The sequence below is a fragment of the Asterias amurensis genome, chromosome 2, assembly GCF_032118995.1.
Source record: "Asterias amurensis chromosome 2, ASM3211899v1".
NCBI lineage: Eukaryota > Metazoa > Echinodermata > Asteroidea > Forcipulatida > Asteriidae > Asterias > Asterias amurensis.
In genome coordinates, this window is record NC_092649.1 from 21785444 (window position 1) to 21857532 (window position 72089).

Genomic DNA, 72089 nt, shown 5'->3' on the forward strand with positions numbered 1-72089 from the left:
TTGTGTGTGTGTGAGTGAAAGTTTAAGCATTTATTGCCTCGCGGCATAGGGAACATGCAAATTAGTAATTAGACTCTACCGGTATGTACAGTGAAGTAGACTCGAGTTGTTTTATTTAGCCAAACAAATACTTCAAGACCACTATTGGCCAATAAAACCCATAAGCAGCATGAACGGATCAGTGCGAATGAGGAGAACTTGTGGTTTGAAAGTTTCTTTCACAATCATTGCCAGTAAAAGTGTAATTGGTAGGCCTATAGAGAAATTATTTTTAGAAGTAAAATATTAGTAGAATGAGGTACAGAGGAAATCCCATGGGGACACAGCGGTTTGCTCATAAAACTGTTTTTATTTCTTCATTCTTTTTGTTATTTATTTATTTATTTATTTACTTGTTTGTTAATTCATTGTTATTAATTTAGTTATTTAATTTTTTATTTTTATTTATCTATTAATATCTCTTTATATTCATCTATTCATTTATCTATAAATATCTCTTGATGGGTGGAAGGAAAATCAGGGTTATGTATCTTGGGTTCACTGAAGAAACAAGGGTAGGAGGGTGCACAGGTCTTAAAATGACAGTATATGGGTGTGCGATGGCTTGAGCCTGACGGAAAGATCAGAGCTGCTTGGTGATTCTGCATTCAATGACAGGAATAGAAGAGGTGGACAGGACCACAGTCCACAATCAACCACAACCCTAACTCTAACCCTAACTCAAGTCCACACCCTGGTCTTGCAAACCTAAAAAACACTAAGCCACCAAGACACAACCAAAACAAACTAATGCCACCATCTAAGCTATACCTCAAGACTAATCAATCTATATCATGTCCGCCACTGTTTTCATATCCATCACAACTAGAACCATGAGGTGACTAACATTCTGTCGATCAACACTAACAGACGCCTACCAAGAAACCCTATGCCCACCACAAAAATGCAAGATCACCAGGCAAGCCATCATCACAACTATCTATTGTCATCCCACGCCCTTTGCATCCTCCTGCCCTCGTTTCTTCGATCAACCCAAGATACACAATCCTGATGTTCCCCTCTGCCCCATCATGGCATCCAGGGGCGTAACAACCTCTAACATGGCTAGACATATCACCAAGATCCTCCACCCACTTCTCATTGTATTTTATACCTTTTTTTATTTACAGGTTGAATTTAAAATAGGAAATCTGTTGTGTATCTTGGGTAACTTTTTCGGATCGATAGATATTACATGTTTTTTTACTAATATGTTTGATTGATTATATATCTGTTTACTTGTACTTGTACCTTTATTGTTTCATTATCATATTTTTGGGATGTTATTTTTCACCTTCTAATGATTTTGCTTTTTGTGGTTAAATGATAGTTTTTATTGTTGTAAAGCGCTTGAGGGCATTTTTAATGGGTTTGACGCTTTATAAAAAGAGTTTAATTTTTACTTTTTATTACTATTATGAGCAAACTGCTGGGTCGCGATGGTATCTCGTCTATTCCTATTTTACACTTTTAAAGTACCATTTCTATGAATCAATGACTTTTGCTTGATATACACGTTTCTAGTGGGTTTCATTCTGGTATTCCTTCTTACAAACTTGATCTTTGATACTGAGTAGTAATTGCATGGTCCATTCTAAAAACATCACTGAAATATACGCAAACAATGAAAATGGGCAATTCCTCTTGGAAGGACACAAAAAGTGATGCTGCATGACTTATGCAGAATCATTTACAAATTTCAACGCTGTTTGTGATAACATAAGAAGTAATATTTGGCACTGTGCTTAAACAAAAAAGTGCCTTTGCATAGATTTACAAAATTGATGCAATCTGTACTGACCTGATTCCATTCTTCTTCTTGCAAGCTTGAGTGTAGATCTGACCTTGACACAAACATTGATAATGCTTGATTTCCCATCAAACAAGAAGCTGTAAAGTCATGCATCTTGGTATAGTTCAACCACATCTGGAAATAAAGTGAGAACTTTAATTGAATGGGCAAGTTGTGATTTTAAATTTCTTTGATGAACAAACAGAGGCATGAGAACCACAATGAGAGATAAACATAAGTATGCACTCATAATGGGCTCTTCCACCAGAGGGACAACCTTAGCAAAGTATTTTTACTAATGTAATAATAATTCTAAGCAGTTTTACCTGAGTGCGCCTTGTTGCTAGACAACATCTGAGCAGAATACACACAGTTGAAGACGTTTTTGAACATCTCATTCTCCTATGCTTCCCAGGCCGCGTCTCTATCTGCAACTTGCCATCAAGCAATGATATCACTACAATAAAGCTTCATGGCATCAAATAGCACTTTAGGGGCTTGAGCCACTTAAGCTGCCATTGCATGAGGCCCTGATGGAATGCCTCCCTTCACATCTTCCAACACATCTGTTGTCTGCTCAAAACACTTCATAGCAATTCCAAAGGGCCATGGTCAATAACTGTTCATAGCAACTGGTTTGGGCATTTTGGATATCAGAGTTGACCATAGAAGATATAAATACCTTCAGACCAATATCCAAAGACCATTGATACAAGCAGTGAAAAACTGGGGCAAGTGTTAGAAGGTGTACACCTTTTCTTGGATGATCATGGCTTTGCAGAAATTGATGTATGCCAAAATCATCTCTGTAGCCTCATCAGTGTGGCAGATGTTTTAAAGACCTCTCAATCCCTATAGGCCTACTACAAGCATGCCATTAGAGTAGCCATTAGTTCTTACAAGTGTTTAAGATGGTTTTAATCATTGAACATACTTGGGTAGCAGTTGAAGGTGGTGTATACCTAGCCCTTCATCTTCAGGGACGGCCCCTTTTATTTAAAAAATGGGGCCAGCACCCTGAACTTCTTCCATCCACTCCTCATGCCGGATTTCAATGCTGCATCTGAATAGCTCCCTCGGCACCCATCATGTCATCAAGGTAGCAGAACGACTCAACCATCTCAAACATGTCAAGAACGTGATGCTAGCAGCCTGAAGACTACCTCATGCAACTACATCACCTGTGAACCCATGTCCTACAAATTTTACACTGGACTGACTTTGCAGCTACACCCTTCCCACACACACCACACAGCCATGTACCAGAGCTCGTCATTGGTCCATTGATGATTCAACTAACTATCACTATGGTCTCCCCAGCCTTTATCTTCAGACCCTTAGTTTCCAGACAAGCTCTCCATGCTGCAATCTTTGCCTGTAACTCTCTTATGTCTCTGCTTGATGACAGTTTTTTCACACCCCTTGCACATTTCCATAGCATTTGTCAAGCATCCGTTCCGTTACCAAAAAAACAAACACTAGGCACAAAAAAAAAAAATGAAGAGAAAACAAACAATCATCTTGGGTTGACCAAAGATCCGAGGGCAGGATGATGCAGAGGGCTAAGATGACGTATGTGGGTTTCTGATTTTCTGATGGCGTAGGGACTGAGAAAAAAAACAAAACTGATGGGAGATTTTGCATTCAATGTCTGGTGTGGGGTTTCTCGGTAGGTATCCGCAAGTGTCAGTCGGTGCCTGTAAGTGTTGTAAGTGAGTTAGGGTTAGAGTAACGTTTAGAGTAAGGGTTAAAGGGTTAGGTTGAGGATTAAGGCGAATGTGAGAGTGAGGGATAGGTTTATAGTTAAGTTAAGGCAGACACCTACCTAGAAAACCCATCACAGACATCAAATGCAACATCACTTACTTTAAAGAAAATTCACCTCAGTCAATCTAACATTTTTGTCAGTTTTGACACAGTCTCTCTCTCGTCCCAACATACCCAAGTAAGAAGCATGTCTCATCACCAAACAACGCCTAGAAGTGGATCCTTTCATGACAGACAGCACAAGCCTCACTTCTCAACAAGTCCACAATCTTCTAATAACCTGTGTATTTTTATCCAGCTGGGTCGGCATTGGATCTCCTCTATTCCTGGTCCTGGCGAATTTGCTCATACATGTATGAACTCTGTTCCAACTGTCAACTGAGTTTCATCGAGAATGTTGATCTTCGCCTCTGCTCTTCTATGTTTATGATACCTTTGAGGTTTGACCCAGCTGCAAGGCAGTTCCTCCAACACCTAATAAACCAGCAGTCACTGATCAAATTCACCATGGAACAAGAGAAGAACAACACCATGTCTTTCCTAGATGTTCAAGTCACCAGACAAGCAGATGGCACCCTTGTCCAAACAGTAAACTACACCGGAAGCAGACACAATGACTGATTTCCATTCAACCCTTCATTCCATTATCTACACTTCAAGTCTGCCATCCACAACACTTGAACCCACTGTCCCATCAACACCTAGATAGCTTGTAGCACCACTTCACCACATCAAGACACCGCTGCAACTACACCAATATAGAGCAGCATGTGGAGGAGGAAGCACTGCCGTCTAGAGTGTCACTGATGGAATCGCCGTCGCGCTCCTGTAGATTGGTAAAAACCCAGCTCTTGTTTCCATTACTGTGTAGCGTCGGTGGAGGCAGCACTGCCGTCTTGATCCAGGACAGTGCGCAGCCCGCTTTCCAGACAATGGAGGGTCACCACCATCATATCAGCCGGAACTGCCGAGTCCTCATAGTTGGCCAGTGTGAGGTATCCGGACAAGAGAAGCAAGAAGGACGATGTGCGCATGCCGAAGCGAGACCCCGAGTCCGGTTTGCTAATTACCTCCTCCATTTTCCCACACACTTTGTTGGCAAAGGGAAAGTTAGGGGAAGTCAACCCCCTGTCTGTAGCCAGTTTGTCTGACGCGGAGTCCGGCAAGACTTGGGTCCAAAAATATTTATCAAAATCCCAGGCGGGGAACCGACAATATGAATCAGCCCGCTTGGGGTAAGCAATCCAAGAAGAAGCTGACATCATGCCCTCAATAAGATCAGTACATATGCACACGGAGCAGGGCCTGTCCTCCTCTTAAACGATCGCTGTCAACAGGGGATTCATCCGTTTTCTCGGCAGGAAGGTCCAGTACCCGGGCCATGTCCCTCTGGACACGGCGCAGTTCAGCATTTGAGAGCCGTTGAACACTTAAGCCCAACTCGTCCTCTTCGAGGACGAGTTGCTTTGTGGGGGAATCCACGTGGTTGGTGCGGGCGGGGTACCCTGAGCCCTGAGGAGGAGGAAGCTCTCCGGCTTCAGAGACCCTGAGGTGGTGCTGGGAGAGCGGGCGGTGCACTCCGGAATGGAGCCACTCTTTGCACTGCCTCTCTTAGTCCTTGCCCCAGCACCAATTTTTTGGCCTTGCCGGGGTGTTTGACCTTCAATTGGGTTGACCCACATATGCTGAGCGAAGCGGGGGAGCGGAAAGCATCCCCTCTTTGATTGGTGGGTCCACCAACTGACGCAGCCGACTGAAACTGCGGGACCGGTTGAAGGGCTGCGAGCCAGTGTCGCGGGTGCAGCCCTCCGAGAGCTCTGACTGTCCCCGGCGACACTTCTAGTCTTTAGGAAAGCTCTCAGCAAAGGATAAGGCGCTCTTATTTTATCACAAAAACGGTGAACTATTGGACACAGATTTATCAAGTCCTTACCCACTCGCGGCTAAGAGAAAAGAGGACGACTACGTGGCAGGCATATCGCGGGGCGGTGTGGGTAGGACGATGGAGGGCGCTATTGTGTGTGTGTGTGTGTGTGAGTGAAAGATTAAGCATTATTGCCTCGCTGCATAGGGAACATGCAAATTAGTAATTGGACTCTACCGGTAAGTACAGTGAAGTAGGCTTGAGTTGTTTTATTTAGCCAAACAAATACTTCAAGACCACTATTGGCCAATAAAACCCAAAAGCAGCATGAACTGATCAGTGCGAATGAGGAGAACTTGTGGTTTGAGAGTTTCTTTCACAATCATTGCCAGTAAAAGTGTAATTGGTAGGCCTAAAGAGAAATTATTTTTAGAAGTAAAATATTAGTAGAATGAGGTACAGAGGAAATCCCATGGGGACACAGCGATTTGCTCATAAAACTGTTTTTATTTCTTTATTCTTTTTGTTATTTATTTATTTATTTATTTATTTTCTTGTTTGTTAATTTATTGTTATTAATGTAGTTAATTAGTTATTTAATTGTTTTATTTTTATTTTTATATAATTATCTCTTTATATTCATCTAGTCATTTATCTATAAATATCTCTTGATGGGTGGAAGGAAAATCAGGATTATGTATCTTGGGTTCACAGAAGAAACAAGGGTAGGAGGATGCACAGGTCTTGAAATGACAGTATATGGGTGTGCGATGGCTTGAGCCTGACGGAAAGATCAGAGCTGCTTGGTGATTCTGCATTCAATGACAGGAATAGAAGAGGTGGACAGGACCACAGTCCACAATCAACCACAACCCTAACTCTAACCCTAACTCAAGTCCACATCCTGGTCCTGCAAACCTAAAAAACACTAAGCCACCAAGACACAACCAAAACAAACTAATGCCACCATCTAAGCTATACCTCAAGACTAATCAATCTATATCATGTCCGCCACTGTTTTCATACCCATCACAACTAGAACCATGAGGTGACTGACATTCTGTCGACCAACACTAACAGACGCCTACCAAGAAACCCTATGCCCACCACAAAAATGCAAGATCACCAGACAAGCCATCATCACAACTATCTACTGTCATCCCAAGCCCTTTGCATCCTCCTGCCCTTGTTTCTTCGATCAACCCAAGATACACAATCCTGATGTTCCCCTCTGCCCCATTATGGCATCCAGGGGCGTACCAACCACTAACATGACTAGACATATTACCAAGATCCTCCACCCACTTCTCATTGTATTTTATACCTTTTTTTATTGACAGGTTGCATTTAAAATAGGAAATCTGTTGTGTATCTTAGGTAACTTTTTCGGATTGATAGATACTACATGTTTTTTTACTAATATATTTGATTGATTATAAATCTGTTTACTTGTACTTGTACCTTTATTGTTTTATGATATTTTTGGGATGTCATTTTTTACCTTCTAATGATTTTGCTTTTTGTGGTTAAATGATAGTTTTTATTGTTGTAAAGCGCTTGAGGGCATTTTTAATGGATTTGGCGCTTTCTAAAAAGAGTTTTATTTTTACTTTTTATTACTATTATGACCAAACTGCTGGGTCGCGACGGTATCTCGTCTATTCCTATTTTACATTTTCAAAGTACCATTTCTATAAATCAATGACTTTTGTTTGATATACACGTTTCTAGTGGGTTTCATTCTGGTATTCCTTACACACTTGATCTTTGATACTGAGTAGTAATTGCATGGTCCATTCTAAAAACATCACTGAAATATACGCAAACAATGAAAATGGGCAGTTCCTCTTGGAAGGACACAAAAAGTGATGCTGCATGACTTATGCAGAATCATTTACAAATTTCAACGCTGTTTGTGATAACATAAGAAGTAATATTTGGCACTGTGCTTACACAAAAAAGTGCCTTTGCATAGATTTACAAAATTGATGCAATCTGTACTGACCTGATTCCATTCTTCTTCTTGCAAGCTTGAGTGTAGATAAGACCTTGACACAAACATTGATAATGCTTGATTTCCCATCAAACAAGAAGCTTTAAAGTCATGCATCTTGGTATAGTTACACCACATCTGGAAATAAAGTGAGAACTTTAATTGAATGGGCAAGTTGTGATTTTAAATTTCTTTGATGAACAAACAGAGGCATGAGAACCACAATGAGAGATAAACATAAGTATGCACTCATAATGGGCTCTTCCAACAGGGGGACAACCTTAGCAAAGTATTTTTACTCATGTAATACTAATTCTTAGCAGTATTACCTGAGTGCCCCTTGTTGCTAGACAACATCTGAGCAGAACACACACAGTTGAAGACGTTTTTGAACATCTCATTCTCCTATGCTTTCCAGGCCGCGTCTCTATCTGCAACTTGCCATCAAGCAATGATTTCACTACAATAAAGCTTCATGGCATCAAATAGCACTTTAGGGGCTTGAGCCACTTAAGCTGCCATTGCATGAGGCCCTGATGGAATGCCTCCCTTCACATCTTCCAACACATCTGTTGTCTCATTCTGGACGATTCCTGCAAGGGCATATAAAAAAAGAAATGGGGTTTGAACAAGGGCAAATTTACGGGAGCAGGACTTGCAAGTCCAGCTCCAGTCAATTTGCCTTGTTCAACCAACATTTTAAAGATCTACCCAGTCAGTTTCCTTTCTGGTTTCTTACTTAATGGGTAAAACAAGTGTACAAACACAATGAAAATCCTAATAATGTCACAGGAATAAAACAGACCATGCAACCTACTAGCAGATTTGATAATGATTTTTATGATGGTATGAGACAAACCACTGTACTACACAGGTCATTGGTTCGTAAATTTTTCTTTGTTACACCCTAAAAACGTAAACATTACTGCAACAAACGCTCTTCTAGCGAACAGTTAAAAAAATCCATAATCTTTTTCGCTTTTAACTTTTTAGTTTTTTAATTATTATAGTTTTACAGAATATTTATAATCCTTTTGTAGTTTGTATTTTTTTTTAATGGTTTAACTAAGGTAACAGCTGGACTTGCCTATTTTATATAATTTTATTGTGGGTTTTAATTCAGAAATTTACTTTCAGTTTTGTTTTCTTATAGCTTTTTATTTAGCTGTTAAGCGATTTGGGGAATGTTTTGTTATTATTGTTATTGTTATAAATCCACAACTAATAGGGTTTACATCCACGCTATGCATTTGATCCATCAACAATTTAGCCTATATTAATTGTGGATGACAGATCCAAAAAGAAACTCTAGCGTAAGACGCTGTATTGTTTCAAGATGAGCATTTTTTGTGCAGTAAAGTAAAGACAGCATCTCCTACACCTTGTTTTGCTCTATAAGCAAACTGATGGATCGATCTGTGGTTTGTGACAAATACATACATTTAATAATCTGCTCAAAACACTTCATAGCAATTCCAAAGGGCCATGGTCAATAACTGTTCATAGCAACTGGTTTGGGCATTTTGGATATCAGAGTTGACCATAGAAGATATAAATACCTTCAGACCAATATCCAAAGACCATTGATATAGAGAGTGAAAAACTGGGGCAAGTGTTAGAAGGTGTACACCTTTTCTGGGATGATCATGGCTTTGCAGAAATTGATGTATGCCAAAATCATCTCTGTAGACTCATCAATGTGGCAGATGTTTTAAAGACCTCTCAATCCCTATAGGCCTACTACAAGCATGCCATTTTAATGTAGCCATAGTTCTTACAAGTGTTTAAGATGGTTTTAATCATTGAACATACTTGGGTAGCAGTTGAAGGTGGTGTATACCTAGCCCTTCATCTTCAGGGACGGCCCCTTTTATTTAAAAAATGGGGCCTGCTCCCTGAACTTCTTCCATCCACATCCATGCCGGATGTCAATGCTGCATCTGAATAGCTCCCTCGGCACCCATCATGTCATCAAGGTAGCAGAACGACTCAACCATCTCAAACATGTCAAGAACGTGATGCTAGCAGCCTGAAGACTACCTTTCACGCAACTACATCACCTGTGAACCCATCTCCTACAAATTTTACACTGGACTGACTTTGCAGCTACACCCTTCCCACAAACACCACACAGCCATGTACCAGAGCTTGTCATTGGTCCATTGATGATTCAACTAACCATCACTATAGTCTCCCCAGCCTTTATCTTCAAACCCTTAGTTTCCAGACAAGCTCTCCATGCTGCAATCTTTGCCTGTAACTCTCTTTTGTCTCTGCTTGATGATAGTTTTTTTCACACTCCTTGCACATTTCCATAGCATTTGTCAAGCATCCGTTCCGTTACCAAAAAAACAAACACTAGGCACAAAGATCGAAAATGAAGAGAAAACAAACAATCATCTTGGGTTGACCAAAGATCCGAGGGCAGGATAATGCAGAGCGCTAAGATGACGTATGTGGGTTTCTGATTTTCTGATGGCTTTAGGGACTGAGTAAAAAAAAAAAAATGGTTGGAGATTTTGCATTCAATGTCTGGTATGGGGTTTCTCGGTAGGTATCCGCAAGTGTCAGTCAGTGCTTGTAAGTGTCCAAGTGAGTTAGGGTTAGAGTATAACGTTTAGAGTAAGGGTTAAAGGGTTAGGTTGAGGATTAAGGCGAATGTGAGAGTGAGGGATAGGTTTATAGTTAAGTTTAGGCAGACACCTACCTAGAAAACCCATCACAGACATCAAATGCAACATCACTTACTTTAAAGAAAATTCACCTCAGTCAATCTAACATTTTTGTCAGTTTTGACACAGTCTCTCTCGTCCCAACATACCCAAGTAAGAAGCATGTCTCATCACCAAACAACGCCTACAAGTGGATCCTTTCATGACAGACAGCACAAGCCTCACTTCTCAACAAGTCCACAATCTTCTAATAACCTGTGTATTTTTATCCGGCTGGGTCGGTATTGGATCTCCTCTATTACTGGTCCTGGCGGATTTGCTCATACATGTATGAACTCTGTTCCAACTGTCAACTGGATTCCATCGAAAATGTTGATCTTCGCCTCCGCTTTTCTATGTTGATGATACCTTTGAGGTTTGACCCAGCTGCAAGGCAGTTCCTCCAACACCTAATAAACCAGCAGCCACTGATCAAATTCACCATGGAACAAGAGCAGAACAACACCATGTTTTTCCTAGATGTTCAAGTCACCAGAAAAGCAGATGGCACCTTTGTCCAAACACTAAAGTACACCGGAAGCAGACAACAATGACTGATTTCCATTCAACCCTTCCTTCCATTATCTACACTTCAAGTCTGCCATCCACAACACTTGAACCCACTGTCCCATCAACACCTAGATAGCTTGTAGCACCACTTCACCACATCAAGACACCGCTGCAACTACACCAATATAGAGCAGCATGCGGAGGAGGAAGCACTGCCGTCTAGAGCTTCATTGATGGAATCGCCGTCGCGCTCCTGTAGATTGGTAAAAAACCAGCTCTTGATCCAGGACAGTGTGCAGCCCGCTTTCCAGACAATGGAGGGCTGCCACCATCATATCAGCCGGAACTGCCAAGTCCTCATAGACGGCCAGTGTGAGGTATCCAGACAAGAGAAACAAGAAGGACGATGTGCGCATGCCGAAGCGAGACACCATGTCCATTTTCCTGATTACCTCCTCCATTTTCGCACACACTTTGTTGGCAAACGGAAAGTTATGGGAAGTCTACCCCCTGTCCGCAGCCAGTTTGTCTGACGCGGAGTCCGGCAAGACTTGGGTTGAAAAATATTTATCGAAATCCCAGGCAGGGAACCGACAATATGAATCAGCCCGCTTGGTGTAAGCAATCCAAGAAGAAGCTGACATAATGCCCTCAATAAGATCAGTACATACGCACACGGAGCAGAGCCTGTCCTCCTCTTAAACGATCGCCGTTCAACAGGGGAGTCATCCGTTTTCTCGGCCGGAAGGTCCAGTACCCGGGCCATGTCCCTCTGGACAAGGCGCAGTTCAGCAATTGAGAGCCGTTGAACACTTGAGCCCAACTCGTCCTCTTCGGGGGATGAGTTGCTTTGTGGTGGAATCCACGTGGTTGGTGATGGCGGGGTACCCTGAGCCATGTGGAGGAGGAAGCTCTCCGGCTTCAGAGACCCCAAAGCGGTGCTGGGAGAGCGGACGGTGCACTCCGGAATGGAGCCACTCTTTGCACTGCCTCTCTTGGTCGTTGCCCTGGCACCAGTGTTTTGGCCTTGCCGGGGCGTTTGACCTTCAATTGGGTTGACCCAAGCATGCTGACAGAAGAGGGGATCGAAAGCATCCCCTCTTTGATCGGTGGGTCCAACAACTGATACAGCCGAAAGAAGCTGCGGGGCCGGTTGAAGGGCTGCGAGCCAGGCGACGGAGTGTCGCGGGTGCAGCCCTCCGAGAGCTCTGACTGTCCCCCGGGAACGGACACAACCCCGGTATTGACAGTCGAAGCCCTCCCCAATTTCTTTACACTACTCATAATTTAACTCATAGAAATCAAACTATATATTTCTCAAACTCTCTACAACAACTATAAGTCTACAACTTCTAGTCTTTAGGAAAGCTTTTGCAGCAAAGGATAAGGCGCTCTTATTTTATCACAAAAACGGTGAACTATTGGACACAGATTTATTACGTCCTTACCCACTCGCGGCTAATAGAAAAGAGGACAACTACGTGGCAGGCATGTCGCGGGATATTGTGGGTAGGACGGTGCAGGGCGCTATTGTGTGTGTGTGTGAGTGAAAGTTTTAGCATTATTGCCTCACGGCATAGGGAACATGCAAATTAGTAATTAGACTCTACCGGTAAGTACAGTGAAGTAGACTCAAGTTGTTTTATTTAGCCAAACAAATACTTCAAGACCACTAGTGCCCGATAAAACCCATAAGCAGCATGAATGGATCAGTGCGAATGAGGAGAACTTGTGGTTTGAGAGTTTCTTTCACAATCATTGCCAGTAAAAGTGTAATTGGTAGGCCTATAGAGAAATTATTTTAAGAAGTAAATTAGTAAAATGAGGTACAGAGGAAATCTCATGGGGACACAGCGGTTTGCTCATAAAACTGTTTTTTATTTCTTTATTCTTTTTGTTATTTATTTATTTATTGACTTGCTTGTTTATTTATTGTAAATAATTTAGTTATTTAATTTTTTATTTTTATTTATCAACAAGTATCTCTTTATATTTATCTATTCATTTATCTATAAATATCTCTTGATGGGTGGAAGGAAAATCAGGATTATGTATCTTGGGTTCACTGAAGAAACAAGGGTAGGAGGATGCACAGGTCTTAAAATGACAGTATATGGGTGTGCGATGGCTTGAGCCTGACGGAAAGATCAGAGCTGCTTGGTGATTCTGCATTCAATGACAGGAATAGAAGAGGTGGACAGGACCACAGTCCACAATCAACCACAACCCTAACTCTAACCCTAACTCAAGTCCACATCCTGGTCCTGCAAACCTAAAAAACACTAAGCCACCAAGACACAACCAAAACAAACTAATGCCACCATCTAAGCTATACCTCAAGACTAATCAATCTATATCATGTCCGCCACTGTTTTCATATCCATCACAACTAGAACCATGAGGTGACTGACATTCTGTCGACCAACACTAACAGACGCCTACCAAGAAACCCTATGCCCACCACAAAAATGCAAGATCACCAGGCAAGCCATCGTCACAACTATCTACTGTCATCTCAAGCCCTTTGCATCCTCCTGCCCTTGTTTCTTTGATCAACCCAAGATACACAATCCTGATGTTCCCCTCTGCCCCATCATGGCATCCAGGGGCGTAACAACCTCTAACATGGCTAGACATATTACCAAGATCCTCCACCCAATGCTCATTGTGTTTTATACCTTGTTTTATTAACAGGTTGCATTTAAATAAGGAAATCTGTTGTGTATCTTGGGTTACTTTTTTCGGATCGATAGATATTACATGTTTTTTTACTAATATGTTTGATGATTATATATCTGTTTACTTGTACTTGTACCTTTATTGTTTTATGATATTTTTGGGATGTTATTTTTTACCTTCTCATGATTTTGCTTTTTGTGATTAAATGATATTTTTTATTGTTGTAAAGCGCTTAAAGGCATTTTTAATGGGTTTGGCGCTTTCTAAAAAGAGTTTAATTTTTACTTTTTATTACTATTATGAGCAAACTGCAGGGTCGCGATGGTATCTCGTCTATTCCTATTTTACATTTTTAAAGTACCATTTCTATAAATCAATGACTTATGTTTGATATACACGTTTCTAGTGGGTTTCATTCTGGTATTCCTTACACACTTGATCTTTGATACTGAGTAGTAATTGCATGGTCCATTCTAAAAACATCACCGAAATATATGCAAACAATGAAAATGGGCAATTCCTCTTGGAAGGACACAAAAAGTGATGCTGCATGACTTATGCAGAATCATTTACAAATTTCAACGCTGTTTGTGATAACATAAGAAGTAATATTTGGCACTGTGCTTAAACAAAAAAGTGCCTTTGCATAGATTTACAAAATTGATGCAATCTGTACTGACCTGATTCCATTCTTCTTCTTGCAAGCTTGAGTGTAGATCCGACCTTGACACAAACATTGATAATGCTTGATTTCCCATCAAACAAGAAGCTGTAAAGTCATGCATCTTGGTAAAGTTCAACCACATCTGGAAATAAAGTGAGAACTTTAATTGAATGGGCAAGTTGTGATTTTAAATTTCTTTGATGAACAAACAGAGGCATGAGAACCACAATGAGAGATAAACATAAGTATGCACTCATAATGGGCTCTTCCACCAGGGGGACAACCTTAGCAAAGTATTTTTACTAATGTAATAATAATTCTAAGCAGTTTTACCTGAGTGCGCCTTGTTGCTAGACAACATCTGAGCAGAATACACACAGTTGAAGACGTTTTTGAACATCTCATTCTCATATGCTTCCCAGGCCGCGTCTCTATCTGCAACTTGCCATCAAGCAATGATATCACTACAATAAAGCTTCATGGCATCAAATAGCACTTTAGGGGCTTGAGCCACTTAAGCTGCCATTGCATGAGGCCCTGATGGAATGCCTCCCTTCACATCTTCCAACACATCTGTTGTCTCATTCCGAATGATTCCTGCAAGGGCATATAAAAAAAGAAATGGGGTTTAAACAAGGGCAAATTTGCGGGAGCAGGACTTGCAAGTCCAGCTCCAGTCAATTTACCTTGTTCAACCAACATTTTAAAGATTTACCCAGTCAGTTTCCTTTCTGGTTTCTTACTTAATGGGTAAAACAAGTGTACAAACACAATGAAAAACCTAATAATGTCACAGGAATAGAACAGACCATGCAACCTATCAGCAGATTTGATAATGATTTTTATGATGGTATGAGACAAACCACTGTACTGCACAGGTCAATGGTTTGTAAATTTTTCTTTGTTACACCCCAAAAATGTAAACATTACTGCAACAAACGCTCTTCTATCGAACAGTTAAACAAATCCCTAATCTTTTTCGCTTTTAACTTTTTAATTTTTAATTATTATAGTTTTACAGAATATTTAGAATCCTTTTGTAGTTTGTATTTTTTTTTTAATGGTTTAACTAAGGTAACAGCTGGACTTGCCTATTTTATATAATTTTATTGTGGGTTTTAATTCAGAAATTTACTTTCATTTTTGTTTTCTTATAGTTTTTTATTTAGTTGTTAAGCGATTTGGGGAACGTTTTGTTATTATTGTTATTGTTACAAATCCACAACTAATAGGGTTTACATCCACGCTATGCGATTGATCCATCAACAATTTAGCCTATATTAATTGTGGATAACAGATCCAAAAAGAAAACTCTAGCGTAAGACGCTGTATTGTTTCAAGATGAGCATTTTTTGTGCAGTAAAGTAAAGACAGCATCTCCTACACCTTGTTTTGCTCTATAAGCAAACTGATGGATCGATCTGTGGTTTGTGACAAATACATACATTTAATAATCAAGACACCGCTGCAACTACACCAATATAGAGCAGCATGCGGAGGAGGAAGCACTGCCGTCTAGAGCGTCACTGATGGAATCGCCATTGCGCTCCTGTAGATTGGTAAAAACTAAAATTTTGACTGGCGATATATCGTCAGGTAAATATCGCCGATATGACGATATATCGTGAAGATTTTTGAAAATCGAAAGAACCCTTCAGAAGGGGACAACAATGGCCCAATCGCACGCTAAAAACAGTTTTACCGCAAGGATGAAGACAAGACAAACAAAACATGACTGTTGTGTTAAAAAAAAAAAAAAAAAAAAAAATGGACTGCGTAAATTAGATAAATTTTATTCAAACCGCCTTGATGAAAATTACTGAATTAACATTACATCCATATTCCATGAAACAGAAAACATAATATTTCTTTGTTTTACATCACTGGCTCTGAAGCAATTAAATCATATTTGTACCTCAATCGATTGGAGTGTTGCGATCTCTAAAAACCCATGGAGGAAAAACCTGGTGCCGCTATTTTTATTCCAATGCGTTCACAATCATCACTATACATGTGCATGGATATTCACAGTCGATTCGCTTGTGTTGGTCAACTCACCGTCAACACGACCGATGCTATTTTATGTAGCTGTATGGCCAAAACAGTTCCAAATGCAGGAAAGCGCCCTCTGTTATCCATGATGTACAATACAAGCTCTGTGAAGAAGCAAGATGGCGGCCGACGGCTTTTGCCGCCTCAAGATAATTGTTTTCACGATAAAAAAACCCTCATTTTATTACCGAAATGTAACCAAAACTAGTAAAAATTCTCTTTCGGCTAATACTTTACATTTCTATGACTCTTTTGAGGACTTTAAATAATTACTGGAGGTTTTGATGGTGAGTTTACGACACCTAGCGAGTTGACGTTGAGTTGGCAAGTAGTTGACGGCAAGTAGTTGGACCCGTATTTTCAGTGCGTCCGACATGGTCCGACATTTCCTGACGACAACGTGGTGATTTCTGGTCAAGGGAAATTCCCCTACAGCTTTGCACCCACGCGTGGGCACGGAAACACTCGGTTCATTCATCCCCTAATAACAACTTATAAGAATAACCGTGGGATCGAGGTGATGGATACTGCTACGTGTTGATTTCTGGCCAAGGGAAATTCCCCTACAGCTTTGCACCCACGCTTGGCCACCGCAGCACTCAGTTCATGCATCCCCTTATAATAAAGTACCATAATAACAGTGGGATCGAGGTGATAGATACTGCTCCGGGTATTCACACAGCACATAAACGGTTCAAGAACGTTGGTCATGCTTCAGCACTGCAAAGAGAGACCATCATGTCTAGATATGAAGGTATGCGTTCAGCCACAACTTTCATTCGAAGTCAGAAAAAGACAGCATCAGCCCTAACAAATCTTATTTACCTGTGAGATTGTAAGAAATCAGTGGGAAATACTCGATATTTTGAAAGATATCGTCTATGAAAAAAAATATCGTTTTGAGACGATATTTCGATAAATTCAAAACCAACATCGATATTGGCGATATTGTTTTCAATATCGTATCGTGACGATATTATCGTCATATCGTCCAGGCCTAGTACTTACCACGACAAATGTGCCCACTCGTTTTGGTGAAATTTTGTATAACTTTTTGCTCAAAAAATTTACCGTGCGTACAACACAAGTGGCGAGTTGTCAGAGTGTCAAGTTGTTCGAGGTTGGATTGTCTTACCTATCGAGTTGTCAGTCTGTCTAGTTGTCCGAGAGACGAGTTGTCTGACCTATCGCGATTTTATACTAAAGTTGTTTGATGGATGAATTTTGTGGACTCATGGTCATGCCTATCGGTAAAAAAACACAAACCGACGCGAACATCATCGTCGATGTTAATCGAGTGAGCCTAGCTTCAAATTTGTTCTCAAAATTACACCAAAACAACCTTGCACATTTTTCGGGTTAATAAGCTCTCCACAAAAGCATGAACTCCCTTATTACCTACAGATTTGGCAAGTAAAATAGTTGTGTCTTCATAGGCACGCTCTTGAGGGGTGCTGACGTGCATAGAATTGCTCTCTTCACCAACATACACACAAAAGAAATAATAATAATAATAATAAGACATTTGTAAAGCGCCTAATGCAAAAGAAGACTCCATCATCTCCAAACAACGCCTCTCATGATATCTTTGATATTATGTTTTCTGTGGCGATTGCATGGTCCACATTGGGTAAACTACGCATAAACAATAAAACCACCCATTCTCATTGATAAAATGCACTGACCTGAGTCTAATGTTCTGCTTGCAAGCTTGAGTGCAGAACCGACCTTGACACAAATAATGATGATCAACCATATCTGCAAATAAAGTTTTTGAACATAGATTTAACTGACCTGGATTTTTAACAGATTTTTGTGAAGAGCAAGGATAACAGCCATCAGAACAGATTTACAACAGTATGAACTGATGCCCCCATAAATGTGCTCTTCCATGTAGTAGGACAGTATTTGACTTTCCACAACAACTTGTTGCTGACAGGAGTGTTGCTTTTGTTCTTTTAAGATCAAACCCCTCTGTTTTTCAATAAGAATTTTGTTTTTAAAATGTGGTTTGGTGATAACACAAACTGTGCCATTGTGCTCTCATACCCCCTACTTGTATATCATCTTGAAGCTACCTCTTTTTACATTTACACATACAAAACACATAGGGTCCCAATAAAATGCTATCTATAGTTTGTAAACGGTTGTTCGTATATTTGTGGAGTAAAAAAATGTTGTTTTTCAAAAAAGCAGGAAAAAACACAATTTAGGGCCAAGATAAATCTGTGTGGATCATTCTTTAGTAATGTTAAAACCACGCTTTTTGTACATGGACCAATGGTCATTGTGAACCAGTGTTGTCTACAGATACCATCGATTACCAACCGTAAGGCAACCATTACTGAAATGCAAGGATTCTAAAAGACAGTGAGACTTATCAATTTGTGCAATTGTATTTCCTGGACGAGAGGGTAACCCTCAGTGAGAGTACAAAGAACAGTGTAGTCATGTAAACGTGAGGGGCGAAACATTTTGAGTACAGTGTTTTGTTTTGCTGTCACTCTATAAGCATATGATACAATTCATGGAGACATTACAGCAGCACAAGCTAACCAATACTTAGGTATGTATTCTCCTGTTGCATCTGTACTCATGTTCGTCTAAACTGATGCCTTTTCATAATATTGTTCTAATATTCACTAATAGTTAGTTGTCATGATAATTCAAAGCAGTTTTACCTTAACATCCCTTGTGGCCAGACAACATCTGAGCAGAACTCAAACACTATGAGCTCATTCTACTATGAGCTTTTCAGGTCATGTTTCTCGTAGACCTGCAAAGAAAACAGGAACATTTCAGAATGTAAGAAATTACTCAAACAGTATTCCACATTAATGGAAATATTTTTTTGAAGTTCAGATTGGCTATAATACCTACCTCATTATGCGCTACATGTGAAATCAAAGACTGTGAGTAATGAAATGCACTGTAACCTACACTTCATCTCCATGAGGTTGGTGTTGACGTTCCCCTTGCACAAAACATGGAGGCAACTTGCACTGCAGCTGCAAGCAAAATGACTGAAATCAATGCTGCTAAAAAATTTAACCCCTGCAGGCACGAATGCTGAAAACATTTAAGCGCTTATAAAGTGTGTCATTAGTTTTTTCACTATTTTCTCAGGACCCAGAAGACCCATTAATCTCAAACTTCCGTAAATTGTGGATTACACTGCCAGTAACTGTTTTGTTAGCAAGAAGTTTGGATGGAGTCATACGTGGTAAGCAGATAGTAAGTTTAACTTTCTAATTATGCAAAGATTGAAGCCAACAATGCCTCGCTGACTATTGAGGTTAAAAGGTTGGAGCCTGCTAGTCAAAGTGTTTCCGAGTCCAGGCCTAAAAACTTTAGTGGGATTCCGACCAAGGACCTTTGAAACTCTAGAGCAGTGTCTTACCAACTCGACTACCAAGATTGCCTGGTAGCTCAAGGTAGTTCTAATCATAAGTTTAGCAGCAAGGTCTGTGATGCTTGAAGATGTTAAATTTGCATCGCCTTAAAAATTACAAATTACAAATTTTCGTTTTCAGCTGTACACCGTTTACTCAGCACTGTTTATTCAGTATTTTCCCTACGAGTCCTGTAAAAAAGTGTAATTGTTTAATATTGTCGTAACACAGGGGCAAATAGTGAAAACATCAAAACTTTAGTACAATCAAATACGATGTAACTTCACACCACAATTAGCAGTTTTTAACAAAAGAAAAACACCAAATTTTAAACCTATATATCAAAACTACAGTTGTCCACCACCTCATTACATCGTCTTCCTAGACCTGCATGTATCTTCAAGTTCCTTTAAGTTTAGGAAAATCACTGTTTAAATGCTGATAAATCCCAGGATGATATTTTGATCGAATGTGGTGAGTGTTTCTTGGCATTGAGAAAGCACCGTCTCGAGCACTCGTAAACTTGCACTGGCACACACTGGGTTTTTAGTTCTGCCCTCCCATGCTACTAATTACTATTTATAGCAATCGTGCATTACATTATTGCAAAAAAGTCTCGTTGCATAATTGGGAAGCGACTTAGTAAAGTTGAATAGTGACAGTCAATGTGAAACTATAGGAAAGTAAACAATGTTTACTCCTCATGAAGAGTAATACTAATACACCTATCAATTGTATGACGCACTACTTGACCCCGGGGAGGGTACGTCACTGTGCACATGCGAGTCGGATTTGTGAGTCCAAAGACCCACACTGATTTAAAAAAATGACACACTTGTTGCAGATTTGGACGGTCTTCCGAACGATTTTTTGACTAACCAACCGCGGAAAACAACGCACATTACCGACGCACATAAAGTCTCTATGAACTACGCAGGCGCAGTGAATACAAAGTAATTCAACCTTACAGCTACGAGAGCGAGTTTCGCGGTTTTGCAAGTGCATGCACCATTTGAGGTGTTCGGGGTGGTACCGCTCGATTTTCGAGACGAGCTGGACCCAGCGCACTAGATATTAAAACGCACAGAAAACAGAGTGGGGCCCTAATAACCGCAATTCAAAGCACACCGTGCACGTGTGTACACGATGGTGCACAATCTTCAAATTGCTTGATACACAATTGGAACTGCCTGTTCTGCATAGCGCAAGTTATAAATTGCGCAAAAAATTGTTGCCAAAATTTGTTGACTGTGCTCGACTGATGAGCGACAGCGGATGCGTGTTTTGCTGCAAAATAAACGGTCGCAATCACGATAGCGGCTAATTAGATCGAGCAAAATACAGGTCTGTGGCATTGAAAGGTTGGAATGTCTGCAAATACCAACATCATACGAAGGCAGGGAGGGAAAGTTGCCTTCATTATTTGATTCTCCACCAAATAAACAAAAAACATCGATGGAACATGGCGTACCTCGACGCACATGTTAAAAAATTTTTGACTGACGACTATTGGATTTTGATGTACCCACCATCACTTTATTGAGAGTAAAGACGCAGACTTGACGCACCCTCCCCGGGGGTCAAGTTGTGCGTCTTACAATTGATAGGTGTACAATTTGATACACCCAGGGCCCAGGTCGGAATTCATCAACAAACAATTAGGCCTATGAACTGAGAAAATAATAGTCCTATTTTTCTAAGTAATAACTCAAAAAGAATGTTTGGAATAAATGGTTTAGAATGTTCAATCGTAATTGTTAGATCTCACTTACTCTGAAGTCGATCGTGGCTCGTTTTAGGGACTACTGCTGAAATACCGGTAACATGTACATTGTTCATGTACTATGTATATTAGACCCAGTAACTGGGGCGCTGTACTCCTTTTAAACAATTTTTGACTTCATCTGTCGTGCTAGTACGACAGATGAAGTCAAAAAATTTTTAAAAGGAGTACAGCGCCCCAGTTACTGGGTCTACATGTATATGTAAACCACAACGTGAGAGGAGACCGTGGGAAGCTTCGCTTGACTACATTGTAATACTAATGTCATAGTCTGGCCCGTCAAAGTGTCATGACCGTAGTTTGGAGGCAGCTTAAAAAGTACACGTATCATGAAAACAGTTCAAGGAAGTGCCAAATGGTTTTACGGAAGTATATTTTGACAGGGATATTAAAAAACCAAAGATATACCGTTTCTCTGTAGAGTTTCGAACTGCATCATGCAGACGGTTTTCCTTGCAGCTGACACTTGCGGTTTTACGAAGGCGGCTTATTTTTAAATCCCGATTAAGGTTTTCAGCCCAACTGCCGTTACCCAGTGGTGGGAAACTTTAGCCAATCACCAAGAGAGGGCGCTCTCCACCACGTAATGTCAGAGCCGTAAAAAATTTCAACAACTTAGGAAAAGGAGAAGCATGAGTGACGGCCACTGACAGCAAATACCTTGTGTTTTGCGTGTTTTTGATTTTGTATTTGATTTAGCCAAATTGTATTTTGTTTCTCATAACACAATGCCCTATCCAGTCAGTATAATGGAGATCAGTGGGTGTCAGTGTATACACGCGCGCACTCAAAATGTATACATTTTTAGCGCGCGAACGTGAATTGCGCAAAGTTGCAATGAAACTTATAGAGATATAAACAAGCGTGCGATACAGTGGCCACTGATTTAGTGGCCACTATTTTGCTATTTCCAAAGCCGGTCTTTATACCACCGTTAACACTCCCACACGTGACCGGGTTTTGACCAATCAGAGACTTGAAACCGTCAAAGGTATTTATTAATAATTGAATAGAATGTACGAGCTGAAGACTAGTACATCTGTAGTTTAAAATGAATCTACAATTCAGAGTCTTTTCTCACACAAAAAGTGTGGATTCCTGAAGATTTTTATTACTATTTTAAATGTAGTATTGCATGGTCTTTTCCCCAAAACATCGTGTGGATTATACGTAAACAATTAGAATAGGCAATTCATCCTAAATTGACTAACAAGTTGATGCGCATGAGTTCTACGGAACCACTTCCAAATTTTAACCCTCATTGTGATAACAAAGGAGTGGTAGTTTTACATCAATCGTTAACAATTTTTACCAAAGCAACAGTTGGCACTGATTGTTAACTTTGCATAGATGAACATAATTAACGGTAACTAGCGGGATGCCGCTTTACACAGATATTTCGAAATGTAATGTGGGGGAGGGTGTTATACGCCTCTCTCAATATTTATGCATGGCGTCATAATTCTAACCCAAAATGGAGCTATTTCGAACGTCCGCCACTACTTGCAGTGGCTGCGCCCACCTCGTTTTGGGTTAGACGACGTACCTTATGCATACTTCTAGAAACTACAAGGCTCCCCCGTGAGCCTTATAGGGGTCTAATATTTTGGGCCTCCTTAACGCTACGCGTTTTTCAAATCAGCGTTGATAGGTGGAACTGACCGTTAGCCAGCAATAACTAAAGTTTCTTTTGTACTACACTACCAAAACTTTCCCCACACACTCAATATACATTCATAATGCTTGCATTTCCTTTTTAAAAAACATCGTCAAAAATGACATTTTCACGTCCCACGGAATACATAGCGTTGCTACAGCATTATAAGTAAAGCGAGTTTTCGGAACATGCTGTGTGCCACAAATCTTAAGGCTGTTTTGGGGTTTTTTTCGGGGGGGGGGGGGCGGTAAGTGTTTTGTTTATTGTCACTTTGGGCTTATTGCATCTCGCGAAATTTTTACGACAAACGACACAATTTCTGACCGCGTTCATGTTCACGCTGCTCTAGGAACAAACCTCTTGCATGCAATATGTCCTGCGGATAGTATTGCATAGAAGACATATAATTGCATGCGACAACGGCGTCTAAACATTTTGTACGATCTAGTTTTGGCCCAAAAATGCGTCGGATGTCATAAGTAGAAAACTAGAGGAGATTAACATAAACAAGAACAACGGGCCCAGTATTGTGTTTCGGGTCTATTTGGACCAGGTATGCCTGTTTTAGGGAGAGTTTCAACACTTAGATCATAGGCTGTAATGCGCAAAACAGTCCAGCATGTTCAATGGCGAAAAAATCCCATCCAGCATTTTGATAAAATTAGTTGGTTAAACATGAGGGCGGGTGGCTGAAATTCACAAAAAGAAAATAATAATTCACCGTAAAAAGCATGTACATCCATAAGGGACAAAACAAATTAAACACAAAACAATTAAAACATCACAAGGGCCGGTTTTAATCCCACGTTTTGATAATTATTTTTAGGGCAAAAAATATCGCTGACATAATTGTGTTATGAGAAACAAAATACAATTTGGCTATATCAAATACAAAATCAAAAACACGCAAAACACAAGGTATCTGCTGTCAGTGGCCGTCACTCATGCTTCTCCTTTTCCTAAGTTGTTGACATTTTTTACGGCTCTGACATTACGTGGTGGAGAGCGCCCTCTCTTGGTGATTGGCTAAAGTTTCCCACCACTGGGTAACGGCAGTTGGGCTGAAAACCTTAATCGGGATTTAAAAATAAGCCGTCTTCGTAAAACCGCAAGTGTCAGCTGCAAGGAAAACCGTCTGCATGATGCAGTTCGAAATTCTACAGAGAAACGGTATATCTTTGGTCTTTTTAATATCCCTGTCAAAATATACTTCCGTAAAACCATTTGGCACTTCCTTGAACTGTTTTCATGATACGTGTACTTTTTAAGCTGCCTCCAAACTACGGTCATGACACATTGACGGGCCAGACTATGTATGTATGTACATGGACAATGTACATGTTGCCGGTATTTTAGCAGTAGTCCCTTAAACGAGCCACGATCGACTTCAGAGTGAGTGAGATCTAATAATTACGGTCCTAATTGAACATTCTAAACCATTTATTCCAATCATTCTTTTTGAGTTATAACTTAACAAAAATAGGACTAATATCATTCAGTTCATAATCATAGGCCTAATTGTTTGTTGATGAATTCCGACCTGGGCCCTGGGTGTATCAAATTGTACACCTATCAATTGTAAGACGCACAACTTGACCCCCGGGGAGGTTGCATCAAGTCTGCGTCTTTACTCTCAATAAAGTGATGGTGGGTACATCAAAATCCATTAGTCGTCAGTCAAAAAATCTTTAAGATGTGCGTCGAGGTACGTCATGTTCCTTCGATGTTTTTTGTTTATTTGGTGGAGAATCAAATAATGAAGCCAACTTTCCCTCCCTGCCTTCGTATGATGTTGGTATTTGCACACATTCCAACCTTTCAATGCCACAACCTGTGTTTTGCTCGATCTAATTAGCCGCTATCGTGATTGCAATCGTTTATTTTGCAGCAAAACACGCATCCGCTGTCGCTCATCGGTCGAGCGCAATCAACAAATTTGCGCAACAATTTTGTGCACAATTTATAACTTGCGCTATGCAGAACAGGCAGTTCCAATTGTGTATCGAGCAATTTGAAGATTGTGCACCATCGTGTACACACGTGCACGGTGTGCTTTGACTTGCGGTTATTAGGGCCCCGCTCTGTTTTCTGTGCGTTTTACTAGCTTGTGCGCTGGGTCCCGCTCGTCTCGAAAATCGAGCGGTACCACCTCGAACACCTCAAATGGTGCATGCACTTGCAAAACCGCGAAACTCGCTCTCGTAGCTGTAAGGTTGAATTACTTTGTATTCACTGCGCCTGCGTAGTTCATAGAGACTTTATGTGCGTCGGTAATGTGCGTTGTTTTCCGCGGTTGGTTAGTCAAAAATCGTTCGGAGGACCGTCCAAATCTGCAACAAATGTGTCATTTTCTTTAATCATTGTGGGTCTTGGACACACAAATCCGACTCGCATATGGACAGTGACGCATCTTCCCCGAGGTCAAGTGGTGCGTCTTACAATTGATAGGTGTATTAGTATTACTCTTCATGGGGAGTAACCATTGTTTACTTTCCTATAGTTTCACATTGACTGTCACTATTCAACTTTACTAAGTCGCTTCCCAATTATGCAACGCGACTTTTTTGCAATAATGTAATGCACGATTGCTATAAATAGTAATTAGTAGCATGGGAGGGCAGAATTAAAAACCCAGTGTGTGCCAGTGCAAGTTTACGAGTGCTCAAGACGGTGCTTTCTCAATGCCAAGAAACATTCACCCCATTCGATCAAAATATCATCCTGGGATTTATCGGCATTTAACCCTTTGCATGCTACCATTCATTACACACACTATTCTCTGCCCGCTGGAATCATTAAAATTACACACATCTGTACTCGAAAGCATTTTTCTGTGTGAAGGAATTATTTTATTGCAAAATGCAAATTAAGATAAATGAAGAGTATAATACGGACAACCAGTTAGTTCAAACAGAATTGAATTCGAGTACATAATTTATTAAGTACACACTTCCAAAGCACAGCGAAAAATGTCCCCAACACCATGGACAGTTCTACCCTGTTTCCTTCTTGCATAGGAAAGCTGCCATCGATATCGTCAGATTCGGCCCCATCTTCCATAGATATGTGTCCGTTATCTGTTCCAATGTCAATAGACATAACCCCACTCAAGTATTATCATCTCTATCGTCTCCCAAAACATCCTTAGACGTCTGTACACCGGTGTGAAGTTACATCGTATTTGATTGAACTAAAGTTTTGATGTTTTCACTGTTTGCCCCTGTGTTACGACAATATTAAACATTTTTTTACAGGACTCATAGAAAAACTACTGAGTAAACAGTGCTGAGTAAACGGTGTACATTGAAAATTTGTAATTTGTAATTTTAAGGCGATGCAAATTTAACATCTTGAAGCATCACAGACCTTGCTGCTAAACTTAGGATTAGAACTATCTTGAGCTACCAGGCAATCTTGGCAGTCGAGTTGGTAATACACTGCTCTAGAGTTTCAAAGATCCCACTAAAGTTTTTATGCCTGGACTCGGAAACACTTTGACTAGCAGGCTCCAACCTTTCAACCTCAATAGTCAGCGAGGCATTGTTGGCTTCAATCTTTGCATAATTAGAAAGTTAAACTTACTATCTGCTTACCACGTATGAGTCCATCCAAGTTTCTTGCTATCAAAACAGTTACACTGGCAGTGTAATCCAAAATATACGTAAGTTTGAGTTCAATGGGTCATCTGGGTCCTGAGAAAATAGTGAAAAACCGATGCCACACTTTATAAGCGCTTAAATGTATTCAGCATTCGTGCCTGCAAGGGTTAAATTTTTTAGCAGCATTGATTTCAGTCATTTTGCTTTCCATTGTTGACTACTTGCAGCTGCAGTGCAAGTTACCTCCATGTTTTGTGCAAGGGGAACGTCAACACCAAAACCTCATGCATTATGTGCCCATTTGAAATTCTGGATGTAGAGAAGAAGTGTAGGTTACAGTGCATTTCATTACTCACGGTCTTTGATTTCACATGTAGCGCATAATGAGGTAGGTATTATAGCCAATCTGAACTTCAAAAAAATATTTCTATCAGTGTGGAATATTGTTTGAGTACTTTCTTACATTCTGAAATGTTGGTGTTTTCTTTGCAGGTCTACGAGAGACATGACCTGAAAAGCTCATAATAGAATGAGCTCATAGTGTTTGAGTTCTGCTCAGATGTTGTCTGGCCACAAGGGATGTTAAGGTAAAACTGCTTTGAATTATCATGAAAACTAACCATAAGTGAAATATTAGAACAATATTATGAAAAGGCATCAGTTTAGACGGACATGAGTACAGATGCAACAGGAGAATACATACTTAAGTATTGGTTAGCTTGTTCTGCTGTATTGTCTCCATGAATTGTATCATATGCTTATAGAGTGACAGCAAAACAAAACACTGTACTCAAAATGTTTTGCCCCTCACGTTTACATGACTACACTGTTCTTTGTACTCTCACTGAGCGTTACATTCTCGTCCAGGAAATACAATTGCACAAATTCTCACTGTCTTTTAGAATCCTTGCATTTCAGTAATGGTTGCCTTATGGTTGGTAATCGATGTTATCTGCAGACAACACTGGTTCACAATGACCATTGGTCCATGTACAAAAAGCGTAATTTTAACATTACTAAAGAATGATCCACACAGATTTATCTTGGCCCTAAATTGTGTTTTTTCCTGCTTTTTTAAAAAACAACATTTCTTTTACTCCACAAATATACGAACAACCGTTTACAAACTATAGATTGCATTTTATTGGGACCATATGCGTTTTGTATGTGTAAATGTAAAAAGAGGTAGCTTCAAGATGATATACAAGTAGGGGGTATGAGAGCACAATGGCACAGTTTGTGTTATCACCAAACCACATTTTAAAAACAAAATTCTTATTGAAAAACAGAGGGGTTTGATCTTAAAAGAACAAAAGCAACACTCCAGTCAGCAACAAGTTGTTGTGGAAAGTCAAATACTGTCCTACTACATGGAAGAGCACACTTATGGGGGCATCAGTTCATACTGTTGTAAATCTGTTCTGATGGCTGTTATCCTTGCTCTTCACAAAAATCTGTTAAAAATCCAGGTCAGTTAAATCTATGTTCAAAAACTTTATTTGCAGATATGGTTGATCATCATTATTTGTGTCAAGGTCGGTTCTGCACTCAAGCTTGCAAACAGAACATTAGACTCAGGTCAGTGCATTGTATCAATGAGAATGGGTGGTTTTATCGTTTACGCGTAATTTACACAATGTGGTTAAATGGACCATGCAGTCGCCACAGAAAACATAATATCAAAGATATCATGAGAGGCGTTGTTTGGAGATGATGGAATCTTCTTTTGTGTGTATGTTGGTGAAGAGAGCGACTCTATGCACGTCAGAACCCCTAAAGAACGTGCCCATGAAGACACAACTATTTTACTTGCCAAATCTGTAGGTAATAATGGAGTTCTCTTTGATGCCAGGATGTCAATGGAATATCATGTTGCACAACTAAGTAAGAACCTTGGCTTTTACCTACAAATATTGCGACATTCTTTTGTTTTGCCTTTGAACTTGAGTAGGTTTACTGTTAGGGTTTGTTTTGTTGATGAGGTAGAGCTTAGGTGATGACACTGCTTGGCTTGTTGGTTGTTCCTTGGTAGTTTGGCCTTTCTGAGTGATTGCAGGATCTGGATACGGACTGTAGTTAAGAGTTAGGTTTAGGGTTAGGGGTTGTGTTTAGGTTGTTTTTGACTGTGATCATGTCCACCTCTGGTTACGACCTCAAGGTAACTGAGATTCTGTCGACCAACACTTACAAACGTTTACCAATAGGCCCCATTTTTGGCATCGGCGCAAGATTACCAACCATTCTCCAGTTTCTCCATCAGTCTCAAGCCATCGACACACCTACTTACCGTCATCTCAGCCCTCTGCATCCTCCTGACCTTGCTTCCTGTTCAATGCAAGTCACACAATCCCGATATTCCCCTCTGCCCATCGTGCCAGAGGTTTACCAACATACAATGCAGCAGACATCTCACCAAAATCAGTCACCCACTAGTCTGCCTCGCACAGCACCATGTCACCAACTCAAGCAAGTTAGTCACCACCATAAAATGACATTCACGTCAATCAATTTGACATTCTTTAATTGACAATACCATGTGGGGAGAAGGCATGATATTGACATGCAATCATGATGGCTTCTCAGAAATGTAATTAGGCTTTGTTGTAGTTTGTGTGGGTCAAGTACAATTTCCTTGGAGCTCCTTGTATACGTGTTTTACTGATCAAGAATGGTCTTCAAGAATTAAAAAGAAAGTTCCATTTTGATAGTACAAAATTAATTTCTATATTTTGTTCATAATATTATTTTTGAAATTTGTGTGCATTCTAAGTTTAATGTCCTTTTGATCATTACGAGTACGAAATTGCCATTGATGACTTCATGGTTCTGAGAAGAGGATAATTGCAAAATACTTAAGGGAGAATTGAGGAGAAATTGTAGATTTTTGATAGAATGTATGAACCAACGGCGAGTACATTATAATGATGAATGTTTACTTCGGAGTCTATTCTCTGACTTAAACTCCCCAAAGCCATCGATTATGAAGTAATAATAGTAATAATAACAGTAAATATTTGTTATAGAGCGCCTTACCAAAGTTACAAAGGGCTGTACAGTGACTACGAATATACACAAATTATAATGACTTAGCGTAGTATAAAAGTAAATGAATAGATTCAAGGAATTTGTTTTTTTCAATAATAAATGTATATTTGTAAAGTTTACTCATATTTTCATATAGTCAATAGCAAGTTTCTATCTCATCATTTATGCAGTGTCTGATCGTATAAGAGAACAATATATGGCCCAAGGGAGTCTACCAGATCAGTTCAAATATTTTACTGAGAAATTACTTCTTGATCAAAAACTATGTACTTCGGAGGGAGCCGTTTCTCACAATGTTTTAAACTTTTAACAGCTCTCTATGCTCGTTACCAAGTAAGTTAATTTATGCTCACAGTTATTTTGAGTAATAACCAATAGTGCCAAGCAACACCACTCCTCAGTTCTTTCTCTATTTCATGAAACCTCATGTGTCTAACACTCTAGCCTACTCTGATGAAATCTATATAAGCCCTGTAGCTCTCTCTATTTAGCGACTCTTGTACTCTTAGTTAGTCCTGTACTTGTTGTACTTGACCCCTCAGTCAGCGTTGCGGGTAAATCTGTCACAAACTAACAGCAATTCAAGTAGTTTGGCTGTAACATCCACTCTTGAAGCTACTCCTTTTCCAACATCTGTCGATGTCTTTGGCTTTCTTTATCCACCTTTGGTCAGCTAAATCATATCTAGGGAACAAATGCCTGAAACCCACAACCAAGCTGATCTAGCGGAACAAATGCCTGAAACTCACAACCAAGCTGAGGTTATTTACAATGTCCCTTCTTATCCTACTCTACACTACACTACAGCCAAGGACAAACACAGACTTCAGCTTTCAAGCTCAGGTCTAAACAAGGCATTCTTTGCTTCAGTCGTTGCATAAATGGGTCGACTTGTCCTGTACTTGTTCTGGACTTAGCCCACCACCCGCCTTATTCAGAGTTGGAGGTTATTATTTCGTTAACTGACAGAAGTTCAGGTACCTTGAGTGTAACATCCTCTCATCAGGCTACTCCTCTTTCAACATGTAATGACATCTTGGGCTTGCGATATCCACTTTCAGTCAGCTAAATCGTATCTAGGATTTTTAACTTTGCATGGCGGAAATACGATATAGAAAGATTTCTAAATCATATCTAATGAAACAAATGCCTGAAACTCCCAACCAAGCTGAGGGTATAAATGAGATGTGTTCGCCTCGTATTGCTATGGATCAAAAACAAACACGGGCTCCAGCCTTCAACCTAAGGTTTCAACTAGGCTTCCATGGCTCCATTCTTTGGATAAACAACTTACTGTTTGCTTATTGATGATGAGTCCTTTACATCGACTTCATGTTCTCCTTCTTCTGGTTAGACACCTTTGTTCTGAAACCTGGTTATGGTCATGGTATGGTCATGGTATGGTAAGGGGATAAGGCTAGGATTAGTTTTAGGGAAAGGGTAACAGTTAGGGCCTAGGGTTAGGGATTAGGATTGGGTTCGATTAGGTTAGAATACAGTAGGGGTGTCAGAACATTGTTGTCTAACCAGAAAACTCAACTTGTGCTAACTGATGGAAAAGGGGACATAACATAGGTCTTGAATTGATTGCGAGCATGATGCTGACTTACCGCTTCTCTCCAGAAATGAGATTAAGGATTGTCAACATATCTGTCGATGGAAACGACACATGCTTCAACGATTCATGATTGTTCATGGACTTGCATTTATCTTAACGAACCACTCCCCTTGCAGGCCAGGTAACGCAGCCAGGTTTATATTGTTCGGCATGCTCAACACCAACATTTTCAATGTAAGCAAATTGGAGACGTTTGTTCATCATTAAGGACCTACATGGTCATTGCTAAGGAAACAGCAAGCAACACAATTTTCTATCACACTTTGTGATGATCCTCAAGGGCCTTGAGGGCCTTGTCACATGGATCATGTCCTCATACACAGTATCACTCGGATCGCATGACAGTCAAGTGAGAGATTCCTACAAAACAGGACATGGAATACTGATTTACTAAAATTTAATGTGGCACTTGACCACATTGTCAAGCATCTGGACTTAGCAAAACAGCTGCATTTGGGCAGTACCCAGTTCCCACTACATTACATAGCTACAATGATTCAAGGGTATATAAAATCAGTTGGGTAAATTTGTCTTAGCTCTTACCCCAAATCAAAAACCCTGAACAATCCACGAAAATTTAGTTTCTTTGTCTATTTCAAAAAACCTCTGTTTCATTCATGTATCTCTAGCCTTTTATCTAAGGATATCTGTCTGTCCTAAGTAGCTTTCTCTATTGAACCACTAATTGTCCTAACTTGTATAGTTATCTTTGTTACCAATAGAAGCAACAACACTCCTAATTTCGTTCCTCTTTTCATGAAACTTCCTTCCTGTATCTAACACTCCACCCTACTCTCTGATGATATCTGTCTGTCCTCAGTGTAGCTTAAACCTCTGTTTCATTCCTGCATCCAATACTCTAGTATACTCCTTAATAATATCCTTCTAACAACACCCCTTTTTTGTTTCTTTGTAACTTTTCTTTGGCCTTTTTCTTTTGTCTAAAGTTGCATCTGGTTGAAACAAAAAGCTACGTTTTTAGTTATTTGGCTTAGGTTTACTAAGTTTTTTTAAATTAAAAGCACTTGACTTTTGGTCCTTGTCAAGGACCAGTATTCTTACTTGGTGTATCCTAAAACATGCATAATAAATCTGCGAACATTTGGACTTAATTGGTAATTGAACTTGCAAGGGAATAACAAAAGAAAAAACACCCTTTTTTGACGCATTTTTTATGCTTTAAGTTGTTAACAAAGGCTTCAGGCCTGAAGTCTTTTGTTACTGCAATGAACTATACTACTTAGCACTCTCCATGGTTTTTGACCAAGTAAGTTTCTTTGCTCACAATTTGTCTTAGTAATATCCAACACTGTCCAGTTTGTTTAAGTTAAGGCCCCACAAAAATTTGTTTTAAGGTAATAAGGGGACCATCCGTGTTTGTCTAAAGTTGTCTTATTCCTCCTTAAAGACAGTGGACACTATTGGTAATTGTCAAAGACTAAAATAACAAACATTTGAAAATTTGAGCTCAATCAGTCGTCGAAGTTGCGAGATAATAACGAAAAAAAAAACACCCTTGTCACACGAAGTTGTGTGCTTTCTGATGCTTGATTTCGAGACCTCAAATTCTAAACTTGAGGTAATCAAATTTGTGGAAAATTACTTCTTTCTCAATAACTACGTCACTTCAGAGGGAGCTGTTTCTCACAATGTTTATACAATCAACCTCTCCCCATTACTCGTAATCAAGAAAGGTTTTATGATGATAATTATTTTGAGTAATTAACAATAGTGTCCACTGCCTTTAAAACTTGTTTAGTTCAATATTTAAGTTGGCTTTCTGAATAAACTCCAGCAAAATGACACTGGACACTTTTTGTATTTGTTAAAGACCAGTCTTTTCACTTGGTGTATCTCAAAGTATGAACAAAATAACAAACCTGTGAAAATTTGAACTCAATTGGTCGTCAAAGTTGCGAAATATATGGAAGAAAAATCAACCTTGTCACACGAAATAGGGGCTTTTAGATGTCGGGACCTCCAAATCTAGTTTTGAGGTCTCAAAATAAAATTTGTGCAAAAATTACTTCTTTCTCAAAAATTAGGTTTCTTTAGATGGAGCCGTTTTTTCATACTGTGTTACTCCACTGCTAGTTACCAAGAAAGTTTTATTGCTTACAATTATTTTGAGTAATTACCAAGAGTGTCCACTGCTTTTAAGGGGAACTCTGTATAGTTCAAATTAAGTTATGAATTCCTAAAATTAAATAATTCTCATAACAAATTTGTTCAAGGTATCTACCAATTGCATCAATGCCATGTGGCTACTAGTGATTACCACGTTCACCATTTTGGGTGTAAAATTCCGCTTGTGCTTTAAGAACTTTGGAGTGCTTTACCTGAAAACTCATTTATTTAACTCCAGCTTGTAACTTGTCTTAGATTATTCCTTGAATACTTTGTATACTTCATGTACTCCTTATTTTACTTATCAAGTAAGAAAACCACAAGGGAATCTGACTTCGATTCTAACTAGATTTTAAGTAGATTTTAAATAATTCAGATTTGACTGAACAAAGAAAAACTGACTAGACCAGGACTTGAATGTTGAATTTTCTTTGTTCAAACCCCATTACTTTGATTTTACTTGCAGGTAATTGTTAAACAAACTTGCTGAAAACTTATTTATTTAGCTCCAGCTTATAACATGTTCAGATTATTAATATATACTTGTCCATGTATTCTATATTTCTCTCTGTTACTTTGTTATTTGTGTGTGCTGCGCCTTGGAATAGGCATTTTACACTAGATAGATAGCATTATAAATGCATTATTATTATTGTTGTTTTTATAATGACTAACGCCACAAATGGCAATACTTAAAGGCACTGGACACCTTCGATAATTGTTCAAGACCAGTCTTCTCACTTGGTGTATCTCAACGTATTATGCATATATAATAAAAAAAACTTTGCAACTGTGAACTAAATCGGTCGTAGAATAATGAAAGAAAAAAAGACACCCTGGCGCACAAATTTTGTGCGTTCAGATGCTTGAGTTTGAGACCTTAGATTAGGTCTCAAGTTCAATTTAAATATTTTCGTGAGAAATTACTTCTTCCTCAAAAGCAACATACTTAATGGTGAGCCGTTTCTCACAATGTTTTATACTATCAACAGCTCTCCATTGCTTATCACCAAGTAAGTTTATGCTTAAAATTATTTAGAGTAACTACCATTAGTGTCCTGTGCCTTTAGTATAAAACAGTGTTAGAAACAGCTCCCTCTGATGAGACATAGTTTTCGAAAAAAAGAAGTTATTTTCCCATGTTTGATATTTAGACCTTAAATTAAGAACTTGAGGTCTCAAAATCAAGCATCTGAAAGCACACAGCTTCGTGCACACTTGTTTTTTGTTTTTGTTTTTTAATATCTCGCAACTTCAACAACCTATTGAGATTGAGATCAAATTTTCACAGGTTTGATATTTTAAGCACATGTTGAGATACACCAACTGTGAAGGCTAGTTTTTGACAATTACCATTAGTGTCACAGTGTCTTTAAACATTAACTCTAAAGGGAACAGACTGGGCCATTTTTTCTTTGCTCAATTCCCAATGTTTTATTTTACTTGTAGGAATTGTTGAGACTACACGTATGACAGTCTAAGATGTACGGGAAGATTTGCCGGAAGATGTGCAGGGAGGCAGCCCAGCAGTAGGGCCTCTTGCAAGAGACCCGTGCCCATAAAGTACGATTGAAACTTTACTGTAGTGAAATCTTTGCCATTGTCCTAGAACATACGAGGTCAGTTGCAGTAAAATTGTTGTTTTTTATCGATAAATAAATAAGCTAAACTCCAGTACTGCTGACAAATATGTTTTACTGAACTCCTGTGTTTAAGCTTTGCGTCCAGAATCAAAAACATATCAATAGAAACCACAAGGGAAAACCCAAAAATTAGAATTATGTTGTCACCAAAACGAGCCCCTTGATGTGTGATTTTGAAATATCCTATATTGCATATCTAAATTAATCCTGTGAGTGACCCATTCTATGTTGAAGACTATGCAGAGCGCACTTTAAAACGATGCATCAAGATAGAGCTACTGGTTCCCTCTCAATGTTTTTGAAGCTTGCAGTATGCTAATTGCTTCCAGTTTGGGATCATTATAAAAAAACAAACTGAGCTATCAAGTCATATTTTAGCGGTTACCCTTTTGTTTGGCCAGGGGGTGTCAGTCACAGCCATACAGCTGCTGTGTAGCCAGGTTGTGATCTTTTGCTACACCGCTGTTAATGGTTGTATGGCTTCTGACTTTCACCCAAAACAAAAATATTTTTTAAAAAGGGACACTGCCAACATAGGGCTAGATGACACAGTTGGTAGAGCTCCAGCTCGTTGATCTGGAGGTCTTTGGTTTGAGTCCCACTCTTTGTCACTTTTGTTTTTCAACCCCAAATCATTTTCTTCACAGGTCTGTAAGAGGCATATGACCAGACAAGCAAGCACAAAAGAAAATAAGATCCGCATGAAAAACCTCTTCAGTTGTTCATATTCTGCTAAGATGTTACCTAACAAGAAGGGACGCTCAGGTAATACTGCTAAGAATTATCATGACAACAAATCATTGTGTGAAAGATACATGTAAAACCAACATTGCAAGGGAGAGCAGTGTAGACAGACTCATGAGCAGGCCTAGAATTTCATGTTTGAACATGTTGAAAGGACAAAGAAAAGAGCACTTCCATTTGAAAATCTTAAAGTCAAAGGGAGTCTTTTGAAGGGCACAAAAGCCAAGACATGGAGCAACAGAGGCCATAGTCTTTGTAACCAGCATGTTTCTCCAGACCTACATGAGTGCAGATAAAACGGGACTTGTGTATGCTATATTATATAACACCACATCAGTACAACAATGTCAAATCTGCATGTAGATCTTACATGTCCCTTTAACTTTTGGAGGAAGGGGGACACAATATCAATGACCCCCCCCCCACATGTTTTCGACCAGTGCTCAACTAGATGAACACTGTGTCCCGCTGCCGGCATCAATCCTTGGTGAAACGGATGACACCACCTTTCTGAAGGGTGGGGACAAATTATCAAATGCTTACTCATGATCATTGGCCTCGTTAAACTTCATGTACATCCATTACTGTGGTTGATATATGACCTGCTGCCTCCCATGTTCATTACAGAAAAAGATACAATTCACATGTAGCCCTTTTAAAGGAACTTTACGTTATTTGCAGATGCCCAAAATCATCTTCTTGCAAATCATGGGTTGTTTGGTGAGAAATCAAGCAGTACTTTAGTTGTGTCTAAACGCAAAGTTGGATCTGCACTCAAGCTTGCAAGAAGAAGAATGGAATCAGGTCAGTGTAGAATGCATCCAGAAATGGATCCCATTGTATCAATAAATATTAATTCTGTTATTCTACGCAAAGGTACTCTTTAGTTAACAATCACAGTGCCGACTATTGCTTAGGTAAAAATCAGTAATGATTGTTGTAAAACTACCACTCCTTTGTTATTACAATAAGGGTTAAAATTTGGAAGTGGTTCTGTAGAACTCAAGCAGCATCAACTTTTAAGGCAATTTAGTATGAACTGCCTTGTGTAATTGTTCACGTATAATCCACATGATGTTTTTTCGAGGACCATGCAATACTACATATAAAAATGTAACCAAAATCTTCAGGAATCCACACTTTTTTGATGTATCTTTTTTTACTATTATTATTTAATATACAATGGCTTTTGTGGAAATAGTTTAGGTCAGAGAAAAGACTCTGAATTATAGATGCATTTTAAACTACAGATGTACTTGCCTTCAGCTGGTACATTCTATCAACAATTAGTAATTTATACACATTCTCATCCATTTTCCTTACAGTAGTTGCAAAATGTTATGCTGCTCGGAACTATAAGGTCATTAAAGGCTTTCGTTTTTCTAATAGTCAAAAGATCATTCTTTGAAAAAATGCATACAAAATTTGAAAACGTAAATACAAATCAACAAATGAATATTTTACTTTGAATAGAAAGGTTTTTTTTGCCTAACAATTTTGAAGAACACTCTTGATCAACAAACACATTTACTAGGATTCAAACGTACTGGCTGAAATTGGTGATGCGATGCTGTTTGAGACAGTACGTGGGTGTGCTGATAGCTTGAGACTGAAGTAGACACTGTAGCTTGTTGTTGATCTTGCATTCATTGGCCAGGATAGGGTTCCTTGGTAGGCGTTTGTAGGTGTCAGTTGACAGCATTTTAGTCACCTTGTGGTCATACTTTGTGGTAGCTATGACCACAGTGGTGTTACTTTTTTCGACTGGCATGAAGTGGATTGATTGGTCTTGAGGTAGGGCTTAGATGGCAGCATTCTACTGCTGGCTTTGGTTGGTCTTGGTAGACGGCATTCTTGAGGACAGAACTTAAGCCACTTCGTGGTCATACTTTGTGGTAGATATGGCAACAGTGGTGTAACCCTTTTCGGCTGGCATGAAGTGGATGAATTGGTCTTGAGGTAGGGCTTAGCTAGACATTCCTGAGCTTACTTTAGTTGGTTCCTGGTAGTTTTTGAGGGTTCTTGAAGGTGAGCAGGGTCTGGATACGGACTTAGGGTTAAGGGTTAGGGTTGAGTTAGGATTAGGGTCTGTAGTTTAGGTCGAATGTGGTCAACACAACTGACTTGACCAAGGAAACTGAAATTCTGTCGGCCAACACTTAACATACTCTTACCAAGAAACTCCATCCTGGCCACCGAACAAGAGATCAGCAACAAGCTTTGAACAAGACATCCCTCTTCTCATTTCTTGCTTATCTTTATCAATTTTCTGATTGAGGGACTAGTTCTATGATATACAATTTTCTAGTAGGTTTCATTATATAGTCTTCATTGCACACACTTAAATAAAATACCTCAGTAATTTTTTTTACATTTTATTGGTAGTAATTGCATTGTCCATTCTTAAAACATGACATGAACTAACTTTAACTGAAAAACTTAGGGCATTCATCTTGAGTGGTCTTTTCACAGGACATGGGAAAATACACAGGAGAGTACAGAGTATTAACACACATCGATGTCAGGGTGAAACCAAAACTATCATTCTTTATCCTGAATGAAAGTTTAACATCTTTTAAAATAGGAATGGTAGTTTGACAGCATTCCTTATTGAATTTTACCAAAGCAACAGTTGTCAACACAGTGTTCAGAACTATATGCAGTCTTCATTGCAAGTTGTATGGGTCTCATAAAAATGCTTGCATATTTTTGAGCTCCTGGTAAATGAGGTTTATTGGGATTTGAATTTGGCAAAGAGAAACCTTTGTTTCAAAGTAAAACATTAATTTGGTGATTTTCATCAATTTACTTTTTCAAATTTGTTTGCTTTTTTCACTTTTTGATTCTTTGATTACTAGAAATATGAAATTTCCATTAATGACCTTATAGTTCTGAGCAGAAGATAATTGTGCAAATCTGTAGTTTATGTATCTACACTTCAGAGCATTCTCTGACCTAAACTATTTCCACAAAAAGTTAAAGGATATGAAACAAGTTAGTTGATTTTGATTTCCCAATAATGAGTGTAGACTCCTGAGATTACCCATGCATGCATATTTTCAGTAATTTTACGAAGGGCTGAAAAATCCTGGCAGCCAAAAGTTTATGTTTTGAGAAAACCGCGCATTAAGTTAACTTATTTTTTAAATAACTAGCTGGAGACTATTGGTGGTTTAATTTTACACTGACAGCTATTAGTTCATATTATTGTTGACATTAACATTCCAAAGTAACTTTTATTCCGTTGTTGTTGATTTGTTTGTTGAAAGACAATACAGAGTTTGTATGAAAAAAACATGTCCAAGATCACAGATTTATATCAAAATTTCAAGAAAAAAATCCCTTGAAATATTTCTGTCTGAAGTGTCATATTTGTTTATATAAAACTAATTTCCTGTTTTCAGTTTGTTGCTCAGTAAGCGTTTCATTTTTAAAATTGATGTCATGAAAAATGTGTCATTGGTGTCGCACTATTTTCATGTGACCCAGAAGGTCAATCGCTCTCAAATGAATACTGTTTTTTTTATGTAGATGATTGATTACATAAAGTGCCTACACTGCCAGTAACTGTTTTGTAAGCAAAACCAATTCTGTAATGTTCCTGTAAACATAACTTTAAAGGCAGTGGAAACTATTCGTAATTACTCAAAATAATTATCAGCTTAAAACTTAACTTGGTAACGAGTAATGGGGAGAGGTTTATAGTTTAAAACATTGTGAAAAATGGCTCCCTCTGAAGTGCTATAGTTTTTAGAGAAAAGTAATTTTCCACGAATTTGATGTGAGACCTCAGATTTAGAATTCATGGTCCCAAAATCAACCTTCTAAATGCACACAAATTCATGTGGCAAGACGTTTTTTCTTTCATTATGATCTTGCAACTTCGAGATACACAAAGTGAGTGAATGGTCTTTTACAATTACCAATAGTGTCCACTGTCTTTAAAGGAACACGTTGCCTTGAATCGGTCGAGTTGGTCTTTGAAAAGCGTTTGTAACCGTTTGTTATAAAATGCATATGGGTAGAAAGATGTTGTAAAAGTAGAATACAATGATCCACACAAACATGCCTCGAAATTGCGTGGTTTTCCTTTTACCTCGTCGACTAACACGTCGGCCATTTATGGGGGTCAAAATTTTGACTCCCATAAATGGCCGACCATGTTAGTTCGCACAGTAGAAGGAAAACCACGCAATTTCGAGGCAAACTTGTGTGGATCATTGTATTCTACTTTTAAAACATCCTTCCAACCATATGCATTTTATAAAAAACGGTTACAAACGCTTTTATTATGACCAACTCGTCCGATCCAAGGCAACGTGTTCCTTTAACAGATTGTATTCATGTAGTGTGATAAATTGGTTGTTAGTGGGCTAATTGTTAAGCTGACTGCTTGTGTGAAAGCTTTCACAGTGTACATGTATTAGACCATGGTCCCTCTGTAATTTTCCTGAAATATAAAGAGAGTGTATCAATGGGTGAATAAAGGCACTGGACACTTTTGATGATTAGGCCCTACTCAACACAATTATTAATATAACAACTTACTCGTGCTATGGAGAACTGTTGATAGTGAAACAATTTGCGAGACACATATTTTTTTAGAAAGAGGTAATTTCTCATTCAAATAGTCAAATACTTCAGCTGAGAAGCCTTTGTTATGCATCTGCAGCTGGAGAGCGTTTGATGGTGGAAAACATTAGGAGAAACTGCTCCACTATTCTCTTGCAATTGAAATGACGAAAATTGAGTCCAAATTTTCCTAGGTTTGTTATCTATCTGTTTATCTATCAATCTATCTTTGAACCTGTTGATCAATGGAACGGAACAGCAAGCTGCAGCGCTTTTTCTCTATAGGTTACAAATACATGTAGTTTAAAACTGACGTTGGCTTTAACTTCCGTGTTTATACTAGAAGTTAAGGTCAAATAGGGTCACACTCTGTGTTCCTTTTGCTATCCGCTTTTTTGGTGACATAATCATCATGGAAGGGGGATGGTATCAGTCTACTTTAGTTCAATGGTCAATGTCATCTGTGGATCCTAATTGCTAAAGTGTTGGAGGAACTGATGATCAAGTGTTGTCTGACAAAACTGACATTAATGTCAAACTTTAGTTGCTGATGTGAGGCCAGACTAATGTATGGAGGATCTTGGTTAGATGTCTGGCCGTGTGGTAGGTTGTTGAACCCCTGTGTACCACTATGTCCTGGAGGGGAACATCAGAATTGTGTGTCTTGAACTAACTGAGGAAACGAGGGCAGGGGACTCAGAGAAATGCAAAGGTCTTAAAATTACGCTTAGTTGGCGTGCGAATGGTTTGAAAAAAATAGAGAGACCAGAGCTGCTATGTGATCTTGCATTCAATATCAGGGATGGGGTTTCTTGTAGGTGTCTGTCCATGACACAAATCTAACCCAGTCATCCTAAACCCTCATCCTAACCCTAATCCTATATAGTTCTACCAGGGATTTCTATAACACTAATCCTATAACCCTAACCACTCACTCATAACCACACTTACAGACACCCACAACTAGGCCTACGACCAACCCTTATAGACACTAACCTCCACCTAGACACTAACTGATAATTACAGATACCTACCAGGAAACCCCATTCCAGATGTTGAAAGCAAGATCAGATACCAGTTTGGGTCTCAGCCTATAGTGGTCCATGCGGCGCAATGTGGCAGCTTTCGCTATTGCTCTCCTCCAAATATCTTTGTTTTCTCTGTTTTCCTACTTAATTGGTTGCCTGCATGTTAACTTCAAGGTATTTGAATCTGGATTCAAACCGGACAGTTGTGCCATCCCTTGTGTGGACAGGCGGGTCAAATCCTGACAAATTGTCCAGTGCCAATCCCAAGGACATTGTGCATACTGCTCTGACAAATTCTGCAGTGCCAATCCCAAGGACATTGTGCATACTACTCTTGTCAAAAAACTAGGTGAACATTTTCAACTTTGAAAACTCATCCATGGCAGACAAAGGTGCCTAAAGAAACATGTCAAGGAAGGCAAAAAACGCTTGACCTGACGACGATGATGAATAACTCTGCCAAGAAACTGCCTGCATGTTGCTCTGATATCGATATTGCTCATATTGTATTGTCTTCATTTATCTGTGAAATGGAGCAAATTAGTCTCTAAAACGCTGTGTCCTGGATATTACTCTTGATACCTACATAAATATTATGCACAATTTCAATCCGCTCATGGACGTCAACAAACTTATAAGGGACTTTTTTAATAAGTCCTGTTGCTAAGACACGCAACCGAGTCTGATTATATATCATGTTAAAACTAAGGTCATGAAATGATAAGTGTAAAAATTAGCTTAAACTAGTTAATTAACTTTCTTATTTATTTTGACATGAGAACCTTAATTACCAATAGTTAGCTTACAAGGTAGTTGCATGTCAAAGCACTTTTGCAAATAAATAACTATGTTATAAATCTTGCTTTAAGTATGATCCCATAAGACCTTTACTTCCAGCCCAAACCGGAATTGCAAGTTTCGTAATTCAAAAGTTCATTACTCATGAACCAAGCAAAATTCATCTTGAAGTGTGTAGGACCCAGTATTTTGGTGGGTTGTGAAATCAATGCAAGCTCATTCAGATTGTAGTTGTTAAATGCGCGCTAAAAGAAATTTTGTTAATAATTTTATTTATTTAATACTACAAAATCTGCAGATATGTGAGGCCCAAATGGAAGCACAACAATGTTTTGAATAGGTTCACTGCACTCCTTTTCCATCGACTTCTACTTCCCCTTCTCAATCTTTTTTTTACTGGTTTCTATAAATGTTCATAGTCAAATGCCATACTACTGGTCAGCATTCCATTCGTGTACAATCTTCTAAGAGAACAGCGTGCCGACCAAGAGAGGCCATCAGCAAATCTCGACACTGCAGAGTCTGTCGCACATTCAACTACCATCCCTATCAACTCCGGAGAACTTGCAACTTCATAAAATAGTGTCCAGTGCCTTTAAAGTTTTTGTTTGTGGTTTTGTTTAAGATTACAGGTTACTATACCTCATCATATTCCTGATCGAGAGTCAGGTTCTTACAGCTAAATTCATCATCACGTGCCAGGTGTTATTTTTGCTATTAGCTGAGAAAGGTTAATGAATGTTATTTGCCAAGGGCACTAAATTGCATTGAGAAGGTTACTGTAAAATGTGCTAAATACATGTAAAGACATCAGGTGATTTGGGTTAATAAGTTAATTTATCATGTATTGTACTCTTTCTTTGTTTCACTTATTAAAGGCAGTGGACAATATTGGTAATTACTCAAAATAATTAAGTAATATTAAAAAAACTTTCTTGGTTAAGAGTAATGAGGAGAGGTTAATAGTATAAAACATTGTTAGAAACAGCTCCATCTGAAGAGACGTAGTTTTCGGAAAAAAAGTAATTTTCCCGTCATTTGATTTCAAGACCTCAGATTTAGAACTTGAGGTCTCGAAATCAAGCATCTGAAAGCACACAGCTTCGTGTGACAACTTGGTGTTTTTTTCTTTCATTAATATCTCGCAACTTCGATGACCAATTGAGTTCAAATTTTCACAGGTTTGTTATTTTAAGCACATGTTGAGATACACCAGCTGTGAAGGCTAGGTTTTGACAAGTACCAAAAGTGTCACACTGTCTTTAAACAATAAACCTAAAGGGAACAGACTGGGCAAATTTTCCTTTGCTCAATTCCCAATTCTTTATTTTACTTGTAGGAGTTGTTGAGACTATGACACTCTGAGATGTACGAGAAGATTTGCGGACAGGCACCCCAGCAGTAAGGCCTCTTGTAAGAGACCCGAGCCCATAAAGTACGATTGAAACTTTACTGCAGTGAAATCTTTGTCATCGTCCTGCAACATACCAGGTCAGTTGTTGTCAATCTTTTGTTATTTTATCTATAAATTAATTTGCTAAACTCCAGTACTGCTAACAAATAGGTTTTACAGTTACTGAACTCCTGTGTTGAAGCTTTGCGTCCAGAATTCAAACAGTTTCAATTTAATTATTTAGTCGCCAAAACAAACCCCTTGAGGTGTGATTTTGAATGGTCCTATTTGGATATCTAAATTAATCCTGTGAGTGACACATTCTATGTTGAAGAGTATGCAGAGCGCCCTTTATAACGATGCATCAAGATAGAGCTACTGGTTCCCTCTCAATGTTTTTGAAGCTTGCGGTATGCTAATTGCTTGCAGTTTGGGGTCATTATAAAAAAACAACTCAGCTATCAAGCCCTATGTTAGCGGTCACCCTTTTTGTCAACCTCTTTGTTCGGCCGGGGAGTGTCAGTCACAGCCATACAGCTGCAGTTTAGCCAGGCATCACACACTGGGTGAGATATCTTGCTACATGACAGTTATTGGTTGTATGGCTTCTGACTTTCACCCCAAACAAAAATATTTTTAAAAAGAGGAGACTGCCAACATAGGGCTAGATGACGCAGTTGGTAGAGCGCCAGCTCGTTGATCTGGAGTTCTTTGGTTCGAGTCCCAATCTAGTCACTTTTGTTTTTCAACCCCAAATCATTTTCTTCACAGGTCTGTAAGAGGCATATGACCAGACAACCAAGCACAAAAGAAAATAAGATACGCATGAAAAACCTCTTCAGTTGTTCATATTCTGCTAAGATGTTGTCTAGCAACAAGGGACGCTCAGGTAATACTGCTAAGAATTATCATGACAAAAAATCATTGTGTGAAAGATACATGTAAAACCAACATTGAAAGGGAGAGCAGTGTAGACAGACTCATGAGCAGGCCTAGAATTTCATGTTTGAACATGTTGAAAGGACAAAGAAAAGAGCACTTCCATTTGAAAATCTTAAAGTCAAAGGGAGTCTTTTGAAGGGCCATAAGCCAAGACATGGAGCAACAGAGGCCATAGTCTTTGTAACCAGCATGTTTCTCCAGACCTACATGAGTGCAGATAAAACGGGACTTGTGTATGCTATATTATACAGGGTGTCTCAAAAAAAAGGTAATCCTACTTTAAAGGGTTTTTATGGCCAGACTATTATGTTTACCATCAGAAAGCATGGCATCATCTTAAAGCTGAAACCTTGTGCTTTCCAATGATACATTTGGTTACATGCAAGGGTCACGCATCAGCGAGCACCATTGTCTTGAAGTTGTGGTGCATAAATGCAGTTGGTTCACTTTTGAACCCATGTCATTTTGGCCTTCAGACAGAGTGTAAACCTAGGGTTGTCACAAATGGTTCAGCTAATAACAGCAGAGTTGTCAAGAAAAGGTATTAAACCAGAGGTTTGCTGGGATCTCTCTCACACCGCTCAAGAAGCCACTCACAGAAAGTATGTCTTCTTGCAAGATCAGGAAGCAGAAGTTCATGACAGATGTGAGGATGTGGAACAGATGGAAGTGAAGGTCCAGATGAGTGATCCGATCAAAAGTGGTGTGGCTCAGTCCAACACCATTCCGTCTTGCACTTGTCTCCCGTGGGTGGTCAATCAGTTGCTGTCGTAGGATAGCGATGTTTTCCTGAGATCTCGCTGTCCTTGGCCTTCCTGAACTTCCTTTGTTGCGATTGAGGCTGGTTCCTGATGTGCTTCATACTTTCTCACATTGGCCCAGATTGTTTCTTTGCTGGTGGTTATCGATCTGGGAATGCTTCTCCAAATGCATCCTGTGTAGCCTGCAAAAAGTTCTGGTTTCATACCATTTCTTGATCACAAATATTCTCTGTTCTGCCGTAAGCTGAACCATTGTGACAACCTGAGGTTTACACACTGTCTGAAGGCCAGAATGACAAGGGTTTAAAAGTGAACCAACTGCATTTTTGCACCACATTTTCAAGACAATGGTGCTCGCTGATGCATGACCCTGGAATGTAACCAAATGTATCATTGGAAAGCACAAGGTTTCAGCTTTAAGATGATGCCATACTTTCTGCTGGAAAACATAATAGTCTGGCCATAAAAACCCTTTAAAGTAGGATTACCTTTTTTTTGAGACACCCTGTATAACACCACATCAGTACAACAATGTCAAATCTGCATGTAGATCTTACATGTCCCTTCAAATTTTGGAGGAAGGGGGACACAATATCAATGACCCCCCCCCCCCCCCCCACATGTTTTCGACCAGTGCTCAACTAGATGAACACTGTGTCCCGCTGCCGGCATCAATCCTTGGTGAAACGGATGACACCACCTTTCTGAAGGGTGGGGACAAATTATCAAATGCTTACTCATGATCATTGGCCTCGTTAAACTTCATGTACATCCATTAATACTGTGGTTGATATATGACCTGCTGCCTCCCATGTTCATTACAGAAAAAGATACAATTCACATGTAGCCCTTTTAAAGGAACTTTACGTTATTTGCAGATGCCCAAAATCATCTTCTTGCAAATCATGGGTTGTTTGATGAGAAATCAAGCAGTACTTTAGTTGTGTCTAAACGCAAAGTTGGATCTGCACTCAAGCTTGCAAGAAGAAGAATGGAATCAGGTCAGTGTAGAATGCATCCAGAAATGGATCCCATTGTATCAATAAATATTAATTCTGTTATTCTACGCAAAGGTACTCTTTAGTTAACAATCACAGTCCCGACGATTGCTTAGGTAAAAATCAGTAATGATTGTTGTAAAACTACCACTCCTTTGTTATTACAATAAGGGTTAAAACTTGGAAGTGGTTCTGTAGAACTCAAGCAGCATCAACTTTTAAGGCAATTTAGTATGAACTGCCTTGTGTAATTGTTCACGTATAATCCACATGATGTTTTTTCGAGGACCATGCAATACTACATATAAAAATGTAACCAAAATCTTCAGGAATCCACACTTTTTTGATGTATCTTTTTTTACTATTATTATTTAATATACAATGGCTTTTGTGGAAATAGTTTAGGTCAGAGAAAAGACTCTGAATTATAGATGCATTTTAAACTACAGATGTACTTGCCTTCAGCTGGTACATTCTATCAACAATTAGTAATTTATACACATTCTCATCCATTTTCCTTACAGTAGTTGCAAAATGTTATGCTGCTCGGAACTATAAGGTCATTAATGGCTTTCGTTTTTCTAATAATCAAAAGATCATTCTTTGAAAAAATGCATACAAAATTTGAAAACGTAAATACAAATCAACAAATGAATATTTTACTTTGAATAGAAAGGGTTTTTTTGCCTAACAATTTTGAAGAACACTCTTGATCAACAAACACATTTACTAGGATTCAAACGTACTGGCTGAAATTGGTGATGCGATGCTGTTTGAGACAGTACGTGGGTGTGCTGATAGCTTGAGACTGAAGTAGACACTGTAGCTTGTTGTTGATCTTGCATTCATTGGCCAGGATAGGGTTCCTTGGTAGGCGTTTGTAGGTGTCAGTTGACAGCATTTTAGTCACCTTGTGGTCATACTTGGTGGTAGCTATGACCACAGTGGTGTTACTTTTTTCGACTGGCATGAAGTGGATTGATTGGTCTTGAGGTAGGGCTTAGATGGCAGCATTCTACTGCTGGCTTTGGTTGGTCTTGGTAGACGGCATTCTTGAGGACAGAACTTAAGCCACTTCGTGGTCATACTTTGTGGTAGATATGGCAACAGTGGTGTAACCCTTTTCGGCTGGCATGAAGTGGATGAATTGGTCTTGAGGTAGGGCTTAGCTAGACATTCCTGAGCTTACTTTAGTTGGTTCCTGGTAGTTTTTGAGGGTTCTTGAAGGTGAGCAGGGTCTGGATACGGACTTAGGGTTTAGGGTTAGGGTTGAGTTAGGATTAGGGTCTGTGGTTTAGGTCGAATGTGGTCAACACAACTGACTTGACCAAGGAAACTGAAATTCTGTCGGCCAACACTTAACATACTCTTACCAAGAAACTCCATCCTGGCCACCGAACAAGAGATCAGCAACAAGCTTTGAACAAGACATCCCTCTTCTCATTTCTTGCTTATCTTTATCAATTTTCTGATTGAGGGACTAGTTCTATGATATACAATTTTCTAGTAGGTTTCATTATATAGTCTTCATTGCACACACTTAAATAAAATACCTCAATAATTTTTTTTACATTTTATTGGTAGTAATTGCATTGTCCATTCTTAAAACATGACATGAACTAACTGTAACTGAAAAACTTAGGGCATTCATCTTGAGTGGTCTTTTCACAGGACATGGGAAAATACACAGGAGAGTATAGAGTATGAACACACATCGATGTCAGGGTGAAACCAAAACTATCATTCTTTATCCTGAATGAAAGTTTAACATCTTTTTAAATAGGAATGGTAGTTTGACAGCACTCCTTATTGAATTTTACCAAAGCAACAGTTGTCAATACGGTGTTCAGAACTATATGCAGTCTTCATTGCAAGTTGTATGGGTCTCATAAAAATGCTTGCATATTTTTGAGCTCCTGGTAAATGAGGTTTATTGGGATTTGAATTTGGCAAAGAGAAACCTTTGTTTCAAAGTAAAACATTAATTTTGTGATTTTCATCAATTTACTTTTTCAAATTTGTTTGCTTTTTTCACTTTTTGATTCTTTGATTACTAGAAATATGAAATTTCCATTAATGACCTTATAGTTCTGAGCAGAAGATAATTGTGCAAATCTGTAGTTTATGTATCTACACTTCAGAGCATTCTCTGACCTAAAAAAAAAAAAATTTCCACAAAAAGTTAAAGGATATGAAACAAATTAGTTGATTTTGATTTCCCAATAATGAGTGTAGACTCCTGAGATTACCCATGCATGCATATTTTCAGTAATTTTACGAAGGGCTGAAAAATCCTGGCAGCCAAAAGTTTATGTTTGGAGAAAACCGCGCATTAAGTTAACTTATTTTTTAAATAACTAGCTGGAGACTATTGGTGGTTTAATTTTACAGTGACAGCTATTAGTTCATATTATTGTTGACATTAACATTCCAAAGTAACTTTTATTCCGTTGTTGTTGATTTGTTTGTTGAAAGAACATAACAGAGTTTGTATGAAAAAAACATGTCCAAGATCACAGATTTATATCAAAATTTCAAGAAAAAAATCCCTTGAAATATTTATGTCTGAAGTGTCATATTTGTTTATATAAAACTAATTTCCTGTTTTCAGTTTGTTGCTCAGTAAGCAATTCATTTTTAAAATTGATGTCATGACAAATGTGTCATTGGTGTCGCACTATTTTCATGTGACCCAGAAGGTCAATCGCTCTCAAATGAATACTGTTTTTTTTTTATGTAGATGATGAATTACATAAAGTGCCTACACTGCCAGTAACTGTTTTGTAAGCAAAACCAATTCTGTAATGTTCCTGTAAACATAACTTTAAAGGCAGTGGAAACTATTCGTAATTACTCAAAATAATTATCAGCATAAAACTTAACTTGGTAACGAGTAATGGGGAGAGGTTTATAGTTTAAAACATTGTGAAAAATGGCTCCCTCTGAAGTGCCATAGTTTTCAGAGAGAAGTAATTTTCCACGAATTTGATGTGAGACCTCAGATTTAGAATTCATGGTCCCAAAATCAACCTTCTAAATGCACACAAATTCATGTGGCAAGACGTTTTTTCTTTCATTATGATCTTGCAACTTCGAGATACACAAAGTGAGTAGACTGGTCTTTTTCAATTACCAATAGTGTCCACTGTCTTTAACAGATTGTATTCATGTAGTGTGATAAATTAGTTATTAGTGGGCTAATTGTTAAGCTGACTGCTTGTGTGAAAGCTTTCACAGTGTACATGTATTAGACCATGGTCCCTCTGTAATTTTCCTGAAATATAAAGAGAGTGTATCAATGGGTGAATAAAGGCACTGGACACTTTTGATGATTAGGCCCCTACTCAACACAATTATTAATATAACAACTTACTCGTGCTTTGGAGAACTGTTGATAGTGAAACAATTTGCAAGACACATATTTTTTTAGAAAGAGGTAATTTCTCATTCAAATAGTCAAATACTTCAGCTGAGAAGCCTTTGTTATGCATCTGCAGCTGGAGAGCGTTTGATGGTGGAAAACATTAGGAGAAACTGCTCCACTATTCTCTTGCAATTAAAATGACGAAAATTGAGTCCAAATTTTCCCAGGTTTGTTATCTATCTATCTATCTATCTATCTATCTGTCTATCTATATAGTTTATCTATCTGTTTATCTATCAATCTATCTTTGAACCTGTTGATCAATGGAACGGAACAGCAAGCTGCAGCGCTTTTTCTCCTATAGGTTACAAATACATGTAGTTTAAAACTGACGTTGGCTTTAACTTCCGTGTTTATACTAGAAGTTAAGGTCAAATAGGGTCACACTCTGTGTTCCTTTTGCTATCCGCTTTTGTGGTGACATAATCATCATGGAAGGGGGATGGTATCAGTCTACTTTAGTTCAATGGTCAATGTCATCTGTGGATCCTAATTGCTAAAGTGTTGGAGGAACTGATGATCAAGTGTTGTCTGACAAAACTGACATTAATGTCAAACTTTAGTTGCTGATGTGAGGCCAGACTAATGTATGGAGGATCTTGGTTAGATGTCTGGCCGTGTGGTAGGTTGTTGAACCCCTGTGTACCACTATGTCCTGGAGGGGAACATCAGAATTGTGTGTCTTGAACTAACTGAGGAAACGAGGGCAGGGGACTCAGAGAAATGCAAAGGTCTTAAAATTACGCTTAGTTGGCGTGCGAATGGTTTGAAACAAACAGAGAGACCAGAGCTGCTATGTGATCTTGCATTCAATATCAGGGATGGGGTTTCTTGTAGGCGTCTGTCCATGACACAAACCTAACCCAGTCATCCTCAACCCTCATCCTAACCCTAATCCTATATAGTTCTACCTGGGATTTCTAAAACACTAATCCTATAACCCTAACCACTCACTCATAACCACACTTACAGACACCCACACACTAACCTCCACCTAGACACTAACTGATAATTACAGATACCTACCAGGAAACCCCATTCCAGATGTTGAAAGCAAGATCAGATACCAGTTTGGGTCTCAGCCTATAGTGTTCCATGCGGCACAATGTGGCAGCTTTCGCTATTGCTCTCCTCCAAATATCTTTGTTTTCTCTGTTTTCCTACTTAATTGGTTGCCTGCATGTTAACTTCAAGGTATTTGAATCTGGATTCAAACTGGAGAGTGGTGCCATCCCTTGTGTGGACAGGCGGGTCAAATCCTGACAAATTGTCCAGTGCCAATCCAAAGGACATTGTGCATACTGCTCTGACAAATTCTGCAGTGCCAATCCCAAGGACATTGTGCATACTACTCTGACAAATTCTGCAGTGCCAATCCCAAGGACATTGTGCATACTACTCTTGTCAAAAAACTAAGTGAACATTTTCAACTTTGAAAACTCATCCATGGCAGACAAAGGTGCCTAAAGAAACATGTCAAGGAAGGCAAAAAACGCTTGACCTGACGACGATGATGAATAACTGTGCCAAGAAACTGCCTGCATGTTGCTCTGATATCGATATTGCTCATATTGTATTGTCTTCATTTATCTGTGAAATGGAGCAAATTAGTCTCTAAAACGCTGTGTCCTGGATATTACTCTTGATACCTACATAAATATTATGCACAATTTCAATCCGCTCATGGACGTCAACAAACTTATAAGGGACTTTTTTAATAAGTCCTGTTGCTAAGACACACAACCGAGTCTGATTATATATCATGTTAAAACTAAGGTCATGAAATGATAAGTGTAAAAATTAGCTTAAACTAGTTAATTAACTTTCTTATTTATTTTGACATGAGAACCTTAATTACCAATAGTTAGCTTACAAGGTAGTTGCATGTCAAAGCACTTTTGCAAATAAATAACTATGTTATAAATCTTGCTTTAAGTATGATCCCATAAGACCTTTACTTCCAGCCCAAACCGGAATTGCAAGTTTCGTAATTCAAAAGTTCATTACTCATGAACCAAGCAAAATTCATCTTGAAGTGTGTAGGACCCAGTATTTTGGTGGGTTGTGAAATCAATGCAAGCTCATTCAGATTGTAGTTGTTAAATGCGCGCTAAAAGAAATTTTGTTAATAATTTTATTTATTTAATACTACAAAATCTGCAGATATGTGAGGCCCAAATGGAAGCACAACAATGTTTTGAATAGGTTCACTGCACTCCTTTTCCATCGACTTCTACTTCCCCTTCTCAATCTTTTTTTTTACTGGTTTCTATAAATGTTCATAGTCAAATGCCATACTACTGGTCAGCATTCCATTCGTGTACAATCTTCTAAGAGTACAGCCTGCCGACCAAGAGAGGCCATCAGCAAATCTCGACACTGCAAAGTCTGTCGCACATTCAACTACCATCCCTATCAACTCCGGAGAACTTGCAACTTCATAAAATAGTGTCCAGTGCCTTTAAAGTTTTTGTTTGTGATTTTGTTTAAGATTACAGGTTAAGATACCTCATCATATTCATGATCGAGAGTCAGGTTCTTACAGCTAAATTCATCATCACGTGCCAGGTGTTATTTTTGCTATTAGCTGAGAAAGGTTAATGAAGGTTATTTGCCAAGGGCACTAAATTGCATTGAGAAGGTTACTGTAAAATGTGCTAAATACATGTAAAGACATCAGGTGATTTGGGTTAATAAGTTAATTTATCATGTATTGTACTCTTTCTTTGTTTCACTTATTAAAGGCAGTGGACAATATTGGTAATTACTCAAAATAATTAAGTATTATTAAAAAAACTTTCTTGGTTAAGAGTAATGAGGAGAGGTTAATAGTATAAAACATTGTTAGAAACAGCTCCATCTGAAGAGACGTAGTTTTCGGAAAAAAAGTAATTTTCCCGTCATTTGATTTCAAGACCTCAGATTTAGAACTTGAGGTCTCGAAATCAAGCATCTGAAAGCACACAGCTTCGTGTGACAACTTGGTGTTTTTTTCTTTTATTAATATCTCGCAACTTCGATGACCAATTGAGTTCAAATTTTCACAGGTTTGTTATTTTAAGCACAGGTTGAGATACACCAGCTGTGAAGGCTAGTTTTTGACAAGTACCAAAAGTGTCACACTGTCTTTAAACAATAAACCTAAAGGGAACAGACTGGGCAAATTTTCCTTTGCTCAATTCCCAATTCTTTATTTTACTTGTAGGAGTTGTTGAGACTATGACATTCTGAGATGTACGAGAAGATTTGCGGACAGGCACCCCAGCAGTAAGGCCTCTTGTAAGAGACCCGAGCCCATAAAGTACGATTGAAACTTTACTGCAGTGAAATCTTTGTCATCGTCCTGCAACATACCAGGTCAGTTGTTGTCAATCTTTTGTTACTTTATCTATAAATAAATTTGCTAAACTCCAGTACTGCTAACAAAAAGGTTTTACAGTTACTGAACTCCTGTGTTGAAGCTTTGCGTCCAGAATTCAAACAGTTTCAATTTAATTATTTAGTCGCCAAAACAAACCCTTTGAGGTGTGATTTTGAATGATTGTATTTGGATATCTAAATTATTCCTGTGAGTGACACATTCTATGTTAAAGACTATGCAGAGCACCCTTTATAACGATGCTTCAAGTTAGAGCTACTGGTTCCCTCTCAATGTTTTTGAAGCTTGCGGTATGCTAATTGCTTGCAGTTTGGGGTCATTATAAAAAAACAACTCAGCTATCAAGCCCTATGTTAGCGGTCACCCTTTTTTGTCAACCTCTTTGTTCGGCCGGGGAGTGTCAGTCACAGCCATACAGCTGCAGTGTAGCCAGGCATCACACACTGGGTGAGATATCTTGCTACATGACAGTTGTTGGTTGTGTGGCTTCTGACTTTCACCCCAAACAAAAATATTTTTAAAAAGAGGAGACTGCCAACATAGGGCTAGATGACGCAGTTGGTAGAGCGCCAGCTTGTTGATCTGGAGGTCTTTGGTTCGAGTCCCAATTTAGTCACTTTTGTTTTTCAACCCCAAATCATTTTCTTCACAGGTCTGTAAGAGGCATATGACCAGACAAGCAAGCACAAAAGAAAATAAGATACGCATGAAAAACCTCTTCAGCTGTTCATATTCTGCTAAGATGTTGCCTAGGAACAAAGGGACGCTCAGGTAATACTGCTAAGAATTATCATGACAACAAATTATTGTGTGAAAGATACATGTAAAACCAACATTGAAAGGGAGAGCAGTGTAGACAGACTCATGAGCAGGCCTAGAATTTCATGTTTGAACATGTTGAAAGGACAAAGAAAAGAGCACTTCCATTTGATACTTGCATAAATATTATGCACAATTTCAATCCTCTCATGGATGTCAACAAACTTATGAGGGACTTTTTTAATAAGTCCTGTTGCTAAGACACACCTGAGTCTGATTCTTTATCATGTTAAAACTAAGGTCATGAAATATTAAGTGTAATAATTAGCTTAAACTAATTAATTAACTTTCTTATTTATTTTAAAATGAGAACATTAATTACTAATAGTTAGCTTACAAGGTAGTTGCATATCAAAGCACTTTTGCAAATAAATAATTATGTTTTAAGTCTTGCTTGATGTATGATCCCATGTGACCTTTACTTCAAATTTCGTAATTCAAAAGTTCATTACTCATGAACCAAGCAAAATTCATCTTGAAGTGTGTAGGACCCAGTTTTTTAGTGGGATGTTAAATCAATGCAAGCTCATTCAGATGGTAATTGTTAAATGCGCGCTAAAAGAAATTATTATTAATTTTATTTATTTAATACTACAAAATCTGCAGATATGTGAGGCCCAAATGGAAGCACAACAATGTTTTTGAATAGGTTCACTGCACTCCTTTTCCATCATCTTCTACTTCCCCTTTTCCTTTTTTCTTTTACTGGTATCCATAAATGTTCATAGTCAAATGCCTTACTACTGGTCTTCACTCAATTCGTGTACAAACTTCTAAGAGAACAGACCAAGAGAGGCCATCAGCAAATCTCTGTCGCAGAGTCTGCCGCACATTCAACTACCATCCCTATCAACTCCGGAGAACTTGCAACTTCATAAAATAGTGTCCAGTGCCTTTAAGGTTTTTGTTTGTGGTTTTGTTTAAGATTACAGGTTACTATACCTCATACATATTCATGATCGAGAGTCAAGTTCTTACAGCTCAATTCATCATCACGTGCCAGGTGTTATTTTTGCTATTAGATTAGAAAGATTAAAGAATATTATTTGCCAAGGGCACTAAAACGCATTGAGACGGTTGCTGTGAAATGGGCTATATACATTTAAAGACGTCAGGTGATTTGGGTTAATAAGTTGTGTTATCATGTATTGTTTCTTTGTTTCACTTATTATAGGCAGTGGACAATATTGGTAATTACACAAAATAATTAATTATTATCAAAAAACCTTTCATAACAGAGGCTCTAAAGGTCCTTCAAGCCTGTATTATGCATTTGCACCCCATTCGCATAGTGCAACATTACTGCGAATGTTGTATTGTGCCGGCGCAGCGGTGTATACTGTATGTGTGTTTGAGGGTAGGTGTAGTGACCCAAACGAGTGTCTAAAAAGCTTCACAAATGATCGTACAATGTATTATCTTCTTGTTTACTTTCAAGTTAGTGTGTAAACCTTTCGAGGGGCACTTTTAACCATTAAACAATAATACATATCAGACCACAGAAGGTGATGACTTTTTTTCTTGCCACTCCGCAGTTATTTCGCACGCCAATTTGTCATCACCTTGCTTTTTGCTAAAGCAAACATCTAAAATGTTACGTGCCTAAGCTAGCATTCGCTCGTGAAATAGGTTTACGCTTAAGCAATTTTTGTTGCTATGTTAAGCAAACAAATTTTCTTACTGTTGAACAGCCCTATGCCATTGGGCCCTTCACACACACACAGTGCAACATAATTGCAATATGTTATTGGTGTGGCGTGCAGCAGTGCATTTGGGTGTGTATTTGACGTGTGTTTGTATGGTAGGTGTAGCGAAGTAAACGCGTCTGAAATGTTTAAGGAATGATGTACAAAGTATTATCTTCTTATTTTCTCTCAAGTTGTGTAAACCTTTCAAGTGGCGCTTTGAACCATTACAAATAGTACATGGAAGACAGAGAAGGCGTTAATTTTTGTTTTATCGCCACTCTGCATTTATATTGCCCGCCATTTTGTCAGTAGGGGGCCTACCTTCTTCTATTTTGCTGCAGCAAATGATTTACAATCTTGTGCGTGTCGTTTGTTTACGTGCTTAACCTCGTGAAATGTGTACATCCTCCATGGTTTAAGCGATTATTTTTGCTACGTTAAGCAAAAAAAATTGCTAACCGTTAAGCAGCTCTTTGAAATTTGGCCCTGTTCTGTTCAACAGTTGAACAGTCTGTTTTATCAGTTGTTTATTGAAAGTGTGTTATGTTTTTCATTTATTTCCTTGTATTTTGTAACTTAAGTGTCAAGAACAAAAACAGTTTGAAAAGGATTGTTAGACTTGGGTCTCAAAATTATCAGAGAGCCACAGAGAGACTTAACCAAGGTCAGTGAGCGACAGATACTTAAGAGATAATCATGTACTTAGGCAATTGTTTAACAATGATCTAGAACACCCCCCTCCCCCAAATAGATGGAAATTTCTGTTTTGTTCCATTCAGACCTGTTCTGAGTGGTTTTTGTTTTGCACTTGTTTTCAACTGTTTTTGTATGCTGGGTGTCAGCTATTTGGAGGTCTGGTTCACCACCGTTTATCTGTTTACACTGTATTTATAAATTGTTTTGTGGTTCTTATTAATGTATATTCAACTAATGTGTTTTATATTTATTCAGTTGTCTGTAATTGCTGTGGTTTCACACCACTCTTACTTACCTGCTTCTTGTCATTGTGTCAAGTAATCTATATATTTTTAACTAATTGTATTTTGTCTACTTCCAGCTGTAACTGTAAATGTTTTATATGAAGCACGCCAAGCGAATTAATTGACTATGAAGATTATTAAAGTTTTTTTAATTGAATTGAATAGCCTCTGTGCCTTTTATCAACTTCTTCCTTCAAGAAACAACCTGAGGTTTGACACGCTCATTTTTCGACTGTCACCAAATCTACCACTGTTTTGGACTGTAAAACCGCTCTGGTCGGAGAGTTCAACACTCATGTTTTTGATCCCAACAACAAAGAATCCAAGGTTTTTCTGAACATGCTTGAGGCTGCTGGTTTAAACCAACTTGTGTTTTCTTCTGCTCTACCCAAGCTACTCTATATAAGTACTTGTACACAATAGGCTTAAGTACACAATTTCAGGCGAACTTTGATAATTTCAGGCACAATTTCATACGTTAACAAGGCTAAAATTTGATAATTTCAGGCAAAGTTTAATTAGTAAACACAAGGTAAAGTTTGATAAGAAAACAAGGCTTGAACACGATAGCCTTGTACACCATTTTAGACAAAACTGGATAATTTCATGCAGAATTTGCTAATTGTCAATTTAATAAGAACATGTCCACATGGCTTTATACACAACTTCCAGGCATTATTTGATAATTGCAGGTAAAATTTGATAAGTAGGCAAGGCTATTGTACGCAATAGCTGCATACACAATTTAAGGAGAAGTTTCACAAGTACACAATGCTATCGCTTGTACACAATAGCCTTGTTCACATTTTCATGCAAATCTTGCTAATTGCCAGACAGAATTTGCTAATTTTCTGACAAAATTTGATAAGAACACAAGACTTTTACCTTGTACATATGTTTAGGCATAAGTACGCAAGGCTATATTGTACACAATAGCTGCGTACACAATTTCAGGCAAAATTTAATCAGTACACAAGGCTATTTATAGTCTTGCAATTTGATAAAGTACACAACTCCTGGCAAAGTTTGATAATTTCAGGCACACAAGGCCTTATACACAATTTAGGCAGAATTTCGGGAGTGAACAAATACAATTTCAGGAAAACTGTTGATATATTCAGGCAAAATTTGATGATTACACAAGGCTTGTACACTATTTTAAGGCAAAATGTGATAAGTACACAAGGGTATTACACCGTTGTACTTGTTTTAGGCAGAATTTAGGGATGTTTCAGACATAATTTTGACATGTTCAGGCGAAATTTGATAAGTACACAAGTTACTTGTTTTTAGGCAGAATTTTGAGAGTACACAAGGCTATAGTCTTGTACACAAGTACACAATTTCAGGAAAAGTTTTGATATATTCAGGCAAAATTTGATAATTTCAGGCAAATTTTGATGATTACACAAGGCTACAGTCTTGTACACTATTTAAGGCAAAATGTTTTAAGTATACAAGGCTATATAACACCCAGGTACTTGTTTTTAGGCAGAATTTAGGGAGTACACAAGTCTTGTACACAAGTAGACAATTTCAGGCCAAATGTTGATATATTCAGGCAAAATTTGATAATTCCAGCAAACATGATGATACACAAGGCTACAGTCTTGTACAGTATTTCAGGCAAAACTTGTTAATTTTAGGCAAACTTTGGTGAATACACAAGGCTATAGTACACAAGGACAGGTGTCCTTGTTAAGTACACAAGACTGTATACAATTTCAGGCAAAATTTGATTGTTTCAAGTTAAAATTGGTGTAGCAAATGCTTTAGCATTGCAGGCCTACACTTTTTCAGGCAAAAATTTGTTAATTTTAGGCAAAATTGTTTTGGGGCATAATTTCAGGCAAATTTGATGATTTCAGGCAAATTTGATGATTACACAATTGGCTACAGTCTTGTACACTATTCCAGGCAAAATGTGATATGTAGACAAGGCTATTATACTCTTGTATTTGTTTTTAGGCAGAATTTAGGGAGTACACAAGGCTACAGTCTTGTACACTATTTCAGGCAAAATTTGAACATTTCAGGCAAAATTTGATGATTCCACAAGTACACATCTGGCAAAGTTTGATAATTTTAGGCACACAAGGCCTTATACACACTTTCAGGCAAAACCTGGTAAATACAAATGGCTATAGTTGTGTACACATTAGCCTTTAATAGATTTTTAGGCAAAATTTGATAATTTCAGGCCAAATGTTGATGATAAACAAGGATAAAGTCGTGTAATTTGACCATTTCATGCAAACTTTGGTGCATACACAAGGCCAGGTGATCTTGTTTAGTACACAATTGTATACAATTTCAGGCAAAGTTTGATCGCTTCAGGCAAAATTTGAAAGCACACAAGGCCAAATTCAGGCACAGTTTGGTAACTTCAGACAAAATTTGATCAGTAGGCAGAATTTAGGGGGTACACAAGTACACAATCTTAGACAAAGTTTGATATATTAAGGCAAAATTTGATAAAGTTCACAACTCCTGGCAAAGTTTGATAATTTCAGGCACACAAGGCTTTATACACACTTTCAGGCAAAACCTGGTAAGTAAAAATGGCTTTAGTAGGGTACACATTAGCCTTGAACACATTTTCAGCAACCATTTTATAATTTCAGGCCAAAAGTTGATACACAAGTCTTACACTATTTCAGGCAAAATTTGCTACTTTTCAGTCAAAATAAACAAAAAATAGTAGAAAAGGCTGGTTAAGTAGACAACTTTAGGCAAAACTTGAAAGCGTCATGCAAATATGAAAGGCTTAAAATTTTTACACATTTTCAGGCAACAATTGATAGTCTCAGGCTAAAATTGAAAGTACACAAGGCTTTAGTCTTGTACACAATAAGTCTGTGCACAATTTGAAATATACACATTGCTTTAGTCTGTACACAATTTCAGGTCAAATTCGATAATTCCAGGGAAAGTACACAAGGCTTGTTTACTGTATAGTTCTTATTTTCAGGCAAATTTGATCATTTCAAGCAAAATTTGATGATTACACAACGCTACAGTCTTGTAGGCCTACACTATTTCAGGCAAAATTTGATAATTTCAGGCAAAATTTAATAATTTCAGGCAAAGTTTGATGATTACAAAAGGCTACAGTTTTGTTCACTGTATCAGGCAAAATTTGATAATTTCAGACAAAGTTTGATAATTTCAGACAAAATTTGATGATAACACTATTTCAGGCAAAATTTGATCATTTCAGGCAAAATTTGATCAGTACACAAGGTTATAAGTCTTGTACTTGTTTGAAGGCAGAATTTAGGGAGTACACAAGTCTTGTACACAAGTACACAATTTCAGGCAAAATTTGATATATTCAGGCAAAATTTGATAAGTGCCCAAGGCTAGTGTACCGTATAGTCTTGTACTAATTTTCAGGCAAAATTTGATAATTTCAGGCAAAGCTTGATGATTTCAGACAACATTTGATGATTACACAAGGCTAAGGTCTTGTACACTATTTCAGGCAAAATTTGATAATTTCAGAAAAATTTTGATAATTTCAGACAAAATTTGATGATTACACTATTTCAGGCAAAATTTGATGATTACAAAAGGCTTGTACTTATTTTCAGGCCAAATTTGATCAATTGAGGCAAAGTTTGAAGATTACACAAGGCTATAGTTCTGTACACTATTTCAGGATAAGTTTGATAATTTCAGGCAAAATTTGAGTATTTCAGGCAAAATTTGATGATTAAACAAGGCTACAGTCTTGTAAACTATTTCAGACAAAATTTGATCAGTACACAAGGTTATATAGTCTTGCACTTGTTTTTAGGCAGAATTTAGGGAGTACACGAGGCTGTACACAAGTACACAATTTCAGGCAAAATTTGATGATTACACAAGGCTATAGTCTTGTACACTATTTCAAACAAAATTTCATCAGTACTTGTTTTAAGGCAGAATTTAGGGAGTACACAAGGCTATAATCTTGTACACAAGTACACAATTTCAGGCAAACTTTGATGATGACACTTAGTCTTGTACTTATTTTCAGGCAAAATTTGATAATTTGAGGCAAATTGTGATGATTACACAAGGCTACTGTCTTGTACACTCTTTCAGACAAAATTTGATGAGTACACAAGGCTTGCACTTGTTTTTAGGCAGAATTTAGGGAGTACACAAGGCTATAGTCTTGTACACAAGTACACAATTTCAGGCAAAATTTGATGATTACACAAGGCTATAGTCTTGTACTTATGATTACACAAGGCTACAGTCTTGTACACTATTTCAGGATAAGTTTGATAATTTCAGGCAAAATTTGATGATTATCCAAGGCTATAGTCTTGTACTTATTTTCAGGCAAAATTTGATCATTTCAGGCAAAGTTTGATGATTACACAAAATTTGATCATTTCAGGCAAAGTTTGATGATTACACAAGGCTACAGTGTTGTACACTTTGTCAGACAAAATTTGATAATTACACTATTTCAGGCAAAATTTTATCATTTCAGGTAAAATTTGATCATTTCAGGCAAAATTTGATCAGTACACAAGGTTATAGTCTTTTACTTGTTTTAAGGCAGAATTTATGGATTACACATGGCTATAGTCTTGTACACAAGTACACAGAACCTAGAGAGTACACAAAATTTGTTGATTACACAAGGCTATAGTCTTGTACTTGTTTTCAGGCAAAATTTGATCATTTGAGGCAAAATGTGATGATTACACAAGGCTACTGTCTTGTAAACTCTTTCAGACTAAATGTGACAAGTACACAAGGTTATAGTATGGACTTGTTTTTAGGCAGAACCTAGGGAGTACGCAAGGAGTATAGTCTTGTACTTATTTTCAGGCAAAATTTGATCATTTGAGGCAAAATGTGATGATTACACAAGGCTATAGTCCTGTACTTATTTTCAGGCAAAATTTGATCATTTCAGGCAAAGTTTGATGATTACACAAGGCTACAGTGTTGTTTACTTTTTCAGGCAGAATTTGATAATTTCAGACAAAATTTGATGATTACACTATTTCAGGCAAACTTTTATCATTTCAGGTAAAATGTTATCATTTCAGGCAAAATTTGCTCAGTACACAAGGTTATAGTCTTGTACTTGTTTTAAGGCAGAATTTATGGATTACACATGGCTATAGTCTTGTGCACAAGTACACAATTTAAGGAAAAAATTGATATAATTAATCAGGCACAATTTGATAAGTACACAAGGCTTGTGTACCATAGAGTCTTGTTTCTTATTTTCAGGCAAAATTTGATAATTTCAGGCAAAATTTGATGATTACACAAGGCTACAGTCTTGTACACTATTTCAGACAAAATTTTATAATTTCAGACAAAATTTTATAATTTCAGACAAAATTTGATGATTACACTATTTCAGGCAAAATTATATCATTTCAGGCAAAATTTGATAATTTCAGGCAAAATTTTATAAGTACACAAGGTTATAGTCTTGTACTTGTTTTTAGGCAGAATTTAGTCAGTACACAAGGCTATAGTCTTGTATACAAGAACACAATTTCAGGCAAAATTTGATGATTACACAAGGCTACAGTCTTGTACACTATTTCAGACAAAATTTGATAATTTCAGACAAAATTTTATAATTTCAGACAAAATTTGATAATTACACTATTTCAGGCAAAATTATATCATTTCAGGCAAAATTTGATCATTTCAGGCAAAATTTTATAAGTACACAAGGTTATAGTCTTGTACTTGTTTTAAGGCAGAATTTAGGGAGTACACAAGGCTATAGTCTTGTACACAAGTACACAATTTCAGGCAAAATTTGATGATTACACAAGGCTATAGTCTTGTAAACTCTTTCAGACAAAATTTGATGCGTAAACAAGGTTGTATGGACTTGTTTTAAATCAGAACCTAGGGAGTACACAAGGCTATAGTCTTGTTCTTATTTTCAGGCAAAATTTGATTATTTGAGGCAAAATGTGATGATTACACAAGGCTACAGTCTGTACACTGTTTCAGGATAAATTTGATCAGTACACAAGGTTATAGTCTTGCACTTGTTTTTAGGCAGAATTTGATGATTTTCCAAGGCTATAGTCTTGTACTTATTTTCAGGCAAAATTTGATCATTTCAGGCAAAGTTTGATGATTAAACAAGGCTACAGTCTTGTACACTTTTTCAGACAAAATTTGATAATTACACTATTTCAGGCAAAATTTTATCATTTCAGGTAAAATGTTATCATTTCAGGCAAAATTTGATCAGTACACAAGGTTATAGTCTTGTACTTGTTTTAAGGCAGAATTTAGGGAGTACACAAGGCTATAGTCTTGTACACAAGTACACAATTTCAGGCAATATTTGATGATTACACAAGGCTATAGTCTTGTGGTTATTTTCAGGCAAAATTTGATAATTTGAGGCAAATTGTGATGATTACACAACGCTACTGTCTTGTACACTCTTTCAGACAAAATTTGATGAGTACACAAGGCTATAGTCTTGCACTTGTTTTTAGGCAGAATTTAAGGAGTACACAAGGCTATAGTCTTGTACACAAGTACACAATTTCAGGCAAAATTTGATGATTACACAAGGCTATAGTCTTGTACTTATGATTACACAAGGCTACAGTCCTGTACACTATTTCAGGATAAGTTTGATAATTTCAGGCAAAAATTGATGATTACCCAAGGCCATAGTCTTGTTCTTATTTTCAGGCAAAATTTGATCATTTCAGGCAAAGTTTGATGATTACACAAGGCTACAGTGTTTTACACTTTTTCAGGCAGAATTTGATAATTTCAGACAAAATTTGATGACTACACTATTTCAGGCAAACTTTTAATATTTCAGGTAAAATGTTTTTTCAGGCAAAATTTGATCAGTTCACAAGGTTATAGTCTTGTACTTGTTTTAAGGCAGAGTTTAGGGAGTACACATGGCTATAGTCTTGTGCACAAGTACACAATTTCAGGAAAAAATTTATATAATTATTCAGGCACAACTTGATAAGTACACAAGGCTTGTGTACCATAGAGTCTTGTTTCTTATTTGCAGGCAAAATTTGATCATTTCATGCAAAATTTGATGATTACACAAGACTACTTGTTTTTAGGCAGAATTTAGGGAGTACACAAGGCTATAGTCTTGTACACAAGAACACAATTTCAAACAAAATTTGATACTAATTTTAATAATAATTTATTCATTTATATTGCGCCCATTCCAAAAAGTGTACACAAGCGCATAACAAAGTAATTATAATGACATAACTTTTAACAACAAGAAAATATACAGCAATCCAAACAAACTGAAAATACAAGAACCTTACAGGACAATCCGAAGAGTTCAAATTGCAAAACATAAGCTAGACCAAAAACAAACTAGTAAAGGAACAATAAATTTATATGCACAATCAGTAAAAAGCTTCTCATAAAAAGATAAGTCTTAAGGACCGATTTAAAAATATTGAGGCTGCCAGCGATCCTAGTATGAGGGGGAGTTTGTTCCAGAGGTGGGGAGCACTACATTCAAAGGCCTTGTCCCCAAGAGCGGCCTTACTACAACCAACAGGGTGACTAAGAAAAATACCATTATCAGAACTGCGAAGGCCTTAGCGAGATAGGGGTTTGATCGAAACAAGCCTAATTAAATACTGAGGAGCTAAAATATGAAGAATTTTGTAAGTGACCATTCAAATTTTAAATTCAATTCTAAACCGAACAGGGAGCCAATGTAAATCCATAAGTAGTGGAGAAATATGGCAATATTTGAAAGCATTACAGACCAGCCTGGCACAAGCATTTTGCACTCTCTGGAGTTGTTTAATCTTAGTGTTGGGTAAGCCATAAAAAAAGACTATTACAGTATTATATTCTATTAGAGACAAACGCATGAATGAGTGTTTCAGTACATTCCTTAGACAAAAAAATTATTATGCGCCTAATGTTATGCAAATAATAAAATGCACTACCACAAACTTTAGAAACGCGGGTTTTCATTGACATATTGGCATCAAACCATGCACCTAGACTTCGGGCAAGGGAAACAGGTGACACAATTGACTGCCCAACCTGAATACCATCCAGTGTAACCTTAGATAGTTGCTGACGGGTACCTATGATCAAGAATTCAGTTTTATTGTCATTTAGATACAAACCATTACATGCAAATAATTATAATTATGAGACAGTTTACCATTAATCGAAACCCTTTGTGATCTGCCATCAAGGTATGAGCGAAACAATAAGGGCTGTACCATCAATTCCAAAGCGAGACTTAAGTGTACTCAGTAAAATACCATGATCCAGTGTATCAAATGCAGCACTTAAATGTAATAAAACCAACAGGGTAACATGTTTTCTATTCATAGCCATTAACAAATCGTTTTGAATTTTCAACAGAGCAGTTTCGGTACTATGGAATTTGCGGTAAGCAGACTGCATCAATGAGTAAAAGTTATTCTGTCAGACAAGATTGTAACTGACATGCTACAGGGAAGTACACAAGCCTTGTGTACCGTATAGTCTTGTACTTATTTTCAGGCAAAATTTGATAATTTTAGGCAAAATTTGATAATTTCAGGTAAAATTTAATTATTACACAAGGCTACAGTCTTGTACACAATAGTTCAACAGTTTTAGTTTAAGAACAACACTTTTGTAAGTACGCAAGGCCTGTACTTCTTTTCAGGCAAAATGTGATAGTTCAGAATTTGTACACAAGGCTATAGTTTTCAACACAAACATTGTCAACCAAACTTGATAACACACATTTCCTAAGCCTTGTCAGATTCAGGCAAGGTTTGATAACGTTCAGGCAAAATATGGCAACTGTACAAGGCTATATTATTATTATTATATAGGCCTGAGATACAGTTTCAGGCAAAACTTGATAATTTTAGGAGAAAAAAGTACACGAGGCCTTGTAAACATTTTCAAGCAACATTTGACAACTACACAAGGCATATGCACCAGTCTAGTAAGTACTAGCTCTTACTCTTTCAAGCAAAGTTTTTTTTTCTGTACGGAAAGTGTATAATGGCTTTAAACACATTTCCAAACACACAAGCCTTGTACACATTTTGTAGCAAATGCTATACAAGTAGCACATTTGAACACTTTTTCAGGCAAAGTTTTATAAGTACACAAGGCTGTATAAAGCACTGTACAAACATTTTCGGCAAAGTTTAAATTTTAGTAAAGGAGGCTGAGGTACAATAGCCTTGTACACAATTTCTGGCAAATTTAATAATTTCATGCAAAATCTTATCAGTACACAAGACCTAATACACAATTTCAGGCAAACCTTGGTAAGTACAAATTTTAGTAACTAACCCAATAGCTTTGTACAAATTTGATAAGTACACAAAGGCCACGTTATTATTATGGTTAATTTAGTTAGCACTGGGACAAGAAAAACAAACACATACAATGATTCGTAGATCTGTTGCCCTACAATTCGAATACACAATGAAATTAATAAGGGAATCAAAGAGTAGGCGACGAGTTCTTAAACGGACGTTTAAAACTGGCAGGGTTGTGGCCATGTGATAAAGGCTTGAGCGGAAGGCGAGGGCCTTTATCGCACCGTAACGACCCTGCAAGGATTTAAACGTCCGCTTTAGATATCGAGTCACTACTCTTTTATTCCCGTTCATAAATGCCCTTATGTTTAAAGCAACTTAATTTACCAGGTATAGACAGTGTGACGCTGTTTCATTTGCGTTTTTTTTTGCGCGTCGGTCGGTGTGTAATACGCGCTGTTAATAATAGCTATGCCAATTGTGTTCCACATAATTCAATTTGGCGTACATTAGCTTTTGCGCCCAACACAAAGCTTTTCAAAATTTCAAAATCTTTTGTACTTGAAAAAGATCCTTTACTAATTTCGTTGTATGGATTAGACAAGTGATGATCACAGGTAACACAAAGAAGCTGAGTTTGTCTCATTTCTGTTACATCTTTGTAAAATAGTTCACCTGCTGGGTGATTTAGCTTGAACAAAACATCCATGCAGTAAGCAGTGTGTTTACATCAATATTCTTCAATATGCCTAATTAAATGAACTGCATACTGTACAAAATCCGTTTACACACAAATCACTTTACGTCAAGTTGGCTAGTTGTGCTATAATAGAAATGTTTTAAAACTCCAAACTCTGTTTTTACTTATTTGTTTTAAAATTTATTTACAGTATGCCGGTAAAAATCACAGTTACTTACTGGCAACTCAGCTGACAGTAAATTACTGTAATTTTTAGAAACAAAGTTTTACAGTTTACCCTTTCAAACATTTTAGGCAAAATTTGATAGTACACAAGGCCTTAGTACTCTAAAAAACAAGGACAGTAAAATCATACACAACCTGGAACGTAAAAGAAAACTTAAATTGTGTTTACCTAAATTTTCGAAGGACTGCAACTTGTGTGTCTACAAAAAAACTTCTTGGCATCAAAAGGTTCTTTAAGGGCTCGAATCTCTTCAACAGTGTTTCCATCAGGCCTGCTGGGCTGCCTCCCTGCACATCTTGTCGCAAATCTTCTCGCACATCCTATAAATGTCTCATTCTCAATGATTGCTGCAAGTAAAGTAAAGCAATAGGGTTTGAACAGAGAAAATTGTTCTGAGGTGGGCCGCTCTAGTAAACATTTCCTTGTTCAAACCTAAGTTGTTTAAGATCTACCATAAGTCAGTTTCCCTTCAGGTTTTCCTACTTGATAAGTAAAGTAAGGAGTACATGATGAAAAATCTTTGTTGCAATTTTGGGAATCAATGTGGTACATGGATTCCCTAAAGATTGTGCCATATTGTGCGCCTTTTAAGGCAAGACAAAAAGAACAAGGCTACCATAACTAATATTGGCAAACAACGCCTCTCATGATATTCATAGGCACATTCTTCAGGGGTTCTGACGAATGTATAGTCTCTATCTTCACCAACATACACACAAAAGGAGATTCCATCATCTCCAAATAACGCCTCTCATGATATCTTAAATATTATGTTTTCTGTGGCGATTGCATTGTCCATTTAACAACATCATGTTAATTATGCATAAACAATAAAAATGACCCATTCTCATTGATACAATGCACTGACCTGATTCCAATCTTCTTCTTGCAAGCTTAAGTGCAGAACCGACCATGACACAAATAATGATGATGCTTGATTTCCCATCAAACATGAAGATATATCTCACTCTGTTTAACCATATCTGCAAATAAAATATTTGAACATCAACTTAACTGACCTGGATTTTTAAAAAATTTCTGTGATGAGCAAGGATAACAGCCACCAGAACAGATTTACAACAGTATGAACTGTTAAGAGTCAGTTCAGGTAAATAGTTGACATACTTGCTCACGGTCAAAAAATGAATTTTTTTTATACTTTGTGGGTTGAAGGGCCTTGGGGTGCGAGTAAACAAAATTGCATTTTCAATTCTATATATAGCCCGTTGCCATGGTTACGGCTCATTTTGTTTTTTGGCCATTTTAGGCCGATTTTGGGGTCTGAAAAACTGGTTTTTCTTAGAGATAGAGATCATAAACAATGTAGTTTCTGTGTTTGCGGCAGATGGTTTGGAGCATCCAATCATGTCCAACACAAACGTGGGAAATTAAAAAGCCCGCTTAAAAGTGTTGGAAAAGTTTGCCAAGATCTTATTAAAAACAATGATACTAACGATTTGCAAGATGAGCGTAAGAGATTATTTAAAAGGAACACGTTGCCTGGGATCGGTTAAGTTGGTCTTTGAAATGCGTTTGTAACGGTTTGTTTTAAAATGCATGGTTAGAAAGATGTTTTTGAGTGATACTTGTATGGATCATTATATTCTACTTTTAAAATATCTTTCTAATCATATGCATTTTTTAATAAACGTTTACAAACGCTTTTGAAATACCAACTCGACCGATCCAAGGCAACGTGTTCCTTTAATGAAACAACATTGAAAGAAGTTGTAAAAACTTGCACCTGCTGAACATAAATAAGTAAGATGCATTTGCAGTGACAAAAGTCTATTCAGGCTAGTTTGATATTTTTTCCATTCACTATCTTACTAATTCATAATTATTATATATGTCTCTGAGAACGTTGAGTTGTTTATCACATTGAGTTAATTATCACGTTAAATAAACCAACTCTTTTATTGTTTGCAACAGTACAATTGAAAGGAACCCCACCATAGATGGGGGAACTGCTTACAGAAGGCCAAAGCAGGTGAATGGCCATTTAGCCCTTTAGTCCCTGCACCGCCCGAGTTTGCTGAAATCCAATTTCTCAAGAGTCTTGCAGTAAATTACTGGAATCATAGTTCAAATTTTAAAAGATAGCCAAGGCTTAATGTGTATGCACAATTTTTTACCCTTTCGGTAATATTTGTATAAAAGTTCTCATGGGAACAATAAATGCCTCTCGTTAAACGGCTACGGTAATTTTTATGGCGAATACTTTTGTGCACGGATAAAATGAACACAATAGCTTTTCAAGGCTTTTGTCTGGCTCAATGCTCATACTGATTAAATGCGAAGGCGTTATTTTCGACAATATCATCATAAATGATGAACAGTTTCCTGTTTACTGATGAGCGTTTTATTTTTCGTAAGAGCTAAATTATTTCATCATCATTAGCTTTGACAAGTCAACTGTGAAGGGAGAATTAATAACGATCTATAACAACTAGATATATTAACAAATGCGTAGACCTACTAATGACTATCGAGTTTTCTTTTGATGTTCCTTTTTTTCTACAAACACAAGCTAGCGAGGTTTCCTCATACCGCATACAGGGTATCGCTATAATGCGGCTGGGCGGTACAGCGGCTAAATGGTTAGATACTTTGGATACAGTACTTGCTCACTTTTAGAGCCTCTTTGTTCTGAATGGGATGAAAATGTTTAGTTCGGTAGCGGGCAGGGGACCAAGAAGACTGTTATAAGGCCATGTAAAGACAAGGACAGTAAAGATTGCTCACCGCACTACTTCTCTTCTTGCAATGTGAATCATACCTGTACAACTAGGTAAAGTAGTTATGACAAAACAAGAACTCAGTGGCTTAAAGAGCATGGAAACAGTGCCATATTCTTTTAACAAGCATGCTCGTTTTTGTTTTTTATCAATTCAAACTAAGGGATAACTTCAAAATGCATTTTTAATTGTTTTTGGAAAAATTACCATTTTTGAGGCAGAAGTGTCACAACAGGATACAATAAACCAAAGTGTTTCTCCCCAGTAGACATGCAAACCATAATGATAGCCCAATCAAAACAAAAAGGGAAATATTCCGAGAACCAACAAAACATTAAAGACAGTACAAACTTTCTTGATGTGCAAGGGGAATTAAAAAATGTGACTTTCAAAAAAAAAGGCGCTGTTCGCAAAACTGTTATTTTATTTTATGCAATGTCAAGAAATATGATTGGGCCAGGGCCGGGGTGGGGCAAATTATAAGATTTAGGTCATCAACAAGTCCTGATCAATGTTTGGTAATGCACTAAACCTACAAAGTGCTTATAAAAAGCTGCCAGATTGATGGAATTATAGCTAACTTTTTCATGTTATAAATTCAAAATGAAGCAAATATTTCAAAATGCATTTCTCTATGTTTTCGGGGAAAAGGGTCTATTTTTGAGACAGTTCTGTTACATCAGGATACAATTGCCCGAGTCTTTCTTACCAGAAATAAAAAGAAAAATTATGGCCCTGATCAAAACCGAAAGGAAAATATTCTGAGACCCCTGAAAAAATGGAATTTTGAGGGCAAAAAATATGGTAAAAATGTTGAATTTGCAAGCTCTAAAAACATACTGTAATGCACGTTCTTAAAATAGCACAAGGGTGAAATTTATAGCAATATTTTTTGTCTCAAGTAAAGCCAAGGATGATACTTTGTAGTGATGTAAAAGGTTTTATGAAATATTTTTGTTTTTTGGTGGGGTGGAGTTGTAAATATTAACTTAAAAAAACAGTTTTTCATTCCCCAATATCGTCCCAAAGTGGCCTAAACACAAATGAACTGTTACCATGGCAACGTGTTATATTATGATTTGAAATGTTAATGTTGTTTATTTGCACCCCAAGTCCCTACCATCCACAAAGTATATAAAAAAAAATATTCCTTTTCTTTTACCATGGACACGTATGTCGATATTATGTGGAAAGACCCTTAAAAAGGCATTTTTCATGTTTTGGGGAAAAAAGTCTAGTTTTGAGGCAGTACTGGCCCAACAGGATACAATTGCCCAAGTTTTTGACACCAGATATGGAAAGACCAATGTTGGCCCTAATCACAGACGAAAGGAAAATTTTCTGAGACCCCTGGCAAGTTGACATTTTGGGGTCCAAAAATAGGGTAAAAATGTCGATTTTGCAAGTTCTAAAAACATACTGTAATGCATGGTGCAAAAATAGCACAAGGGTGATATTTAAAGCAATAATTTTTTTTCTCAAGGAAGGCCAAGGATGATACTTTGTAGTGATATAAAAGGTTTTTTGAATTAATATTGCATTTTGGTGGGGTGGAGTTGTAAATATGAGCTAAAAACCAGTTTTTCAGACCCCAAAATCGACCTAAAATGGCAAAAAAAATAAAATGAGCCGTAACCATGGCAACGGGCTATATATAGAATTGAAAATGCAATTTTGTTTACTTGCACCCCAAGGCCCTTCCACCCACAAAGTATAAAAAAAATTCATTTTTTGACCGTGAGCAACTATGTCAACTATTTACCTGAACTGACTCTTAATACGCTCTTCCATGTAGAAGGGTGGAATTTTTTATTATTTTTTTTTTTGCTGACAGGAGTGTGGCTTTTGTTCTATTAAGATCAAACCCCTCTGTTTTTCAAAAAGATTTTCATTTATTATGTGGTTTGGTAATTGCACATGTGCCATTGATTTCTCATACCCCCTACTTGTATATCATCTTGAAGCTACCTCAGTCTACATTTACACATACAAAACGCAAAGGGTCCAAATCAAAGGCTATCTATAATATGTAACTGTTGTTCGTATTATTTGTGGAGTAAAATATATTGTTCTCCAAAAAAGAAGGAAAAAACACAATTTATATCGACTATATATCGATATGGATCATTCTTCAGTCCTGTTATAAATGTATTTTTTTATACATGGACCATTGGTCATTGTTGTCATGATAATTCAAATCAGTATTACCTGAACATCCCTCATCGCCAAACAAAATCTGAGCAGAACCTAAACATTTGAAGAGGTTTTCCATCTTCTCATTCTACTATGAGCTTTTCAGGTCATGTCTCTTGTAGACCTGCAAAGAAAACACCAACATTCAGAATTTAGAAAATTACTCAAACCGATTTCAACATCGATAGAAATATGTTATGAAATTCAGAGTGGCTTTAATACCTTTCTCATTATGCACTACATGTGAAATCAAAGACTGTGAGATGACATGCACTGTTACATACACTTCTTCTCTACATCCAAGAGTACAAATGGGCACATAATACATGAGGTTTTGGTATTGACGTTCCCCTTGCACAAAACATTGAGGCAGCTTACATTGCGGCTTCAAGTTGTCAACAATGGAAAGCAAAAAGGACTGAAATCAATGCTGCTAAAAAATTTTAGCCTAGCACGCCAGCTATCCATTATAGGATGTTTCAAACTCAAAGTT

At 37.8% G+C, this 72089-nt stretch overlaps 1 long non-coding RNA gene across 2 annotated transcripts; it reads left to right on the plus strand.

Moving 5' to 3' along the window:
* Positions 1-28037: 28037 nt before the first annotated feature.
* LOC139933958 (uncharacterized) lies at positions 28038-56623 on the plus strand. Of its 2 annotated transcripts, none has more exons than XR_011785661.1 (9): positions 28038-28080; positions 34742-34911; positions 35583-35700; positions 36361-36483; positions 43417-43568; positions 44242-44359; positions 46052-46174; positions 52801-52952; positions 53627-56623. It is a non-coding gene; the product is annotated as an uncharacterized lncRNA (long non-coding RNA). The 2 variants fall into 2 exon arrangements; XR_011785662.1 differs by having other exon boundaries at positions 34742-34855.
* Positions 56624-72089: the final 15466 nt, after the last annotated feature.